A 59,930-nucleotide genomic window follows, 5' to 3' on the forward strand; every position below is an offset into this window, starting at 1 on the left:
TTTTTTAATTAAAAGAAAAAAAACTCAAAAAGGTTGTCATCAGACGATAGGTGATAGGTCATTCACGGAGAGGAATCATGGGTATATGACTCAGTAAATAGTTCTTGCTGAGTGTTGTACATTTGTGTTTTAATCTAGATAAAAGTTTTTCTGTATAGTATTCTGTTACAAAGAGAGCAAATATAATATGAACCTTCCCTGATCTTACTTTGAAAAGCTGTGATCTTATGATCTAAATCATGTTGAACTGAGTTTCTATCGGCTTCCTTATTAACTTGGGCTTGTGATATAATTTTATCTTTGTCTGCAGGATCCAGTGTTTCATACCATTCCGCTCGCCAGACAAAAGATTTTCTTTTTCTCCAGGATTCAATGACTTAAACCATTCTACTCTTTTTTGTTTTGTGCGGAATTGAGCGACTCAAACCATTCTGCTCTCTTTTGTTTTTGTGCAGTATCCAGTCATTTATACCATTGCTCTGCTAGACAAAAGGTTTTGTTTTTCTGCAGAACCAAGTGATTTATACCAATCTGCTGATTTGGACAAAAGCTTTCCTTTTTCTTCGGGATCCAGTGATTTATACCATTCAGCTCTGTGAGACAAAAGCTTTTCTTTTTCTGCATGCAGGATCCAGTGACTTGTACCATATTGCCTTATCAGACAAAACTTTTTTTTTTTCATGGCAGGTTTCATTTGTGCATAGCTTTCTTTTTTCCTTTTTGCATGTAGTTCGCTCTTACTTATATTTTGCCATTACCTTTTGTCTTCCAGCATTTGACGAATTGGTTGAACAATAAATAAACTTAATGCAATATTCTACATCTTTAGTCTGGAATTACTTTTTTACAATATCCACTAATGACTGAATAAGAAAATCTATGTTATTCATTTTTTCAAATATATTAAGTGCGCCATTAGGATAATTCTTTGAGTTTTACTGCTGAGATCAGAGTTTAAGACTGCATACGGACTCTTGTCATTAAGCAGAGGCAAAGCTTTGTCGTGATATTGGTGTTTGTCCATAACCACAACACAATTACCCTTGTCAGCAGATAATACGAGCCTGTCCGGGTCCTTTTTAAGAGCTATAAGCGCATTGAAAACATCCTTTTGAATATTTTTGGGAGGTGGTTTAGCACGCCTGAGTATGATGCTTAATTCTGGTCGTCACTGAGTTGAGTCCTTGCAACGATTGTGACAAAGAATACATCGGACAAACCAAACGTCAGTTTGGTACACGTTTGATAGAGCATCAAAAAGCGGTTTACTTTTGCAAAAAAGAAAATTCAGCTTTATCAGAGTACACATGCCTGACTAACCACACAGTTGGGTGTGATAAGTCTGAAATTATCACCACCAATCGGCGTCACCTTCAGCGCCTTTGTTTGGAAGCTTGGCACATTAACTCCGCCCACGTTCCTTTAAATCGTGACGATGGCGGCTTACTTCCTGACACCTATTTACATCTCGTCAGGAAAAAAGGCAGCTAATCAGTGATCGTATAAAAGGACCTCTTGTTGCAGTGTTTAGATCACCCCTGATGAAGGCACTAGACAGGAGTGTCGGAACGTTGGGTCTATGAATTGTAACTTCTTCGGTTACTTTCATTAAATCTGTAAACCAGAGTGGCATCAAACCATGTCCGACTGTCCACCTGGTTGCCATGTGAGCTTGTGTATATTAAACAAGTTGTTTGTTTAAAACTTTGTAAAATTTGCGGCGAAATGGACATGCATGCACATACCAAAAAATTAATTTTATATCTAATAATATACATGGAAAAATTACTCAGTTCTGATTGGTTAAGATAAATGCAGTTTTCTGGTAATTCAGCGCGGAAGAGAGTTAATTCAGTGCTGAAGACGGTGAATTCAGTGCAAAGAAAGTAACAAATCAGACATTCTGATTGGTCAGTTATCAAAGAAACTCACAGATAGCCAATCAAATGCGAGCCTTACGAGCAAAACAATGGCCGGCGTTTTAAGTGGGTTTTTTTTCGCCACCGCAGCTGAAAAACAGCTCAAACAACGAAAACTCTGTAAAAAGTTCTGCTTTTTGGTTGTCGGTTTGGAAAAAGTGGTGTTTAGAGATAGAAAATGCTAAGGGAGCGATCCAACGCCGAAATTAAAAACAAGCATGGTTAAACCTCGAAAACGACGATTCCATTTCATCGAAAGTGATTCGGACACAGACTTAACAATTCCTTGAATTGTTTAGCCGGACTTTAAACTTTTTTGCGCCTTAAAGATGTGAAGATATTATTGCATATTATTGTTTAGATCGTCTGCGGTTGTTTTCTATGAACGCACGGTTTGAATAAATTATTTTTGCACTTGATGCGCGCGCTTTGCCTATGCTTAATTATGATAAACCATCTCGTATTTTTCCATGTATATTATTCACAAGTAATCCCATGATTTTTCTCGTGTAATTTGGAATAAACAAGCACTTGTTAATTTTTTCAAAGACCACAAATTGCACTCACCCTACGGACTCGTGCAATTTTGTTAGTCTTGAAAAAATCTTGCGCTTATTTATTCCAAATTTCACTCGAAATCATGTGATTACCTATACAAATAGTTGATTATATTTCGTGTTTAATCATAACCATTACAATTTCCTCAAATGTGATTGGTGCATCACCTGCCTTATATTTCACGTATCACTAAACAGTTGTAATTGGACAGTTGGCTGTAATCGGACACCTGTAATAGGACAGTTGAAGCAGCCAATCGTACTAAGTCCACTCAGCTTAATCCACCAATCACAGAATTGATCACGATAACCATAGCAACATAGCACTTCATACAACTTAGAATCTTCTTTCAACTATTTTCTAAATTTTCATGACCTTTCACCTCTTGTCTGAGGCATTGCAATAATAAAATTAATCTTGTTTGCAATTAATTTGCGGAAATGGAAAAGGAGGAATTGAGTCGCTAGTCAGGGGTTTTGTACTTCTGAGCATGCTCAAAACTGTCTGTAAGCATGCTTTTTGAGGAAAGCCACTGACCATCATTGTTTCTTTTGTTTTTCTGCTCAAACGTGAATGAGTATTATTTTTTTAGGTAGAATTTGTAATGTAATATGCAGTGAACAAAGTGCAATTTGTGCAAATTTACATTTTCCCTGTCTTTAAGTCAGACTGAGACAAAAAATGATAATTTCAGTAGCTAAATCAGTTAAAAAAAAACAAAAAACAAAATAGTTTCCTTACTATTGAAAATGCTTCTTGTTTTCTCGCAACATTTACTTGAGATGTAATTGGACAGTTGGCTGTAATCGGACACCTGTAATAGGACAGTTGAAGCAGCCAATCGTACTAAGTCCACTCAGCTTAATCCACCAATCACAGAATTGATCACGATAACCATAGCAACAACCACTTACCTTGGAGGAAAAAAAAAACCCTGGGAAATTTCCAAATTTTTTGCTTTAGACACTGTCCCTACTGGAGATGTTTGTCCTAAATTTTTTTTTCGGAAATTGTAATGGTAACGATTAATTGATAACAGGAATTTGTGTCATCCAATTTTGTCTGTAAACATACTTGTGATTGACAAATCGGACTCCCGCTTCGCGGTTGTCTGATTTTGTTAATCACTCGTATGATTACAGACCAAATTGGACTTCACTCGGTCCTATTACCATTATAAATGATCCCAAGTCTTACGCATCTATGGTTCTCCACTAGGATGGAAATAAACAAACCTCAAAAGACAAACTTCAAAAGATATTTATAAAATTATCTCGTACTATTTTGGAGTGTTATTTGCATTTGATGTACCTCGCATTTTATTTTACTCTTCTTGACTACAGCACAGTACGGTTAATTGTTTCACTAAAATTTATTGTTGGGGTGCAGGTAGAAAAATGCTACCTCTGGTGGTTCAGTCCAAAATTGGAAAGAAAAAGGCATACAGAAGCTGGAAATACTATTTTGAAAAATTAATTGCCAAACGAGTCTAAAGACTAGACCCTGTGAGCAGGGTAACTGGGATAACTGGATGGTACTGGATCCTTGGAATCAAGTGTAGTGATACTACGGGTGTCGGACTAGTATACTGAAATAGTGAGCTCAAGTCTGGCCAAGGGCATACACCTATTTCAAAACATAGGCATGGTATGCATGCAAGAGTTACTTTTTTGTAGTGTGGGTGGATTACTTGAAACATTGTGAGTGATGTCTACATTCTTACAAAAGGAGAGAAGAATATCAATGTGGGAAAGAACGAAAATGTCGAATTACCTCACTCACAGGTATTTTGTGGTAGACTATTTGTGTTTTGCGAATAAATGTAACCAAAAGTAAACTGTATTGGTGCCACGGATACCTGTTAGTACAAAATGCAGACAGCAGACTGCAGACCGGATACAAAATATAGACTGCAGACCGCAGAGTGAGTACAAAATGCAGACTAAGAATCTGAAGAGTTTTTACGTCTGGTATATAATAACATGTCATCTTACAGCTTACCGAGCGTCACGCAATCGCTTTTCTGCGATCCGCCTTCACGATTATTTGCACTATTGTGGAATATTCCTGGCCAATTTCTTGATGAAAATCGATCGCAATATTATTTTAAGCCTTCAATATAGTCTTCTTACTTTGCACGCGAATTGGTTGGTGTGATGTCTGTACAGAGTTTACCAACGTAATAAAAGTAGATGACGTGAACAACAGTGATGGTAAAGCAAGCTTAAAACGACAGAAATCGCCAGAAAATACAACGGATACACAAGGTATGAGCAAGTTTTATTGATTTTACGAGAAAAATGTTCATATTTCGAAATATTTATCGTTCTAAATCGACCATACTTCGTTCCCTATACTATTCCTTATAACGTGTTCAAATTTCCAACAGTTCTTCTCGTAACATAACACCGAGTCACACAACACGTGACGCGTTCATGAATTAATCGTTGGATTTGTCTCGAGGCGTGAGCTTGGGCCGCCTGTGACAAGACAATTGCGTAAACAATATTTAACATAATAACATTATACACAAAAAAACACGGGGTTTTGGATCACGTATTTATTAAAAAAGAATATCCATACAACTACAATGAAAACAAACATAAGATTCACCTTTCTGATCGTGAAATTAATACCATTCGTACTGTTATCGTAGCTACGTTCCCTAGCATCAAGTGAATCCAACATGGTGTCTTTCTTCACAAGCAGTTTGCATCCATTAGAGTTTTGTTCTTCAGTCTCACGGTAGTAGTGTTGTTCAATAGATTGCATAGAGTATATGCAGTTTGGTTTCAGATTTCAGATTTTGCTTTTTACAACAAGTGAACGTTTTTCAACTAAGACATTAGCATACAAGGCATTCAAGGCTTTCATGGCTTTCAAGCGTTCGCGACTCAATCCGTTCCAAAATTACCGCTCAATAACATCTTTCAGTGTGGATTAGCCGCGATTAATACGACCTGTATATGCGTCTGTAAGTATTTTGCACGTTTGCGCCATAATGCTCCTGGAGATCGGAATCCACATACGTTGAAATACAAAACAACTGACCAAAGAACTTTATAAGTAAAAATCTTGTGATTCGTCATGCGACCCGGCCCTGTCTGTGCATGACAACGTCAATCATCATCAAGATAACACGCGTGATCAGCATGTGAACACCTCATTGGATCACAGTTAGTTGTCATGGTGTTGAGGGCCCAATGACCACTAAGTACTATTGCACAATTTTCCCATTTTGTGGCGTAGGAAAAAAAAAAAAAAAACGACGACAAAAAAACAAAGGCATTTAATGACTGGGCTACCACAGATATCCTAGTAAAAAACAATAATATCAAAGACTGCAAAACGAGCACTTTATGCCACTTTACAAACTTATTTTTTCCCACAACCAGACCCATAAAATTGTACCGATGATTTTGTCTAAAATTGACGTCATTTTCACATATACTTATTGAAATTCAGTAGTACACTAATGTTGTCTTCACACCTAGGATTCAGTCAGAGGGGTGTCCAGGAATCCTATGGACACCCACTTTTTGAAAAATTTCACTAAAAATTCCCCAACTCTATTTTTCATGTAATGGGGGATATGCTTTTTGGACATCCAATTTTCAGTATCTGGATACACACAAACTCATCACTGATACGTTTATTTATTTATTTTTTTAATTTAGATCTTGCAATTCACTCGCTCACCAATTTTAAGATTTTTTAAGAACTTAAAAACTTAAGAACTTAAAGACTTAAATAAATTAAAGACTTAAATTTCTAGAAGAGGTTTGTGGAATAGACCTGCAGTACCCCAAAAAGCCAGCAAACATCTATGGCAGATACAAAAATCATTTGGGGTGGTAAAAATAAATTTCTATGGTGGAGTTACAGTGGATAAAACAGTTTGGAATAGGATGGCAAAAGCAACCCATGACTTGAGATGTAAAGATACAAGTCATACAAGATACAAGTATTTTGAAGGATAATTATTTGACATCATAATAATCCATGGCACACTGCAATAACACCATCACCACAAAACTCATTCAAACAGATTATCATTATTTACATGTATTGTACATGGTCCATCAACAGACTAGTTTTACAACATTATAAATTTCATCATTCAGTTGAAGTCATCAAAAAGTACTAATGAGAATGATTTAGAGAACTTCTTAATAATTATTATTGTGGCAATGATTTGGAAGAGTTTTCTGAAGAGTCTCTTAGCCAAGAAAAAAATGCTGCATCAGACTTGCCACAAACTATTTTTTCACAAGTACTCAAGTCATATCCTTTTAATGATTTGGAAAACTGATAATTATTTTGGTTGAATATTGACTAGTGACTTAGTAAACAATCAACATGACATAATGTTGTTTAGGTGACCAGTAAGGGTAGCAGACACCCTTTCAATATTATATTTCTGATACAGGTATTGTACTTGTGCAATCCAATAAGTAAGAGGATGTGTAATTAAGACCACCACAACAGTGATTGACACAAGCAGAGAACCAAATATTTCAATTAAATAAATAAAATTTATTTAAATATGACTTTTCTATAATTTCAGAAAATTCATTTGACAAGCTGATGGGAAAATTTCAGATATCCTTGCAACATCATTATGAAAACAGTGATGCTCTGCCACTCTGTGACCCTGGACTGATGAAAGAGTTTGCAGACAAAAGTGCACTTAGTCTTTTCGGATCAATATCAGTGTCTGGACAACTACCCACCTACCCCTCCCCTAACTCAACAACAGTCAATTGACCACAAGTTAAGGTTAATGTTGGGTTAGGGGAGGGTTAGGGGAAGGGTAGGTGGGCAGTTGCCCAGATACTGATATTGATCTGTCTTTTCAATGTCATTTTGCAGTCTATTCTCTGGGAAGATCCGAGATTGAGTGAAGAACACCATGTATTACAGGAAAAAAGAACCATTGTTTTGTTGCACATAATAGCATATTCAATGTACTTTGCCCTACAGGCTTATTCTTTGTTAAGTGATGTTATTTAAAATACAGGTCTCCTTAAAAGACCATAAGGTCACTCAGTCTAAAAAGTCTGTTAACCAATGCATGTTTCTTAACTAGAACAGCAGACACAGCTTTACCCCGATATAAAAATGTTAGCTCATATATAACAAAGTAAGATTACAAGATGATTTACCTTTCTTCACATTTAACCCCTTGAAAGGTAAGGACATAAAGTGGTTCCAGTGAACTAGTTTGCAATATTCTTTTTATTTCAGCTGGACTCTGAAACTTAAGCCTCCTTCCTGCTTTCTTTCTTTCTCTATCTTTGGTTTTGTAAACTTCATACAACTTAGAATCTTCTTTCAACTATTTTCTAAATTTTCATGACCTTTCACCACTTGTCTGAGGCATTGCAATAATAAAATTAATCTTGTTTGCAATTAATTTGCGGAAATGGAAAAGGAGGAATTGAGTCGCTAGTCAGGGGTTTTGTACTTCTGAGCATGCTCAAAACTGTCTGTAAGCATGCTTTTTGAGGAAAGCCACTGACCATCATTGTTTCTTTTGTTTTTCTGCTCAAACGTGAATGAGTATTATTTTTTTAGGTAGAATTTGTAATGTAATATGCAGTGAACAAAGTGCAATTTGTGCAAATTTACATTTTCCCTGTCTTTAAGTCAGACTGAGACAAAAAATGATAATTTCAGTAGCTAAATCAGTTAAAAAAAACAAAAAACAAAATAATTTCCTTACTATTGAAAATGCTTCTTGTTTTCTCGCAACATTTACTTGAGATGTAATAAATTTAATTTTGAAATCATTTTAAGAAGTCAGTATGGATAGCAGAACAAAATCTGACTAGTATTGCATGATACTAGGTCAGTGGGAGAAATATATAATAATATTTGATTACAACAAAACATAAATAAAGTAAATGATAATTTTACAGCTTCATTTTCATACAAGTAACTACAGAACAAATGGACATAACCACAGTCGGCAGCACTGACTAGAAACTGAATGACAAAAATGTGTTCCCAAAAATGTAATGTCTGTGACAGTTTTGTGTAATGTCCGCAACAAAAAAATTTTGTTTGTAGAATCATTGGAATGAGGTTTCATGGACTTTTTTTTTTTAGATATATGAAAAATTTAATTAATGCCATGTTTTGAAGGCACAACAGGGCATGAAATTGCGCCTAATACAGGTACAAATGTGACTAAATTTTTCACTTTGGCGACCAAATCCTGAAAATTAGTTGCCAAATTGGCAACTAGAATGTTTCAATATAACCTTACCAAGAGATATAGTGAATTAAAAAGATTTGCAAAGATAAATCAGTGGCAAACTTCCTTGTTAAGTTTGTTTCCAAAATGCAGCACATGCATCTTGATCACTAACTAGACATCATCATGGATTTAGGTGAGTTTGAACATTCTATATCATCCATCCTATTGTCCACTTTGTGGCAAGTTAAAGATCTCTTCCCTAACTTAATTCAGGAGGGTCTATCTAGAACATTGACAATATGAAAAAAGGTTTTGTTTGTCTTTGAAAATGGCAACCAACTTTTTTTTGAATTGGCTACCACATTGAAGAAATTAGGAGCCAAGTGGCTATCAGAAAAAAAAAAAATTAATTTCATGCCTTACACAATTATTTTCTGCTCAAGGTTAAAGATTCACAGGAAAATCTCTTTAAAGAAAGTTACTTAAAAAAGTGTTTGTTTAAAATGTAATGTCTGCAACACACTTTCTTTAATTCATACCTTCAAGGTCTTGAGAACTCACGAAAGCATCTTCTTATTAGGTACAAGGGCATACTAAAGGTATTTTCTAGATATGTTTGAACACCCTTGTTGAACATTTGACATTTAAATTGGGGTTTAAAATGTTAATTTTAGTATCTGAACGCAATGTCCGCAACATGGAATCACCCAATAAGATTTCTGTTCACCATGCATTATCAATAATTCCAATGGCATCAAAAATAGTGGAGGCTGACTAAGGCTGACTAACTTGGGGGTTTTGTTTGATCTACTGTCTTATCACTATTTCAATGTCATAATGATATTAACATGCCAAAATCAAATCAAGAGTTATAATAATTAGAATTATTATGTGATAAGTAAAGTCAAATCAGGCTGGGCAATTATATTCGCTGAGCATGTAGCACTACTTTGTCCTTTGCTAGTAATCTGGTTGTAATAAAATTATTAAATAGTACAGGCAATATTCCATCATCCATAATTCTGAACATTATTTTGGAGTTTTGTGTATAAGTCTTCACTAATAAGTACTTCATCTTACACTGTGGGAGAGAACTTCATAATATGGAAGCTCATTAAAGTGGAGTGGTCAGTTCAGTATTTTCCACGTTTATTTTTAATAATTAAGCTTTAAGATAGTACCGGTACGTCCCACGTAGTAAGTAAGGTTTAAGTAACCTTTCTTACATAATATGAAATTGTAAAGTTTACAAAGCTTAAATTAAGTGACTGAGTTCATTTGGACCCGAATAATTGTGCACTGTAGTAGGCCAAACGTAAGTTTAAATTATTGTCTGCCAAACATAAACTTTAAGAAGTAAGCTTATACGAAGAAATTCTGAAAGTAAAATTAAAATTACTTCCAAATCGCAAATTTGTAGCTTCTCAGCTTAATTCACGTCGCAAACGACCGCTTTCATTATGAAATTCGTAGTATTATAAGCTAAAAAAATCGATAAACAACAAATAGACTTTAGGGTCTTCTCTGTCACCACAAAACAAAAACCTTCACCTATTTAATCTTGTAGTAGTCCAAGCAACAAATTGAAAAAAACAGGCATACATCAATAACACGAACAGACAAAAGGCTTAGTAATCAGTAATTGCGGCCATTGCGGAACATTTCGTAAGAGGTCCAAGGAACAATTTCAGGATCAGTAATTGCAACAAATTATTGTCTACATACCTTTTATGTATTAGCGGTCCTTTTTTTCTTTCCTCCGTGGCTGCTTAAACACCGCAAGGCGAACGACAAAATTTATTTATACAATGTCTGAAGAATGACCTGTGCGAAAAGCAAAAATTTTTTTTGGGATCACTTTCTAAAGGTCAGCATTAGATTCCATCCACCAAAACCACCTTGGTCGAGAGGGACTGAGATGGAATGATGGAAAAAAATTACGAAGCTACGACAACATGCCGACTTATCCCGATGACCCAAGTGTATTATTTGTTTGGGAAATTGCGTCAAAACTTTTTACTAAAGAAATGGTAAGTATTAATTTATTGTTCGATTGTAGTATTATAAAACATTTTACGCAATTTTATGCAGATGTTTCACGTATTTAAAAGGTGCTTAGATGTTACGTAGTTTTGGTGGATGTCATTAGGGAACATCCACCAAAACTTTGACCAAAACCATCAACAATATATTTTTTAAATTTTATCTATAGCCATTGTTAGATGTTCAGGGAGACAAAAGATTTATACCACTAATTAGCAGTTAGTGCTCTGGCTAATTATTTTTTATGGTGCACAATTGCTGACCGACCAAACGTTCATAATGATTATCATAACTCTTAACACATAGAATAAAGTGGTTTTGGTGGATGTTTCTCTCCATCCACCAAAACCACCACAGAAATTTCTGCTACTTCCTTACAGAAGACTGATGTGACCTGCTATTTGGAGTACATAACCACAATCTATTTCTTTGTATGTAGAGATATTTTGGAAAGTTCTTGAGTCAGCACCTTTTATTATTGAAACCATAATCATAACATGGTGCATAATATAGAATACAAAAGGTTCTGGTGTGGTAATCATGTAATCTTGAAACAGGAGAGTTTTTAACTGACTTAAACTGATTTAAACAAACATTTGCAACAAAATTCCAGGTCCAGAAATTTCTTCCACTATTTCCACCAAAATCATAACCTTTAAGTACAACAAATCAGCACATTAGTAATTGTTATCAGGGGTCTGAAAATCCCATAAATCTTTCACATTTATTTCAAGTAACCTTTGATTTCACATGGATGAATAAGTATACACTCAACATGCAGAATGTCTTACAGTTTACAAACTATTTCCCTTTTTATGGATAGACAGTGAAAGGCCTTTGCCACATTGGTGAATCAAACCATTGTATACCATGCATTTTGTGATAATTGTTTGTTTTTGCTCACAATACCCAGAAAAATGGAGGGGATAAATTTAAATAGCAAATTCTATGGTTAAAATTAAATAACATTGGAAGATCAAATTAACTTTGTACTGTTTAAAATTCAGTTTTGGTTTCTTGCTTATTCCGGCCTCTTGATATTCAAAAGCATTCCTTGTCATTTTTGTGTTCTGCTGTGTACATAACTTGAAAAATAAACACAGAGAAAGGAAACCACAAAGGATTAAACTTGAAGCTAAAGCAAAGTTTAAGTTGAGCCATAGCTGATCCAAATACTGAGCACTTTGTATTGTAACCCATTTAGCAGTAACGTTTATCTATATGTCTGCCAGCTTGTCACAAGTCTTACCCCTCTCCTTCAAAAGTCTCTATAAATAAATTTTTCTTTGTGGTCCCTAATTGATGATAAGTATATTACAGCTCCTCAATTTTCCTCTCTCAAGACAAGGTTACTCTAAATTTAACAAAATAATGGACTTGATAAAACTCAAACTATAACTCAGCTGGCTGCTACTTGCAACCTTAATTTCTTGATATCAGTATACAATAATCAATATGTTATAAATAAGAACCCTAATGCTTAATTTTGCAGTGATCACCTTCCTCCTTTTCATTTGCAGACCTGACTGGAACCTCTATAGGTGTGTTTGCTTGTTTTGAGTGGGGATGGAAGAAAAGGAGTCATGCTGTATATCTGATTTATTAAATCGCATTTGCTCTGTTTATACATGAGTAGAACTACCTTGTTCTCTGAAAAAAATAAAATTTCTCGCATTTTTATCTTTGCTTTGCAGTCAAACTTCCTTGTGTCTTGGACAAGAAATCTTATTTTCTTGAAAACAAAATCTTTGTTTCCAGCCTTCTGTAATAGGTAAATATAACAGTGTAAGATTCTAGCACGGCATAGATAGAACAGCTGGAGAGAAAAGGAAACGAAAAGATGCAGAAGAAGTACTGTATATAATAATTTCTTTTTATCCTCAACCTTTGTGTTTCTGTCAACTATGGCTTGCTAATTCGAAAGGTCAAATACATGAATGGGTCATATGACATTGATCTCAGAATACTTTTATGACAAACGTGATAACAGTTCAATCTTGGCTAAATTGAAGATGATTTAGAAGTTAACAATTATAAGAACTTTTCACAAACATATGCTGCTGACAAAGGAGAAAATATATGCAATTCTGCATTTTTTGCTTTCTATCAAGCAATCATATGTTTGCTCCTTATCACACTATGACACTTCCGTTTTGTCACATTCCAAAAAATAACTTGAGAAATACACTGTCACTCATCTTACACTGTTATATTTAACTATTACAGAAGGCTGGAAACAAAGATTTTGTTCTCAAGAAAATAAGATTTCTTGTCCAAGACACAAGGAAGTTTGACTGCAAAGCAAAGATAAAAATGCGAGAAATTTTATTTTTTTCAGAGAACAAGGTAGTTCTACTCATGTATAAACAGAGCAAATGCGATTTAATAAATCAGATATACAGCATGACTCCTTTTCTTCCATCCCCACTCAAAACAAGCAAACACACCTATAGAGGTTCCAGTCAGGTCTGCAAATGAAAAGGAGGAAGGTGATCACTGCAAAATTAAGCATTAGGGTTCTTATTTATAACATACTGATTATTGTATACTGATATCAAGAAATTAAGGTTGCAAGTAGCAGCCAGCTGAGTTATAGTTTGAGTTTTATCAAGTCCATTATTTTGTTAAATTTAGAGTAACCTTGTCTTGAGAGAGGAAAATTGAGGAGCTGTAATATACTTATCATCAATTAGGGACCACAAAGAAAAATTTATTTATAGAGACTTTTGAAGGAGAGGGGTAAGACTTGTGACAAGCTGGCAGACATATAGATAAACGTTACTGCTAAATGGGTTACAATACAAAGTGCTCAGTATTTGGATCAGCTATGGCTCAACTTAAACTTTGCTTTAGCTTCAAGTTTAATCCTTTGTGGTTTCCTTTCTCTGTGTTTATTTTTCAAGTTATGTACACAGCAGAACACAAAAATGACAAGGAATGCTTTTGAATATTAAGAGGCCGGAATAAGCAAGAAACCAAAACTGAATTTTAAACAGTACAAAGTTAATTTGATCTTCCAATGTTATTTAATTTTAACCATAGAATTTGCTATTTAAATTTATCCCCTCCATTTTTCTGGGTATTGTGAGCAAAAACAAACAATTATCACAAAATGCATGGTATACAATGGTTTGATTCACCAATGTGGCAAAGGCCTTTCACTGTCTATCCATAAAAAGGGAAATAGTTTGTAAACTGTAAGACATTCTGCATGTTGAGTGTATACTTATTCATCCATGTGAAATTAAAGGTTACTTGAAATAAATGTGAAAGATTTATAGGATTTTCAGACCCCTGATAGCAATTACTAATGTGCTGATTTGTTGTACTTAAAGGTTATGATTTTGGTGGAAATAGTGGAAGAAATTTCTGGACCTGGAATTTTGTTGCAAATGTTTGTTTAAATCAGTTTAAGTCAGTTAAAAACTCTCCTGTTTCAAGATTACATGATTACCACACCAGAACCTTTTGTATTCTATATTATGCACCATGTTATGATTATGGTTTCAATAATAAAAGGTGCTGACTCAAGAACTTTCCAAAATATCTCTACATACAAAGAAATAGATTGTGGTTATGTACTCCAAATAGCAGGTCACATCAGTCTTCTGTAAGGAAGTAGCAGAAATTTCTGTGGTGGTTTTGGTGGATGGAGAGAAACATCCACCAAAACCACTTTATTCTATGTGTTAAGAGTTATGATAATCATTATGAACGTTTGGTCGGTCAGCAATTGTGCACCATAAAAAATAATTAGCCAGAGCACTAACTGCTAATTAGTGGTATAAATCTTTTGTCTCCCTGAACATCTAACAATGGCTATAGATAAAATTTAAAAAATATATTGTTGATGGTTTTGGTCAAAGTTTTGGTGGATGTTCCCTAATGACATCCACCAAAACTACGTAACATCTAAGCACCTTTTAAATACGTGAAATATCTGCATAAAATTGCGTAAAATGTTTTATAATACTACAATCGAACAATAAATTAATACTTACCATTTCTTTAGTAAAAAGTTTTGACGCAATTTCCCAAACAAATAATACACTTGGGTCATCGGGATAAGTCGGCATGTTGTCGTTGCTTCGTAATTTTTTTCCATCATTCCATCTCAGTCCCTCTCGACCAAGGTGGTTTTGGTGGATGGAATCTAATGCTGACCTTTTTTCATAGTGTATTGTACGGCGGCCATTTCTCTTCTCAGTTGTTGGGTTTTGGAGAACTTATTCGGAATTTCATATTTGTTTCTTGGGGATTTTCGTTTCCAAGGTAAGGATAAGTCATTTCATATTTTCACGGGTTCTTTGCGTGCTTTAACTTTTCAATTTTGTTGTGGGAGCTTCACGATTAAGCTCTCACGAAAGGCGATTACGTTTGTACACCTGGTTTTTGATCTTTCTTTCATAATCTGAGGCGTTTGTTTCGTTATTTCTTCAGGTGTCTGTTATAGAAGATTTTTTCACGTAAGCCAACACGCTGAAACGCGGCTTGTGTTCAGTGCAGGTTGCACAGGAGCTTTTACGTTTTCACAAGCCAACATTTATCGGCTTGGACCTTCGGTGCGGGTTGTGCCAGATTGAAAGGAGTCATTGTACTCTCGCAAGCTAACATTTGTCGGCTTGAATGTATTTGTGCGGGTTGCGCTTCAAAGAGTCTCAGGGTGTCTCAAAGTGTCTCACGAGTGTCTCAAAATGTCTCACGAGTGTCTCAAAGTGTCACAAACTGAAAGAAACTATTGTTTGCCTTGAACTGTCAAGAGTGTTATCTATTTTAATAAACTGAGTTTCTAGTTAGTTGGATTGTTGTTGTTGCTCGCTCAAGCACACAAGTAAATATGGGGATCTCCATTGACCAATTCCGTTCAAGGATTGGATCTCATGAAGATTTACATCCTGATTTAAGTGAAAACTATGACCTCTCTGATGATCTCAACATTCCATCAACATTGCTGAATAATGAACCACTGATATTGAATGAATTACCTGATTTCGATTTTCGTCAAATGGTCCAGACATCCGATAAAGAGCAAAAAGAATTTTTTATCACATTTTACATCAGATTAAAACCTCAGAAACCCCTTTCTACTGCTTCCACAGTGGAGGGGCTGGTGTTGGCAAATCGCATTTGACAAAAGATTTGTATCAGGCAGTGCTTAAGTATTATAACACTAGAGCTGGTGATGATTTTCATCAGATCAAAGTTATACTATTAGCTCCAACTGGTAAAGCTTAAGGGTAACACTCTTCATAGCACTCTGGCCATTCCTGCCAATCAATCACTGAGACATTACAAACAGCTTGATTCAAGTAGACTAAACACTTTGAGAAGTCAATTGATTTTTTTTGATGAAATCTCAATGGTAGGAAATGGTAATGGTAATTTGCAATACAGCTAAACAATAGGCTTAAAGATATAAAAGGCTGTAGAGAGGATTTTGGAGGTGTGAGCATAATTGCTATTGGTGACTTATTCCAATTAGAATCTGTTATGGATGCTTATATTTTCAAAGACCTCAAAAATGTAGATTTATGCTGTTCTTTCTCCCAGTTTATGGCATAAACACTTTAAAATGTTTGAACTTAATGAAATCATGGGTCAAAGAGACAGCAAATTGTTTGTGGAATTACTTAATAGGTTGCGTAAAGGTAAACACAGTAGCTGACATTGCAAAACTTAAAGAGAGCTATACAAGAAGACATCAACAACCCAATAGATGCATCTCACTTATTTATACAGAATGCTAAAGTAGATGAATTTAATCAAAGGGCCTATAATGCAGCCACAGGAAACAAATTCACAATAAATGCTCTAGATAGTGTTATTGGAGCTATCTCTCCAGAGCTAAGAAACAAAATACTAAGACAAATACCCAATGATCCAAGAAAAACAAAACAGTTAGCCTCAACCCTTTGTCTTGCTGAGGGTGAAAGAACACACTTTGTCATGAATGTACGAACCGAAGATGGCATGACAAATGGTGCTGGAAATGTTGTTAAACTAGTTCAGTTACATCAACAAACCAAACCATCTGGTATTGTATGGGTACAATTTGACCACTCTGATGTAGGTCAGAAAACAAGGAATGAAAAAAGACATTTGTATGTACAAGGAATTGAACACACATGGACCCCAGTAAACCCTGTGACTACACAGTTTGCGGTAGAAACAGAACAGCACAAGTTGTTAGAAAACAATTTCCACTGCATCCCGCAGCAGCAAAAACAATTCACAGGTCACAAGGTGATACTGACAGTGGAATTGTTGTGGATTTTAGTACCAGAAATACTATTCCACACATACATTATGTGGGACTCAGTAGAGTGACTGTTATAGAAGGTCTATATATTTCTGATTTGTGTGAAAGCAAGATTGCTGTTAATCCAGATGGAGAGATTAAGAACAACTGCAAAACTTAAGCTTTGCATCTCCCCTCTCCATGACATAACATTTTCCCTTCTTAAACTGTGTTATCTTAATGTAAGGTCTCTTCACAAACACATAGAAGATATATGTAAAGACTTAATTTATCTAAGTGCTGATATCAATATTTTCACAGAAACAAGATTTAATTCTCAAGATAATAATGACATGTATGACATTGCTGGTTATGTTCTCTTCCGTAATGACAACCTTAATTCCAGCAATGGATCAAGGTCTTATGGTGGTACAGCTGTGTACAGTAAAATCCCATACTTACCTGGATACCCCTATTGTCACAATATACATGGTGTTGAAATAACAGTAATTAAGTTAGCAAGTCTTTAGGATTGAATAATCATAGGGATATATCACTCCCCAAACGTGCCTGTAAGGCAACTTTATGAAGCAATAACTGAGGTATTAAATAACATTTCACCAGACAACAATAACATTACTGGAGACTTTAATATAAATTGGCTTGTTGAAACAGACAGAAGACCTTTGTATAATTTACTAGTGAGGGATAACCATTACAGACAGTTCATATCAACTTATACAACTGACAACAACACAGTAATTGATCATATATATACAAATATATCTAACATTGATATACAAGCAGATGTTTTAGCAACATATTTCACAGATCATAAAGCTGTTTGGGCCTCATTTCACGGTGTCCTCTAACAAATTACTTTATCATGATGTACATTGTTTTTAAGTTAAGAGAGCAACAAAAGAAAGCAGTAAATAGTTATGAAAAGAGTTGTTTCCCTTTTTTCAGAGGAATTTGTAATGAGAAACTCGCAAAACTATTAATAAGGAAATGCTGCTTATTCATTTGGTACCAGAACAGGCCTTTTAAAATTAAGTTTGAAGTCATCTTTCTAAGAGTTGTCCAGTTTAACAACCATTTACAAAAGACAAAAATAAACTACATAACACACAGTCTTGAAATTTCAAGGCAGCTCCTTTAGCATCTTGGCTAATTTCTAACTGCAACCTTAATTGACAACCCTGCATTAAACAATTATTCCACAGTTAAGTCTGCAACCCCCTCCTGAAATACTCCAGGATACCAAAAAAAACAACAACAAGCAAACAAACATATTAGTGAAGTGAACAAACAACCACATGCGTGACTTTCACGTAATCTAAAATTCGTGATTGCAGCATTCCCACGTGCGTAAAGTGCTTGTAACTTATGGGAAACACACGCATGTTACACCAAAAAAACCCGCGTGTAGCAGAAGAGGCCGATTACTCGCAATTTCTCGTAGTTTTGAATTTCCCTTTTGTTTTTCAGAACACCCATATACCTGTACTTTTTTACAAATTAATTGGAAAAGCATTCCTTGAAATAGGAAGTCGTCCTGTATTTTCAGCGAAAAAGATCTCAAGTGATCAAAACAACACCGGCCAGATTATAGTCACGTGCTCGGCAACGACTTCTTGAAAGCGATCATCTTTCATTCTTACCATCAAAACAGTCACGTTTGCATAGAAGAATAACAAAACGAAACGATTACAACGGAAAGACCCAAATTGGCGTAGAAAGAAATAATGCTGCAAATTACCATTTTTTTTATGTCATGGGTACATGTTTCCGTGGGAATTTCTGTGTCAACAGCTTGCTGTCACTCACAAAGTCTTCGTGATTCTCGCTGGTCCTCGTTATGTTTAGCGCATGGACGATTCGAAGACCCTTCAAATTTGGTTTTTAAGTTGATCATAGCACCAATCTGAAACATTTGAAGTCCATTTCAATATAGTAAATGTCGAAACAGGCGTGTAAAGACAATAAATATCGCAACGATCAGTGCAATCATAATAGCGCCAGGACTTTGGACTTACTTTTTCGGAAGGATAGATCTCGAGTTCGAAGCAGACTAATTACGACTAATTACGAAGAGTCCACGCTAATTTGCATATCGCAGAGCGCCCACAAGAACTCGTTTCTACGCTATCGTGTATCCACGAGTTAAACAGTAGTAGCAGAAATGTTTTCAATTTTTTTTCAATGACTGTTACAAAAATATTTACTGCTTCAAGTATTTCCAGTATTGCCGTATAAACAAATAAATAGCCTAAGCCACCAGGAGATAATTTATTTGTTGAAGACGATTACCAAACGTTCAAAAACACGCCAAAAAGCTTCCAGGGAGGGAGGGAAAGGCATATTGCTTGATAAAAGTATAAGTTAATACCCCAGATCTCTCCTGTGAATCTGTATTTGTTCAAATAATTCCTGCACAAAAATTACTATTCAGGCTGTTGATTCCAGGCCTAATATCACCCCTGTGGTACAGTTGACTCACGGTGAGCGACAGGTTTGCTTCCGCTCAAAAACCCCTTGCAAACACTTTGTCAATGAAATCCCACACAAGTACGCATTGCGGACCTATTTTTAAAGCAGCAAAGAGAAAAACGTTTTGAGACCGAAAGGTAAGTAAGTATTTCAATGTTTTACAACCTAAATTTAGTGTTTTGCTTTGTAATTTTACAACGTACAGTAAATTTTCAAATTAATAACTCAAAAAGCTTTCAGCTAAAATTGAACTCTTTATTAATAACCTTATACTATCTTGATCTGATATCTCAATTAGCGATAACAACAGAAATCATTTGCTTTTGTGGTATATACTATATGTATGCCTAACTTGTTGAGGTACGTTGCCATGAAATAATGCACTCTGAGCAACAATTAATCTGATTACACAAAACTGAGCTAATGTTTAAATTGTTCACTGGACTGCCTGGACAACTAAAGCAACTGACAATGCATTTTGGGAGTGGTAGGGATGCTTACTTCATAGTGGCTATGGCTGTACCTGTCCTTGAATTTTCCCTGTAGTTTGTAATAGATTTCCATGCATTGTTTGTTATTTTTTTCAGGAAATTTTAGTCTGCAGGAAGAAAATGTTTTTACAGAAGAATCCTTTTCCTGTAACTTGTACAACTGTTGCTCACGTTTGCCATATTACTGATATTTTTATCATAATAGAACTTTCACAAAAATTATTTGACATTGAATTCTTATACAAATACTGCAAGGTCATACCTCCCCACCAACTCATCAAGGTGGTGTTGAAAACTACAGTAAGGTCTATTGAATATAGTTAAAGTACTGAATTTCACTCCATGACTTACTACTACAGAATATGGGGCTTTTTTATGATTATGTACCAAACAAAAACAAAATGCTTTCTTGGCTCATTTGCATCAAGCCACCTAATATAATTCACAAAGATTATTTGACATTGGATTCTCATACAAATACTGCAAGGTCATGCCTGCCCACCAACCCATCAAGGTGGTGTTGAAAACTGCAGTAAGGTCTATTGAATATAGATAGAGTACTGAATTTCACTTTATGACTTACAATTACAGAATATGGGGCTTTTTTATGATTAGGTACAAAACAACAACAAAAAAGCTTTCTTGGCTCATTTGGATCAAGCCACCTAATATAATGCAATCAATGTCTTGTTTTCTGTATCCCAAGTAATTGCTCAGTTGGAATTGATATTTAAATTTGAATTATAATCACTTAAATCCAACCGAATGTATTTCTTTCATTACTTTTCTACTGACTGCCAAACCAGCAAGCCTTGAGGCATTAAACTGTGAGGACTTTAAAAAAGGCCCTATATTGTTTACATGTAGCTGTTTTGGGGGAGGGGAGTGGTAAAGTTTCAAATTTGGTTAAGAGTATGTAACATAATAATAGTAATGACAATAATGTTAATAATAATAATAATAATTCATTTTTTCCATCCTTTGTTGCAAATACATCTGACCCAGAGTCATTATTGGAACATTCCAGAATAGCCTTTTTATTAATGCAAGGCCTCAGTGGTGCACAGTCATGATATGAATTTAGGAATTACCAAGTGTAAAATTTCAAGTCAATATGGTCCAGAAAGTACTCATTTTTGTAGAGGGTGGAGCTGGGAGGGGTGGAGGGGTTGAAATTATTAGGTTTGCGTACCGTTTTCACTCTTTGCATCCTAAGCACTCATACACGCACACTTCAGATGGATGCTCAACACGACAACGTCAAAAAATAATCAAGCAAATAACTTAGACGTGCAAAGCTTCCACGGTTAATACAAATTTACCGCTGTAAACAGTGAAAAGGCTTTACAGATTTTACTCGTAGCTTCTTTAAAGGTACCATTTCCTATGACGTTCTAACAAGATTATCAAGTTGTCAAATACGTATTTTCGTATGATTGATACCAATTGCTTTATTAAGTCGAAATAAGCTTAATGTCAAGAATAAATAAGCGGATTACTACACTTATGACAAATTTTGTATTCTATTAAAAAAAGTGCTTGGTTCAATTACGCAGTTCACCGAAAGGTTAATGTTGTTTGCCTGCTGGGATTTTTCTAAAAATTGAATACATTTTCAAGACCTGTACTCGATGAGGTGCACTTCTTGCGATTGTGCTGCAATCCGGCGAGTCCTTCGGAAAAACATGTCACCGAGAGCAGAGCTTGTAAGACACTATTCAGGCAAGTATTTCCTTGGTTTGAAATTCCCTTTGGTTCCATTTGATCGTGAGTAGTGTTTAGAATTCACGAAGAAGCGTATTTTAGCCAAAGGCAGAAGATTCGTATTGGAACGGAGCGCAGCGAGATAAGGTAATATTCTTTCCCGCGAAAATTACAAAAACATATGGTTAATAGATAACTTCCCATTTGTTTTTTCTCGCGCAAGTAACAAAAATGTTTCCTTCCCTGTCCCCCTCCAATCGCACTTCAACCAGTCGGGGGAGGTGAGGGTAGAATTGTTAAATCATCAGAAGGCTTGGTTGCCTAATTGAGCCTGGTGTCTAAGCTTCTTTAGAAAGGTCAGCCCAAAACCACCTCGGTCGAGAGGGACTGAGATGGAATATTTAATGACTTGCAAAACATAACCGAAGATTCTCGGAAATCCGCAAGTGATGTAGCCGAACATCAAAAGCTGTAAATCCCATGATTCTTGAGGAACAAACAGAAACAGCATAGCGAGAATTTTTAAGTCGCGAACCATTGATGGTAGACATGCAGATAATTTAGGATACGTAAATTCTGTTGATGAGGCGCTTAAACTTATTGCGGAATTTGAAACAGGATTGACGACGAAGTTTTCTTTCTTTAAAGCTGTCAAAGGTTTCGGGAACATATATTTATATATATTTGATATAGCTCTTTAGCATTACAAAGCTTTGCTATCGCTATTGTGCATTCTCACTAGTTTGTCTAGTTCAAGTCCTCTGGCATGGCTTGGATGATACCACAATCGTGGAATCATTCGGGTTAATTTAATGCTTACACCTCCTTCCTCGGACAGAAGTCACAAAATACCGGGGGAAGATGCATGAGATATTTAAGGAGCAAAAATTCGTTTTTTACTGGTGTGCCTTTCCTAATTTTGGGAAGGAAAGTGTTCAATTGCCAGCACGGCATAGATTGAACAGCTGGAGAGAATAGGAAACGAAAAGATACAGAAGAAGTACTGTATATAATAATTTCTTTTTATCCTCAACCTTTGTGTTTCTGTCAACTATGGCTTGCTAATTTGAAAGGTCAAATACATGAATGGGTCATATGACATTGATCTCAGAATACTTTTATGACAAACGTGATAACAGTTCAATCTTGGCTAAATTGAAGATGGTTTAGAAGTTAACAATTGTAAGAACTTTTCACTAACATATGCTGCTGACAAAGGAGAAAATATATGCAATTCTGCATTTTTTGCATTCTATCAAGCAATCATATGTTTGCTCCTTATCACGCTATGACACTTCCGTTTTGTCACATTCCAAAAAATAACTTGAGAAATACACTGTCACTCATCTTACACTGTTATATTTACCTATTACAGAAGGCTGGAAACAAAGATTTTGTTTTCAAGAAAATAAGATTTCTTGTCCAAGACACAAGGAAGTTTGACTGCGAAGCACAGATAAAAATGTGAGAAATTTTATTTTTTTCAGAGAACAAGGTAGTTCTACTCATGTATAAACAGAACAAATGCGATTTAATAAATCAGATATGCGGCATGACTCCTTTTCTTCCATCCCCACTCAAAACAAGCAAACACACCTATAGAGGTTCCAGTCTGGTCTGCAAATGAAAAGGAGGAAGGTGATCACTGCAAAATTAAGCATTAGGGTTCTTATTTATAACATATTGATTATTGTATACTGATATCTAGAAATTAAGGTTGCAAGTAGCAGCCAGCTGAGTTATAGTTTGAGTTTTATCAAGTCCATTACTTTGTTAAATTTAGAGTAACCTTGACTTGAGAGAGGAAAATTGAGGAGCTGTAATATACTAATCATCAATTAGGGACCACAAAGAAAAATTTATTTATAGAGACTTTTGAAGGAGAGGGGTAAGACTTGTGACAAGCTGGCAGACATATAGATAAACTTTACTGCTAAATGGGTTACAATACAAAGTGCTCAGTATTTGGATCAGCTATGGCTCAACTTAAACTTTGCTTTAGCTTCAAGTTTAATCCTTTGTGGTTTCCTTTCTCTGTGTTTACTTTTTCAAGTTATGTACACAGAAGAACACAAAAATGACAAGGAATGCTTTTGAATATCAAGAGGCTGGAATAAGCAAGAAACCAAAACTGAATTTTAAACAGTACAAAGTTAATTTGATCTTCCAATGTTATTTAATTTTAACCATAGAATTTGCTATTTAAATTTATCCCCTCCATTTTCCTGGGTATTGTGAGCAAAAACAAACAATTATCACAAAATGCATGGTATACAATGGTTTGATTCACCAATGTGGCAAAGGCCTTTCACTGTCTATCCATAAAAAGGGAAATAGTTTGTAAACTGTAAGACATTCTGCATGTTGAGTGTATACTTATTCATCCATGTGAAATTAAAGGTTACTTGAAATAAATGTGAAAGATTTATAGGATTTTCAGACCCCTGATAACAATTACTAATGTGCTGATTTGTTGTACTTAAAGGTTATGATTTTGGCGGAAATAGTGGAAGAAATTTCTGGACCTGGAATTTTGTTGCAAATGTTTGTTTAAATCAGTTTAAGTCAGTTAAAAACTCTCCTGTTTCAAGATTACATGATTACCACACCAGAACCTTTTGTATTCTATATTATGCACCATGTTATGATTATGGTTTCAATAATAAAAGGTGCTGACTCAAGAACTTTCCAAAATATCTCTACATACAAAGAAATAGATTGTGGTTATGTACTCCAAATAGCAGGTCACATCAGTCTTCTGTAAGGAAGTAGCAGAAATTTCTGTGGTGGTTTTGGTGGATGGAGAGAAACATCCACCAAAACCACTTTATTCTATGCGTTAAGAGTTATGATAATCATTATGAACGTTTGGTCGGTCAGCAATTGTGCACCATAAAAAATAATTAGCCAGAGCACTAACTGCTAATTAGTGGTATAAATCTTTTGTCTCCCTGAACATCTAACGATGGCTATAGATAAAATTTAAAAAATATATTGTTGATGGTTTTGGTCAAAGTTTTGGTGGATGTTCCCTAACGACATCCACCAAAACTACGTAACATCTAAGCACCTTTTAAATACGTGAAATATCTACATAAAATTGCGTAAAATGTTTTATAATACTACAATCGAACAATAAATTAATACTTACCATTTCTTTAGTAAAAAGTTTTGACGCAATTTCCCAAACAAATAATACACTTGGGTCATCGGGATAAGTCGGCATGTTGTCGTAGCTTCGTAATTTTTTTCCATCATTCCATCTCAGTCCTTCTCGACCAAGGTGGTTTTGGTGGATGGAATCTAATGCTGACCCTTCAGAAAGTGATCCCAAAAACAAATATAACATCGTCCTAAACCAGATGAGCCCACGACATATCAGCGGCATCTTGTATGAGTATCCACAGTTTACAATGTGACTTCCGCTTTTTCTTGTTGACGCGTACTCACAGTGTACTCGAGTGTTAGGAAGTTCACGTAGTGCGTCTGAGCCAGTTTCTGCCAGATTTGAACAGAAAAACAGGTCCTTTGTTGGACTGTAATGATACTTTGATGGCGCTGTTAACGAAATGTTTGGCCGGTTCGTAAGTTGTCAACCTGGTTTCGGTCGATCTGATTGATTGGCAACACCTCTTGAAAATCCTACACACCATCGACCTAAGCCTCATAGCTGCCAAGTGAGCAGAAGAACAATGACATCAAAATACTCGAGAAAGATAAGTATTAATTTTAATTGCATTTGTGCTAAACTTATATGTACAGAAATTTCTGAAGAGGTACTTAATCAGAAGTTTATCACATGATAAGCCTTCAAACTTGTATTAAATAAATTGATGTACATATTTCACAATTTTAAGATGATTGTGTGATGACAATACACCGACGGTCAACATTCGAATATTCAGCTTGAGCTTCCTCCTAAATGTTAAGTATTTCAATTTGAACTTGTAGAATATAACCTATGGATTAAATGTGGGTCTATCAGTATCATCCATGAAATTCTTACAGGCAATTTTCATCATGATATTAAAGCACCACAAACTCAAGAACAAGGAAAAATAAGTTACGCAGAAAACTGAGTTAGGCAGAAAACTGACGGAGAAATTCATAGTTTTCATAATTTTGAATTCATTCATAATTTTGAATTACAAATCATTCAGACCATAGCCACATATAGACTTTTAGATTGTCACTGCTTTTCTTTTGGTGATTGCATGATATGGTACCCGTCTTGATGTTCTTGGGAAAGGAACCATATCATGCAAGTCCAGGCAGTTGATGTAGTGTTTGCGCTTTTTGTCTTAGTCATATGACTGCGCTGTGGGGTCTAGGCCATGGCATAAATCTGTAGCAAATGCCAGTGCAAACAAGCCACAGTCATTTGAATTTGTTTGCTTTTGTACTCTTTCATTACAAAAAGTGACTGTAGAACCAGTATACAATAGCATGCGACATGAATGATCAATGGCAACCGCGCTTACATTTTGATATAAGCTGTCATACACCTTGACAGTTCCAGGACTAGTAGCTATTGTGCTCAGGCAAACCCAGTGTGAGCCAGTGTTTATGATCTGTACAAACTCACTAATGGCTGGAGTGACTAATGCACCCACAATAACAGGGTCCCTTAGACCATCTACAAGAGGGAATCTTTGTTTTAGGAGGATCTGACCAGCATGTATCTCAGAATCACACAGCCATGTTGTCTTGTTTAAAATGGATCACCTATACTTATTTTAATTACATCAGTGCTGTCTTCTTCCTTCAGTGACTGTGGTTGTTGATAGGACTCACTATCACTTGTAAGGCAGTAAGGCCTGAAAAAGAAATTATCATCTGGGCTTTCTTCTTTCCACTTCTTGATTTTTAAGTCAAGGTTTTCTTGATCAATTTGTGAATGTCTGCACACCACTGTGGCACAATACATGTGGTTCCTGACATCCATGGTTGTTGGGAAGAACCGTCTGTTGGTTAGATCTGGAGGCTGTTGGCCTGTGAAAAGTTCCTTCTTTACATAATGATGCAGGTGCCGTTGCATTTCAGAAACACAATTAACACCACTTCCAACAAGCTCATGAATTTTTTTAACCAGTGTCTCATCAATAGGCTGAAGTAGCCCAGCAGTCTGGTTACACAACAAGAAAGAAAGAATAATTGCTTTATTATTTATTCATTTAAAAAATTACACAACCTCATCCCCAGGTTTTCTTGGTCAACGGTTCAATAACCTGGAGCCGGCTGCTTTTGATGTCATTGGTTCAATATGAGAAAATTTTTTCCAAATTTGGTCAACAGCAGCTGGTTATGATGAAATATGTGAGTGGTTTTAACCTTTCAGAAACAGGGAAATATTTTGAATGAATATTAATGCAAATTATACCAACATTACTATCGGCAGTCCTCTGGCAGGGCTTTTCAGTAATAGTTACAGAATGTTATAATTACAGAGTACTGAACACTGTATTTTTTAAGAAAATCCATTTAAAAAGTCCATGACAGCATTCCATTAAAACAGTGCCAGTGGAAATCCCTCTCCGATAAAATTGTGATATTATAGTCTTGACATTGAGTTTGAGGAATGAGTGCCAGTGTAGCTAAAAGAAGCTCTACATGTAGTACATTTTATTGGTCTTTTGTTGTGATGTATAATCTTTATTCATTCTTTATATATATTCGACATGACAGTGGAAGCAGCACAGTCTACAGTAGACTGATGATCTGTGTGAAGTTAAGTCACCTTCAATTCCCCACCAAACTTCAGTTTCCTGGTTCCAAAAAAAATTTAATTGATGGCCAAGTACTTACCCTCCCCATGGGGTGAAATAAGTGATCCGTAGGTTTAGGAAGTAATATGTAAATACGCTCCTCTGTAGCTATTGTTTGCTTCTTTTCTGACTCTATGGATGTTCTCAGAAATTTTGACATTGTCTCCCTTCTACTCTTTGTGTTCTCTGAAATCTAACGATACAATGTTTTAATTAAAATAATATTTGAAAAATTGGTTTCTAAAATATTCACTCTGTTTCCATTACAGGTAAATTTGTTTCAATTCTGCACAACGAAATGTCCAGGTTGTCTTATCATATGTCCACTTCACCTACATGTAACACAAGGCCCATTAGGATTAAGCACCCTTTATTAGGCTAGTGATCATTCATGTTAATGGTAGTGCCCCCTGAACCCTTATTCAATAATTAAAATAAACTGACCTTTTTTTCAGGATACTTGATTATTTTCCTTAGGTGGATCTTTGCTGGACAGTCACATTTCTTCGTATCCTGTACTATAAAGCGCTGTTTGGTGTTGTTATAGCAGTGATCATCATTCTCCTTCTGAAACCAAATAGATTTATTGGATTGTTAGATAGAGCAGTCATATGGGAATAGTCAAGTTATCAATAAACTTAGAAGTAATGAAAAGTATCCTTTAAAATAGTACTTGATTCCTACCTTGTAAACTGCAGTCACAGTGGTCCTTTTTTGCGACTTTGCTTATTTTAACAAATAAAATGTGATATGTCCTTTTACTTGCAAGTGGTAAAAAAGAAAACATTAATGCCTGCTATTAGCCCTGAGGGAGAGGTGAGTGCTCACCAACTTGCTTAGAAAAATCAGTTGGGACTTACCACCTTGTTAGCTTAAGAGCAAATAGGTGAAGGTAAATCAATAACTATGTAATGCCCTACATATGATATCCTCTTTGGGAGTCCTTAAGTAATAATATCATCTTGTTTACATTCTTATTTAGTTAATTATTATGCATGCTTACATCTTTTTGTAGTCTCTTTTGAGCCTCCTTCCTTTTGAGTGCCTTATTTCTGTCTGGCCCATTTTGGCATTCTAAAACTTTGACCCCCACAATTTGGAATGGGATGCCATCAAAACTTAGTCTGCATCCTGTCATCTCCTGTGAGTCAGCCCATTGTAAACGGTGGTTCTTAGCATTTTTATCTGCATTTTCTTTTATGTGAGAAGAGGAACCAAGCTAAGTTAGCAATACAATACATGTACACAAACACATACGTACATATGTACACATGGGTGCTTAAAATGGAGAGCCTGAAAATCAAGCTTGCCCCACCCAGATGTAGCCCAAGGATTGGTGTAATGGGGATGCTGGCAGCTGTGTGTCAATAGCACTGAGTAGGGTTTTGACACTTTAAGCTTGATCTTAATTAATTAAGCATTTCTTGTCAACTCTTGCTGCAGGCTCACAGTAAATTGACACTTGAAGCTAAGTTGAATTTTAATTACATGTTAATTTTGAAAGTCTAACTGACCAGGGTAAACCGAAGAATAATGATGTGTACATGTATTCTTAAGATATCAATAATTATTGGAAAAAAGTTAAATCCCTTTTTTTATTTTGATTTATCTATATTTCATGTTAATAACACGATCTCACACGCCCCTGGCTTTAAATACCTATAGTGTCTAAATAAAGTTATACTTCACTTTACTTTACTGTCAGTATGGTTTATTTTGTAAATCTTTACATGTGAGCTTACTTACCCAGCCTACTGCAATTTGAAAATCCTCCTGTTTGTTTAAATACAGTGAAGCGTGTCGTCGTAGCTATCTCGTACTGTTTTATGAGTTCGTCAGCGCTGCTTTCATCGTTAACATACCCGTAATAAGGGTCAAACTGTACGGTCCATCTTGAAGCCCAAGGTGTACTGTTATCAGCCATGTTTGTTCTTCTACCAAACATTTAGATTTCCCGCCAATATTTACCCGCGAGCCGCAAAACATAAATGCATGAGTGTTAAATATTAACTGGACCACCCCTTGGCAAATATATTTATTAGTAGCAAATAAGATGTTGAACAAAAACCAAGAGATCATGGTCAAATAAAACGTAAAGATAATTTATTACAAACAGAAAAGAACTGTATGTTTGTTCCAATCGAAAGATTTTACAGTGCAAAGTTATGCAAATGATCTTTGACCTGAATCTGCTTTTGGTCGATGATAGCGAGGTCAGAGGATAACATCAACCGAAACTATTAGGCCGGTCATATTTAAGTGTCGATCCTCCTTTTAACGCCTTTATAACAGGCTAGATTTTTTCTTAAATATGTGACCTAGACAGAAATTAGTTTTTACAAGTTATGGGAAGAATACTTTCGCAATAAAATATTGAAGAATACGACGCTTTATCGTCAGTCACACAGGTCACGGTCTCTTGATTCGCCGGAAACAAGTAGATAAATAGAAGACTCTCGCTACGATTCCGCTGACGTGTCATGGGCTCATCTGGTTTGGGACGATGATAAGTATTGCCCTTGGGGTGTTGTCAATTAATCAGATCGACCGAAACCAGGTCGACAACTTACGAACCAGCCGAACATTTCGTTAACAGCGCCATCGATGAAAATGTCATTACACTCCGACAAAAGACCCGCTTTTCTGTTCAAATCTGCCAGAAACTGGCTCAAACGCACTTCCTATTCCATGAGTACACTGTAAAATACGCTTTAACAAGAAAAAGCGGAAGTCACATTGTAAAATGCAGATACTCATACAAGATGCCGCTGATATGTCGTGGGCTCATCTGGTTTAGGACGATGTTATATAGTGCTTTAAAAAAAAATTCTGCGTGCGAAAAAGGCCACCTCCGTTCCTGCGCACGCAGGTCAATCGCAATTCAAGAGGACGATTTCCGTTCTGCGCACGCAGGTCAATCGTTGTTGCGCGTCTGGTTTTCCGTGAGAGCAAAATAATTTAGGGAGATCCGCGCGTTGCAGATATCGGAACCATGTCTTCCATAGAAGAGGATTAATTTCATAGAGAGGCGTGTGAATTGTCTCTAGCGAAACTTGCCTTCAGAAGAGGTTAGTATGTAAACCCTAGCACACCCAAACGTTTAAGTTGCCAATTTTTTTAGTTTTTTGTCGATCGAACCTTTGATTCGATCTTTCGTCGAAATATCCTTTCAACTAAAAATGTTACCTTTGTTGTTCGCGGAAAGTTACAGTGAAAAAGAGGTAGGTGTTTTTCTTTTTTGCTTCGTGTCTGTAGATGTGCACACATCACCGAGGTAGCATCGAACGTGCGGACCGTTCGATTTGCTATCCTCTGTACCCTTTCGATCTCTTTCCACAAATTTCTCTAAGTTGTAACTCCTTCTGTTGACGTTACTTGTCTCGCAACCTCGTCTCATACTGTCGTAATCTTAGGAGCAACTACACAATACATGGCCACTTTTGAAGGAGCATATATCTAGTGGCTCGTTTGGCCTGTTTGGCTGGTTTGGCCCTGCATTGAATGAAATGGCGATTGATAATCTACAATTAATCTACAAGTCTCAGGTCTATATATTTAGTGGATCGTTAGGCTCGGCAGCGGATGAAACAAAGCGTAAACCCTTTACACCTCAATATCAGTTTGCATATTCTCCATATTGTTCTCTATACATTTCCTGAGGTGTTGGTAAGGAGAATTTGTTTAACAGTTAAGAACTTCTTTCATCGGTGATCTCTTCTTTTATTCTCATCACCTTAATTTTTGATTCAGGACTGATGTTGTGGAGAGCAATTAGAGGTTAGTCACTCAAGAATTAAATTAAAGGATAAAGGTTAAGGTATCTTAGTTGCTAATTTGGTTCAGCAGTGGAGCAATTGAGCAAAACCTCTTATATATACAAATGCTAATTAAATACTTAAAATTAACATTAAACTAACACTGCCTTAAATCTTTATCATATTTTTGATGTCCATCTTTCAACCAGATTTAGTTTGAGTATGGAGACCGGACAGTCAAAGGTGACACAATCAAACTCTGGAAGTAAGGAAGGGAAAAGTGTTGTTGTCCTGCTATCCTCTGATGTTGAGGAAAGCAATGGGAAGGTTTATTTACCAACCCTCTTCGAGCAGTTAGCCCTAAGGAAGAAAGAGAAAGGACAGTTTAACAACAATGTTTTATTTGGTGATAAAATGACAGTTGAGGATGTGAGGAAAGAAATACTCTCCCATTTTACATATTTGAAAGATCAGAGGTATGCATGATTGATGATATTAACCCTTTAACTCCCAAGATCTGACTGTTAATTCTCCCCTCTTGCTGCTACACAATTCCTTGTAAATTAGTGACAAGAATTTGCTGAAAGATCAAGACAACAACTTCTACCTGATGAGTTTGAGTATTCTTCTTAACTGTTTGCTGGAAATTGTGTGGAAATTGTAGGGAGTAGTTACATGTCAGTGACTTCTCATGCAAAGGATGGTGAAGGGTGTTGCAATCCCTCATTCATTGGAAAACTTAAGTAAAATGTCAGCATAACATAAATTTGCCATTTCAGTAAGATTTCAGAAATCCAAAAAGAAAACTAAGACAGCTTGTGAAAAAGATACCTAGATTGGCAAGAGAAAGCTGTGGTTCGTCAAAAATGGAAAAATTGGCCTAAATTATATTTAGAAGGATAATCAATTCTATACTTTTTAGATACTTTACTAGAGCAGCAGTTTGCTACATGTATCTTAAAATCCACCATTTGGTGGTTATCAGAAACCTTAAATCCACAAGAAAGAATAGTTACAGCATGAGAGCATATGATTGAATTTGTTTGTGTTTGTCTCGTGCTTAGTTTGTGAGAGTTGAGAGCTCTGCTAGCTGTTGGTGCTCATCAGACAAAGGTCAAAAACAATCTAAAGGTGTAGCTGATTGAAAGTTTCTGTTTGATTGGGGGCTATGGATTTACCTACACCACCAACTTGATTTTTCTTAATCATAAGTTAGCTGTTGAATATTTAGATGTGTTACACTGTTGAAATTAATTTAAACAGACTTTTCTTTTGTTCCTATGAAAAGAGGAGGGAAGTTTTCAAACAACATTTTTTCCCAAGTTTTTCAAAATATATACTGTACTTTAATGTATTCTTGTCAAACAAAAACTATTTTTGTCTATATGCAGTTTTTTTAAGCATTATGGATGGTATTAAAAATTATCCTCCAAGTCCTCCACCGTTTTCCAAGCCTTTTTTTGTTTCCAATTGTTTTGTAAATAGGCTGAAAAACAACTTTGAACAACTTGACAGTTGTCTAATCCATTCATGATTTTTTGTTGTTTATTAGCCAACACCTCAATGGATGTTGCATATTTTGTTGATTTTGCCTGAATTGAAAATAACCCGACAAATATAGCATTCCTTTACAAATTCCTACTTCCTATTTCCTCGTCATTAATTTTGCTCTATACGGAGTATACAATTGACATCAGGTTACAACAATGTATCAGAGTATTGCAGTATTCATTGTTTTTTTTCTTTGCAATATTGGCTGAATAATTTTAATAGTATTACAGTGTTTAGGATCCTCCAATCTCCCCCTCATAAATGTTTTAAAAGAAACAATAAAGTTCTGATCTCTATTAACTGACAGCAGACAAAAGGAGGTCTTTTATGCAAGAGTTTAAATGTTAATACAAAATATATTATATGACTGTATGTAAACATGTATTAAGTTTTTTGTGTATTTTTAATGAATGGACATGATTGTAATTTCAATTTTAACTATAAATTTTATACATTTCCATATCCAGTTTCTGGTGCGCTTCTGCAACGGACAATCATAGAGGGCTTGACTTTCATGGTGTGCGGAGAGTTTGGGATGGAAAATTTATTAAAAGGACCATCAGAGGAAATTCAGTTTTATACATCTCAACTGGGGTTGGTGAAAATTACAGTGGAAAAAGTTTGTGTGAGAAAGTCAGTGGACTAGTAGACCTGTATTACTTAAATTACTTTCACTACAATAATGAAAAATGTTTGGATAGTAGTGGTCAAGGTAAGGTCTTAAGTAGATCTGAACATCAAAACTCTTGCTCAAATCAAAGTAAACTTAACCTTTACAGTGTTTAATCATGTTACAATCATGTTACAACAAGTGTTGTTTTTTTTGTTTTTCTTCGAGAAGTGCCTTATTGCATTGTTTGTTTCACCATCATCACGGCCTCAAAAGGGGTCATAATTATATCTTAAATCGGCCCATCAATAATTACTTCTTGTTGACTAGATAACTCCTATCAGTAGCCCTTTTCCTATCACTTATTATCAGCCCAGACCTATAAAGGCTAGTAATTACATGCATCCTGCAGTTTTTTGGTTAACATATACCCAAAGCCATTCTCAGAAGCCATCAGCTCTGGTTACAAATAACTTTTTTTTGTACCTTGCGGGAACCCACTTATAGAGGTTTCCATTGTAATTGCCTCCTTAGTAATATAGCAGCTGGTGTAATGTTACTTTTACTCCATTGTGAGTAACACAGATTTTATTTCACAGTCATCAAGAATACACTTCGATTGTTTGCATGTTTAATTTTAAGGATCACTCTTAAAGGAATTGTTTTTCACATTGAGAAGACACAACATTATTTTATGCTGTTAAATTATTTACAATGGGTGTATCTTTTACAGATGACAGCTGATGATTTGTCAAAAGCATTACAAGAGCCAACTGATGAATGGTCAAGTCAGCAGGTAATAAATTTTTAAAAAAGTGACAATGAAAGTATGTTTGCTGGTAGATCTGCCTTTAATAATAACTGTGGTACTCCACCTTGGTGAAGGCAGCAATTCATTTGCATTACTACAAATAGTAGCTAGCTGCAAAAATAGAATATTTTCAAAGATTAGGTTATTTTTATTGAAAAGTAGGTGATATCCGATTTCGAGGTCCTTAGTGCAAATTAATTTAAAGACCAAGTTTTTTCTGCTTGGATTTTTAGCCCAAGTGTGAAGTACACAGGTCAGAAATCCAAGTGGAAAAAACTAGGTTCCATAATTTATAGTATAGACCAATAGGTTATATCTCTGGATTCATGTAGAGAGGGGGAAGATTTCAAACATCTATCAACATCTTTGCAGATACCAACGTTCACATTGTGTTCAAATAAAAAAAGTATGCTCAAAGAAAGAAAGAATGATCAAGATGCACAGCAGGGATTACCTATGGTACAGCCAGTTGTTTCACCCCTAGTAAAGCGTAAAAAGGGGAACTATGGTCTTGCAATAAATCAGGCTGCACTTCAAAATCAATGGACTAAAGTAACAATAGCAGCTCCAGCTCCAGCTCCAGCTTCAGCTCCAGCTTCAGCTCCAGTACAGCTTGTGTGTTTTCCAGCAACACAAACCTCAATGCGAAGAACTGTGAGTCCAGGCCAACTACCACAACTAACAATAGAACATTTGAAGCAGAGTCAGCCACCTGAAGGTTCTGTGCAAGGACAGTATCAAATTGTGGTTCCACAAGGTATTCCATCACAGGCAACAGCAGGAAGTTCTCAGGGAGTGTTGGTACAAAGTGTTCAGTGGCAGGTATTGTATCATGATACATAACTGTTACAATATAATACATTAACTGTACAAAATGTACCTATATCTCTGTGTCAAAGATGACAAGATTAATTGTGGGTTAATTGCTGCCTTCTTAGTGGAAATAAGATTTTCTGGGCCCAATTTTCCACTTTTGAAGATGTAAGGAGATTTTATTGCTGAAATTACAAATTAAACATATCATGATTTGCAGTGCCATCATCAATACCCAACACACCTGCATAACTTAATTGATTGCTACTTTATTTGTACTCGATACCTACACAGTACACTACTGTTTAAGAAACACTTTGTATGCATACCATACTGAGTATTCTTAACAAAAGACAATTTGATTTAATGTCTTGTATAAGTTTATACACATTTCCTGAAATGTGCTAAGCAATTTGTTGGCCATAGCCATTTCTTTCAATATTTCAATTCTTCTTGCATTATGTGTAAAAAAGTTTGCAAATTTATTTTGAGTTCATGCCTGTATGCACAGAATATGAAATATTTGGCAACCCATTTTAAGAGTCATTTCTTTTTAAATGACAATTGAAACTCAGTGTCCATAGCAACTTAACTTACAATAACTTGCATAAATCTAAGTGCAAAATTTCAAGTAACAAAAATTTTGAATTATAGAAGCTGAAATACAAGGAATCAAAATGTTCAGCAGGGATTAAAATGTACCAGTTTGGCCTTTTAATTTCAAAATTATTCAGAGCCTTTCAGGCCCATATAGTGGGGAAAATCTCTTTCAATACTTAATTACCTCTGTTTCACATGCCATCACAGTGGCCTTGTTGCAACTGGACACTTTCCTCAAATATCTTTATAAAAACCCTGATGCATGTTTCAAGTATATATCATCATATAGAAAAATGGCAAAGAAACTGTGAAAAAAGCTCACACCCGTACTTGCCTGCTTAGCATTTGATCTTGAAGTGTAGTCTTAAGCGAACTTATAACTGTTAATAAAAAAAGCAGGTTAAGGTGTTTGTTGAATGTTTTCATGAACATACTTAAGTAAGATATCTCCAAATTTATTCTATCTATTTCATAATTAATTTCAATTGATCTTCCTTCGATTGTGTAGAGAGACTCCGGATGTGAATTAAGTAAAGAGGACTGTGCCAATAATGGGGTGTGCAAGTCTGAAGGTAAGTATTCTAAAGAAGTTGCATAGGCTCATGTACATCAGCTTGTTTTTTTCAAAGAGTTTGCAAATGATTAGGGATTTACTGAACGTGAGCATGATGTAATCTCCACGAGCCTATGGTTTGATCTGTGGTCAAATTCCTCATTTTTTAGTTGCAAAACGCAGAGGACACTGTAGACGTATAGACACGCTTACAAAGACAGCTAGCTATTTATATTTGCTATTTTTGGTTTTCATTAGAAGTTAATTTTAATGTCGCTAACTGTAATTTGCGAAACAAAACGAAACAAAATAAAATCTTTAATTTGCGAAATAGAAATCTGCTTGAAACTCAAGAAAATGAAAGAGCTTGGATTACTTCCATTTTCCCAGCAAACATGATATTTTGGTTAACGGTAAAGTCGCCCGGAACCTGAGTCATGTCGCCTGAAATTTTTAGTCATGTCGCCCGATTTCTTTATTTCTTGTAAGAACACCAAAAAGCAGGGCGTGAAATTAACTTTTTTTTCTGATAGCCACTTGGCTCCTAAATTCTTTAAAGTGGTAGCCAATTCAAAAAAAGTTGGTCGCCATTTTCAAAGACAAACAAAATCTTTCTTTACGCTGTCAGCGTTCTAGATAGACCCTCCAAAATTAAGTTAGGGAAAAGATCTTTAACGTGCTACAAAGTGGACACTAGGATGGATGATATACAACGTTCAGGATCATCTAAATCCAAGATGGCGTCTAGTTATCGATCGAGATGCATGTGCTACATTTTGGAAACAAACTTAACGAGGAAAAGACCTTTAACGTGCTACAAAGTGGACACTAGGATGGATGATAAACAACGTTCAGGATCATCTAAATCCAAGATGACGTCTAGTTATCGATCGAGATGCATGTGCTACATTTTGGAAACAAACTTAACGAGGAAGTTTGCCGCGGATTTATCGTCGCAAATCTTTTTAATTCACCATATCTCTTGGTAAGATTATGATGAAACGTTCTAGTCGCCAATTTGGCGACTAACTTTCAGGATTTGGTCGCCAAAGTGAAAAATTTAGGCGCATTGGCGTCTGTATTAGGCGCAATTTCACGCCCTGAAAAGGCATATTTTCAGAAACCGCTGAAGGTACCGATCAATCGAAACCTCATGTTGGTGTATTTACTTACGTCACCAATCCTTTAAAAGTAAAATGTTACTGTAAATGTAACCTGATTCAAACGTTCAGCGAGAAATATTTAACCAACATAAACAGAGTTTATTTAAATCAATCTACGATCTGAAAGAGTATTGCGAGAGCGCCAAACTAGTCATTACGAGTGCTCTCAGCCGCAGGAATTTTTGTCGATGGGTTTAAGGCCGCGATTGAACAAGCAATGCATCGGCAATCTATTCGTAACGCTGTAGGGCCTGTTGGCGTGGTCTAACGTCATAGCCAACTACTCGATACAAGGATGATTGCTCTTTGATTAGCTCATATTGATTTTGTGTCGTAGCTAGCTTTTTTCGAATGATAAGGATGCTTTAGATTTACCTTTTTCATGCATTCTTTGATCGCATCAACATATGCATGCGACTGCCAGAGGGAAAAGCGAAACTACAAAATCGATGCCCATTCTGATCCAAAGGGAAATGATACCATAAGATTACTATGGTTAAAAGTCACATGTATCAACAACAGACTTTTATCTTAAAAATATCACACTTACTCTACACAACAGAACTTAATTTGGATGTTACTTGCTTGACATTTTACTTACTTTTCGAAGGCGAAAACCGACATATGTTTACCGGGGTTTTGTTCATCACTGATTATTTGGACGGGTGCGAATCTACCAGGGGGTTGGGAACGAACCGTTTCACACTGGGTACAAATGGATAGAGTGCGAAATGTCCGTGGGTACAAAACGAGTGAATACCAAACAAACAGTGAAACGCTGCAATTTGTTAGAGGAAAGAACTACGCTTCATTTTGTTGTCAGAAACGACCAACGCTATAGAGTCGTTACTCAAACATATTTCAATTTTGACCATATGATTGATTTCTGTATAGTCAGAGTCGTCATGGTGGTGTTAGAAACCAACACTGCTTGAGTGATAAAGCTTCTCAAGTTTACGAAACGTCTGTGAATACCAAACGAGTACATACCAATTGAACAGCGCTTCATTTTGTTGTTAGAAACGAACAACGGTTTTAGAGCTGTTACTCAAACTTATTTCTCTTCTGATCATCATCTTCATGGTGTTTTCGGAGACAAACAGCACTTTAGTGATAAAGATTTCTCAATTTAACAACCTATTAACAGTCTATGAGTCTGATCTTTGAAGTAATATTTTTTTTCGGTTGACTTAACTTTTTGTTCCGGGCGACATGACTCGGGTTCCGGACGAGATGACTTTCGGGTGACTTGATCGGTTACCAACATTTTAGAGAATCTCTAGAATCATGCTGGGGCATTTTGCACCTGTATTTTCGGTGACAAAAAACATTTGGAAAGTTTTTTTTTATTGTTTCTTGAAAGACAGTTAAGATGATATAAAACAATGGCACCAAGTTAAGTGAAAATGAAGAAATCAAGGAAAACCAAATTTCTACTCTAACAAAATGTGTAAATACAGAGACTTCGCTGACTAAGTCTAAGTTGACTAATAACATCACGAGGAACAAAAATGTAAGGTATGGGAAGAAATAACCGAAAGGAAAAAGAGAACTAAAAAATCTCTAAGCAACTATAACCGACTCTATTTTAGATCCGAATTATTCTTGGAAATATACTTCCTGTTATAGCTGTTCTTTGAATATGTCCACCGTAGTTTTCTTGCTAAGAAACCTAAATTTACAAATCTTGGGTTTCTGTGCCTTTTACTTATATTCTCTACTATTGTAACTTGTGTTCTTCTCGTAAGGCAATTGACATGAAGTAAAACACATTTAAGCGAGCTCCTTATGCAACATTAGGCCAGTGAAGGGACCAGGAATCACTAAAAGTTTCTGACAACAGGCCACAGAAAATAAACAGAATGCGAAGATAATATTAATCAAATCATAGGGCACCACTTGAACTTTCTTAAAAGATGGGACCATTTAGGGTTGAGGTATATCATACTAATGCAAAAGTTTGAAAAACAAAGCTAAAAGACCTAGATTGCGTCCACAACATCAATAGAAGCATACCGCGTACTTAACAAGTATTTCATGTGACAGGGAGTATTCATTGAGATCTGAAGCACGCAGAAAGTTTGGAAAGCACGAAAATAGTTTTGTGTAATTCGGTGTAGTTTAGTGCGGTGTAGTTTGGCGTAGTGTGGTGTAGTTTGGTAAAGGGGTGTAGTTGGTGAAGTTCGGTGTAGTTTGGTGTAGTGTGCAGTACTATAGTTTGGTGAAGGTGGGATATGGTGTAGTTTGGTGAGGTAGATTTGGTGTAGTTTGATGTAGTGTGGTATAGTTTGGTAAAGTAGGTGTAGTTTTGTGTAATGTGTTATAGTTTGGTTTAGTTTGGCGTAGTTTGGAGCTGTATGGTGTGGTAGGTGTATGAGGGTAAGTTTCTAAAGAAACTGTGGTGCTTCGTCGGTGGGATAGTACACGTGATTGATGCGAAGACTATCTGAGTCTGTAGGTTTGTACTAAACACTGATGCATAAACCGTTGCACCTCTTTTTATGGAAAAGTTGTCAAGGATCTCACTTTCAGCGTCCAAAACATTGTCTAAAACACGATTAACGATCTTATAGCTAAACAAGAATTGCAGGCCATTGCAGAAAGGCTCACCATCACCACTCCCAGAGCTTCTTGTATTTACTCTTTACCTAACTCCACAAGCCTAACAACCCAGTTTGACCCTTCGTCTCTGCCTGCAGATGTCCCGCCGAACTTAATTCCAGCTAATTTGACATAATTATGGCTCCTATCGTCAAAACTTTAGCATCATACGTTAAGGACAGCCAACACGCACTTAAAATTTTTCGCGACTGTAATTTTCTTGGCTAAGACAAACTTCTTTTCACAACGGATATTACGTCAATTCATACTTTCATTCTCAATGGCCAAGGTTTCCTGGCCCTCAAACATTTTTTTGATCAACGTACTGTTAAGAACCTAGCTCTGAAACACTACTCCACTTTGCAGAACTCAATTGCTTTTCATTCGGTGGCAACTATTACAAACAAACTAATGGCTTAGCCATGGGTACCAAAATGGGACCTAGCTACGCCTTTCTTTTTGTAGGTTTTAACGAACCAATTTTTCAATCAATACAAAGGCCCCAAACCTGATCTCTACGGTCGCTGCATTGACCACTTTGTCGGCGCCATTCCTCTACCAGAGAGGAGCTGACTCAATATATAACCGCTGTCAATTTTTTTCACCCGGCTCCAAATATACCCGGGAAATTTCCGAATCTTCTGGCTTTTCTAAACATCAAAATTTCAATTGAAGGCAACGGTCCAAGAACTAGTGTTTACTACAAACCTACAGTCTCGTATAGTTCCTTGTTGTATTCTTCGTATCCATCACATGTCAAGAATTCTATTCCTTTTTAGAAATTTCTCAGACTTCGTCGTTTATGTAGTGACGACTCCGATTTTTCCAACAAATCAGAGGCAATGTGCCAGTTTTTCGATGAAGGTGACTATCCTGTTTCTGTCGTTCAAGCGGGCCATCACCGCGCCCAACAAATTGATCGACAGCCAGCACTTTAGACGATACAAAAGGAAAATACTGATCGCATTCCTTTTACTCACAAATTTCACCCACACAACCACGCAGTTAAGTCTATCATTCTCAAAAGCTTTACATTACTTCAAAATGATTCAGAGATTGGTAATATCTCCTCCCAACCTTCCCTAATTTGGTTCAAACGCGACAAAAACATAGCCAACTCCTTGGTCAGAAGTTCCTTACAAACTAATGACCAACTTGGGGCTTTCAAGTGCACTCGCGCACGATGCAAAGCCTGTCCTTTCAATCATAACGTCAGAAAAATGTTGGGACCCTGGAGATCCGTTAAGATTACTATTCACTTCACGTGCACTTCAGTCCGCCGATGTTATTTATTGCATACCTTACACTTACTGCGAAAAGTCATACATTGGTAAAAGAGGATGACGAGTAGGTGTTTAATTCCGAGAACGCCTTCTTAGGGTAGGAAGGAATGACAAGGACGTAACCACACGCCACAAGCCTTCAAATTAGGAATGTGTAGCTCGCTCGCACAATTGAATTTACTGACACAAATTTACAAGCTTTGGTGCGAGATTACACTATGCATTTGTTTTTTTTGTTTGTTTTTTTTTTGACACGTACTTTTAATTGTGATAAGCCTTTACTTGATATCCTTTGTTAGTACCTACCACACTGGTTAACAGTGTGGTAGGTACTAACCAGTGATTGACTGGCTCTGAGATGATTGACAAGCAGCATCGACCTTCGAGCAACCGAAGAGATCATAGAGCGCCTCAAGAATTTACTTTCCGACCATTTTCTATATACTGACAGAGATAGACTAATTTTTTGGTTTCTCTTTGGTTTATACTAAAACAATTATTAAATGCTTTGTGGATGAAAATGATGGATAGATACCTCCACTTTGGTCAATAATTGTTAATTATTTGCCCCTAAAATGCTTCCCACAAAATGATGCATTTTATATTAATCTCTATCTAAAAAGTTAATTTATAATTTTTTTTGTGCCATTAATAGAATCATTTGTGCCTCCTCGTGCGGTAATGATTCCTGATTGGGCATACACAAAGGTAATGTTAGACTTAAAGTGTCAGTATGGTCCTTCTTATTACTATTTTGTATTATTTTAGTGAAGTGTATGTCGAAGACAAAATAATCATGTGTTGATGTCGGTGGATTAAGTGACAGGTCTCAAGGTGAGTAAAGCAGTTAATGAAAGCGTGCGCTATTGGAGAAAACATTCCAGCCCTATAACAACTTTAAACAGTCCATCAAAGTCAAAGTAAAACTCTTTACGACAAAAATCAACGGTAAAACACGACGTTTCGACCAAACTTCGGTCATTTTCAAGAGAATGGTGAGAATGTAACGATGGATATAAATGCGTGTAAGAAGTCTCAAATGTTTGGAGGTGTAAACAGACAATAAGAACATACAAGGAGAAGAAATAATTAGAAGCTAATGAAAAACAAATAAAAATAAAAAACCTAATTAAAAAACCTAATTAAAATCCTTTGCACGAATTGAGTCCGACTGGACATTGAGAGCAGGTTTTAGGTCTTGAATAAAAAAATTTTCATAAAGTAGGCCGTCAAATTTGTTCGCACATTTCTTCTAAACACTAAAACTCTTCGTAAGATCCCTCGGGGCTAAAGAATGCTCGTCGCGAACTAGACTTAAGTGTACGTTAAACCCACAAATACTGGTCTCCTGCTGCATTACAAGAGCCGTGTAGACGACCGATACAAACGCGGGTTACTACAAACTATACTTGATCGTGCATTTCGCCCCAGGCCCCTTTGGTATACATCTTTAACTCGTGAATTGCGCGCATGCGCAAGAGCGAGTTGTAGATATGATGTGGAGAATGGCATTCGCTCGCTCGATTGGTCGATTCCTGTAAACTTTTTTTCAATTTTAGGCTTTTGAGTGCATTTGATAGTTTATGGCGAGTGATAAACAAACGAAATGGCGACCTTTGTTGCTAAGAATAGTGGTGAGGTGAAAAACAAGCCAATGATAATCTTAAAACGGTTATTTTTTTTTCGTTTTAATTTCAACAAGCGGCGCTAGCGACTTGCAGGCGTGCGAGGATTCACACTGAAATAAGAGAACAACCTCTGTTTTCCATAAAATTGTAATTTACAATCCTTGAACTTGAAAATAATCCGAAGATTCATTAAAAATATCACTTACTCCGACGCGCTCGGAGTTTTACAAGTGTTCAAAAGCTTTTTCTGTTATGGCGTGAGGTTGGGGACAAAATCGATCATTATATTTCGTATCGTGTGTTCTTCCTGTGTGAAGCAACAAAAGATGCCGGCGACCGACGAAATTACAGGTTAACACGAAAATCAAATGACACCCAAACAAATAATTTTGGCTACCGATTTCCAGTGAATTTTTAAAGAACAATTTTCTTTTAAGTTTCAAGATAATTTGAAGATTCTAAATAGATTACTTACCAAAATGCGGAACTTATACATCACAAAATGGATAAATAGGCCTGAAATGAAATTCTATCTTGTTCTTGATTATACGTTGCCTAGCACGTTACCAAAATCTACCCAGGTGGAAATCCAAAATGACGGTGGCAGTCTTGGCTTAGTTATGTCACTCAAAACTCGTTCCCGTTTGTCTCATTTGATAAAGAGGGAATCATTAATGTTTTCATTAAGACAGTATTGCCTTGATTTTCCAATATTTACAATGATAAACAGTAAATTTCACTTTTCACCCACATTTACTTCAAACCTTTTCTTTTGAACCAGAAACACAAATGATATATGTATGTTATTTGCCGGCTGGGAGGTCCGTATGGTGAAAGTTATTTCAAGACCAAGATCACAGTTTTTCACCATACGGACCGACCCTTAGCCGGTAAGTAACATATTTATTTTTTTTAAACTTGGCGAAATTCTTTCCGAAAGAACCCGAATGATTTAGGACTATAAATATGACAAGATCTTTCATAAACTGAACAATTTTTGAGCGAGTAAATGGTAGTTAAAATAGAGGTGATGCAAATTAAAGAGAGATGCCTCACCGAAACATTTTCATTTCCGTAACGATAAAGGTGATTTAAAAGGCTTCCAAACAAACTTTGAAATATTATCTTTACAAGTATCTGTCACAATCTGACACCTGTCAATTAGGGAGCGCATAAGAAAAAAAAGCGCAGGAACATTTGAAAAATAACGGAACTAGTTTGGCTAGGACTGTCACGACAATGTTTTCTCCAAAAACAGTCAATGACCTTACGGAAAGTATTATTCACTCTTATCGACGATTCATTCATGAACGAAGATTTACCTCTGTTCATTAAGTAAACGGCGAGGAAAATAAATGCGAGTAAATTCAATTTTTTTATTTTGAAGCTGTGAGAGTTTGTTCGTTTGTTTGCTGCAATGGCGTGTGTAAATCTGGTCTTTCCTCCACGAAAACTAAATTCGAATGGCACACTCCAACGAAACAAACGGGGATTCAATGTAGCATTTTCTCATTGAACTCCTTGAGTTTCTATTGTGCAATTTACAGTACAAATGTCCAAATTGAACAGACTCGGAAAAACTCACCGAGAGCGTAAATTTGTTGTAGAACTTAAATTAAAACTTCGCTCGCTCTTTTACTACGAACAAATTGTTTGAGAAAATTCAGATATTAAAGAAATAAAAGTTACATCGTTCAGTTTAACTGTAACCAAATACTTCACGTTTTAACTTTCTATGTACTTTTTGTGAAGGATTAAAATTAACTGCAGACGGTTTTTAGGCCGCTCGTCAACCAACGTGATGACACTATTGCCTATACAAATTCATTCTGAAACCAATATTTTTCTGTCGACCAAAGTGATTTGAGACAGAGAAAACAGAGGATTCATAAGTTATTTATTGGCTTGAGGTAGTGACCGACGTGTTTACTTGAAAATACTGCCCAGCCGGAAAAACGAGATATATTTATGAAAAATGGCAACGAAAGTTGGGATGTACTCGGCGAATCACGAAAGCGTTACCGTGGCCCGTGGGCAGAGATAGGAAAATACTGACCGGGTAACGAACCATTCAGATAGCAGGATTCGTTACCGTGCCCTCTAAAAAAAATAAATGTTTAAAACACATGACGTCATTCTCCGTCGTCAAATGTAATAGCATGATCATTTCAATTGTAATGCCTTCTTATTCCAACGTTATTTTGTTTCTTTGCTACATTAGCGAACACTGAACTACTGCTCGTACTCTAAATATGACAATCAACCACAAAATTCCCTAAGCCAGATAACCTTAAACATAATCCAAAAAATTAAGTCATCTGTCAATTCACGAGTTTGCTCACAGAGCACTTTGATTTGTCACTACGTTGGTTAAGTCTATTAATGTTCAATTTTTTATTAAATTCATTTTTAACACTAGGAAGAGAAAAAGTTTACAATATCTGTCTCTGATCTGCTGCCATGTGATGCTTCATTATATAAGGCTGATTTTGAAGGTCTTGGAGTGGCTAACCTTACACTAAAAAACCCTTACACCTTGGTTGGTGTTATTCCAAGTAAGTTTACTATGTGTATTTCTCTTAGTAGGTATCTTGACTACTGCATTGAGGATACAGCGTCAATTATTTCACGACATTGTGTCAGAAAGCGACTGTAAGCGAGCACATTACATTGATGTAAAGCACAAAGCGGCAGTTCCGTCATAATCCTCTTGCGAATCAGGACACGACGCTCATGATTTTGAGATTAAGCGCTTAATAATTGGAGTGAGGTCGTTGCAGGAAAAATTTATCTCAGAAAGTTGCGAAAAACAGGATAGATATTGCAAATACATTTTTCAAGTCCCTCCCCTCACTTGAGGTCATGACTCTTGATGCTGTTACTTTTAATTTTTGTGTTTGATCTTTTGGAGTGATATCAACTATTATACACTTAATGTACGGTCCTAAGGGAAACAGTTTGTTTTGTTTTTTCGAGAGTCCTGATGTTTCCCGAAACATCAGGACTCATCGAGGGAAACATCAGGACTCGAGGACAATAACTGCGCAGTTGTATCTCGGTCGGGATACATTTGACTTTGATCAGGGGTACTTAACCAAGAATCAACCAATCACAGTGCTCGTTTTGTTGAGTGAAAGTCTAGGTGTATAACAAAGATAATTATCTGTTGTTTTCATTGTCACAGTCAGTCAAAGTGAAGGAGAAGTAAAAGTTGCAATACTTAGGTTCACTGAAAACGTCGGATATGTGAGCTTTGGAGAGGATTTAAAGTTTACATACAAAGACAAGATGAGTGAGCTCCTGAAAGAGGTTTTGGTAAGTGAAGACAACAGAAATGCCGCCTTGGAAGGTCTCTGCAAAGGGTTGCTAAGTGCATCAGCTGGATCAGATGACTTAAACGCATTTCGTCTACCAGAAGCTGGTAATTTTAACATTTTTTTATTAATTTTCTTCATGTGTCTTGAAAGGTTCAGTTTTGATTGGGGCCTCTAAAAACGGAGTGAACGTGTTAATGGATTTATCTTACGAATTTATGAGTTTTTTATAATCAAATAAGAACATAGGTATGCGTAGCATACAATAGTTTTTTATTTTTAGCTGAGTGGGTCAATATGGAACAGTTTGTGTACCTAATGCTTTTATTTCTGAAACTGGCGAAAAGAGAACATTCAAAAGAACGAAAATATCGCATTACTTCACCCTAAGATAAAGACGTAGAAAAAGTTAACTTAACTGAATTCACACAGATATTATGTGGTCTATTGTCTAAATACTTACTGTTGTTGCTTACTGTTGTCTCCTTCGCAGCCGTTGTTTGGTCTCGTCACACAATGCCCTCTATTTCTCGTTGGAGAGAGAGCGCGCTTTGTATTACGAGACCAAATAACGGTTGCGAAAGAGACTACGCTTACTGCCGTTCCTCTAGCCGAGTGAAAATCAAAATTATTCGTCTACAGTTAGTTGCATGAAAAAAATATAATTCCGCGTAATTTTTTGACGGATAGCAAACTTAGACTCTGTTGTACATTTAATAGACTAACCAAAGATATATGCGATCTTGAATAGATATTTAAGGCTCATTTGGTGAGTGCAATGGTTTGTGGCCTTCGAGATTTATCGTAATAAGAAAGGTTGGCAATTTCTTGTATTATTATTAATCTAAAATGTGTTTTTTCCGCTCCTTTAATCGAAACGCACACGCCAAACAATTTAACATTCCATCGCGTACTAAGTAAACAACGTCCAAGATCCAATCATTACAAACTCAGTTATTGCGCTTCATGAACGTTGGGCAACTTTCCACGTGCTTGAATTGTATTCCACCAATCAAATTACAACTCGCCACGTTAGACCACTCCATCACGTGTCATTTCCTTCTAAACAACCTGCATTTTATCACGTATTCTGACTGCATTATCCGACCCCATTTAAAAAGTTTCACATGGAACAAAATTCCACTGTTAGTGAGCTTTTCTCCGCAATTCTCCTGCGTCTTGTCGTTTTCTACGAATCAAATGCGCATTTTGCTACATTAGACTGAATCCCATCGCGTGTTAATTCCTCGTAAACAACCTGTGTTTTACCACGTATTTCACACACAGGGGGCAACGTCCTGATAGGTAATAACCAATCAAGTAGCCCTTTAGAAATATGATCCTTTCCTCTTTGTTCATTGTATTTTCACTCATTCAAAGAACATGGATCGCAATATATCTTTGGTTAGAGCATATAGGAGATACAATAGTTTCTGTTTGCTTTTCGCAGTAAAATTACGTGGAATGATATTTTCGAGGCAACTAACTGTCAACGAATAAATTTGATTTTCTCTCCAATGGAGGAACGGCAGAAATCCTACTCTCCTTTGCAGCTGTAGTTTGGTTACGTCACTCTCCAACAGGGAGAGTAGATAAATAGTTATAGATAAATGATTGCAATCCTTAGGTAATTAAATGATTATTATGCTTCATTTTATAATTCATTTTAAGAACAAGTTCCTTGACTTTTATCCGTTTCTTTTTACAACTAGGAATGTCCTCAATAACTGAGAGCGATGATTCAAAGTCGGTGAAACTCTTAACCATGCTGATATACGTAGCTGCCCAAAACAATAGCCTTGAATTTGTGGACTTCATTTTCAGTACTTCAGTTGGTAAAGTGGTATTTAGTCACTATAAAAACAATCCTACTCTACCTGAAGATGTTGCAAGAGCTAATGGACATCCAATATTGGAGAATTACCTAGGGATTGTAAACAAAAGGTAATATCAAAATCATTTCTTCCGTGGATAATTTGATTCTTTTTGTCATTTAAAGCCTATTATTCAGATAATTCTAATATTGAAAAATTGAATGGGGTTGTTTCTCTTCTGTTCATATGAGAGACACTTTACTTTAAACCTGTGTAATACAAGGAAATTCTCAGGAACAATGAACAATGAAATGAGAGAAAATTATCACAGAGTGGAATTATAAATTAACTGCTTATGAACGGGAACCTTAACAGAACAAGATAGCTTACTCTGACTCGCAGGTGTTTGTCTCAGTTTGTGAGAGGCGATGCATGGATCTGACTGACTAGCCTTTAAGATAACTCGTTCTCTTATCTGCTCAGGTTATCAAAAGAACGAATTGAAGACAAAAGTGAAACTGTGAATTGGTTAGAACTTAAGCATGCCTTAGAAAAAAAGCAAGACCAACCGTGTAAGTGCCTTATTTTCTCACCTTCTGACATGTACGACTGCTACTCATCTTTAGAGCAAATTTGCGATGTTTTATCATGATGTGACTACCGTGCATTTGATTTAAATAAATTTGGGTACGGAACGCAGATTTTGAGTCTCGACTGAAACATTAACATTTGAGGTTATGAGAAGTTTTCGGCATCGTGATACAGGAACACATGGAACGACAAATTCATGTAAATATAATTAAAACATTAGCTGACTTTGATGAAACCTTACCCTCGCGCGCACGCACACACACACACACACACGCACACACACACACACACACACACACACACACACACACACACACGCACACACCCACACACACACACACACACACACACACAATAATAGTTAAAACGAAGTGTGTAAAGTTGTTTGGGCTTTATTTGGCCACACCAGGTAATGATGCTGTTCAAACGCCAATGTATTCTGAAAGTGATGAGAACCAACTTGACTATGATGCAGATGATGAAGTATCAAACTCATCATCATCAGTTAGTGGAATAACTGATCTAGGATGTGAGGATGAAAACCAAGATACAACAGGTGATTATTAAAATCTTTTCCTTAGAAAATTTCCTTGTTACAATTGTGATTCACCTAAGCACTGTTCTTATACCCTTTAGCCTCTTTGATCTCCACTGATGACGGTGAGTTTGCGAACAATATCTGGGGGAGGTAGAACTTATACCTATATATGCAACATGTGATCGAAAACATGAAGTAGCCACTATTTGTGTTTCAGTTCAGAAGTCCAACAATTATAGTCACTGTTGTGGCTCAGCCATTGAATTGTATAAACGTAACGGTGCCATCGGTAATACAAAAACACCCTGAAAGGTGGAACCGGAAGGGCAGTAAGTCCTTAAATCCATCTAAAAAACGAAAGTAATATTCTCGAGGAACATGCCCATAGATCTTGAAGCAAAACCTGTTGTTTGGTCCCAATCCCGAGAGTTGTTTCTTTGCAATAATAATGCTCTTCCATGAATTGTTTATGATATGTCCTTAACAGCCAAAATCTCCCAACCCTTTTCTAACAACTCAGCTATGGACCACCCTAAAAAAATTTTCTTAAATTTCTTTCAAGTTGTTTGTGCTTTTGTTGTGTTAAGTTGTCCTATTTTTTTCTGCCGAAAAATTTGTTTTTAACTGGGCTCAAGGTAAAATAGAGTTAGCATGATCTATGATTATTTCAACTGAGAAAAAGATGCTAACCAAATGTGCCCGTAATTCTTAAAAGCAACAAAGTTTAGACCTTTTGGTTAATTAAGTAACATTTAAGAAAATAATAATTATCAAGCTTTCATCAAGATATCACTAGAAAAGATTGTGATTAACGTAATAAATTGTACGCTTGTTTCCATTTAGAGCTACACTCACAATTTTTAGTCAGCTACAGTTGTAATTAAGCTTTTTAACAACCTATCATAAAATTGTAACTAAGGCTAATCAGAACAGACGAATCAAATTGTTCACGTTTTGGTTGAGGAATCATCGATAAATAACCTTCAACTCAACTGACTAAACACTCGAAAATAATTTAAAAGTTAAAGCATCTCATGAAAACTGTTAACCACTCCACCATGTTAAATTATCACTAGTGTCTGTCTGTCTTAACCCTTTAACTCCCAAGATCTAATTCTTAATTCTTCCTTTTACTGGCTACACATTCCTTTCACATTCATTTTCAGACTTAGAAAACATGATAAGCATTATGGAGAGAAACTTCAGAGACAACTGACAAGGCAGAGATTGAAATGAAAGAGGTAAAAGAAAAGTTCAGTATTCTGACGGCCTCAGCTGAAAAAAGCCCCACAAGAAGGTTAGCTGGTAGAAAGAGCTACTCACAGAAAACGGCCATCACAGCATATTTTAGTACTTAACTGATCTTAGAGCACACCCTGGTCATGCCGGCTTGTAGGACTTAAATGAAACGTAAAAAAGAGAAGGCCAAGTCTCAGTTAAAATCAAACAACAACCTTTTTTCCCTAATGCAATTAAAAGTAGTTCTAGTTTATGAAGTCGATCCTACATATATACAGAAGAAACGTGGAATTATCTCCGAGGATATTCACTGAAAATATGCGGAAGGTTACCTGAGCACTAATTAGCCCCTTCACCGGCATAAGTAGAAACTATTGGAATGAGATGATGGGTTACTGGGCTCGGTCATCTTCTAGATGTAATGAATGATTGCAAGTTTAAAGGCTTTAAAGAATAATCTCACACCATTAATAATACTCATTTCTCCCTATTACTTAATCGATGTAATGAACAAGAAGAGAGGTACCCTTTGAATAAATGACTTTAAATGAGATCTTGTTGATAACATTTATATGTGTTACTCGATTGTCACATGTACAGTTCCTTCAGAGTAGCGTATTACTTTAGCTACAAACAATTTTAATAAAGTGTTACAAGTAGTAATTCGAAACATTTGGATATCTCTTTTTTAAGTATTCTCAGCTACGTTGTGAGTCTGCTTTATCTATGGGAAGTAATTGAATTTTGTACAAAATTATTTCATCACTGCAATTTCAAACATTTTGTAATCATTTTCCATTAAACACAGTCCATTAAATGGTTATTTAGGTTTGCTTTCATGTGATCTTAAAGTTAAAGAAATGGTTCATAAGGAGACTTAAATTGACTCCTGAAAGCTAAATTAAAGGTTCATTTCAGAACTTTCGTGCATCACCTAAAGATGAATTAAATGTTTCTAATGTTAGCCTCCAAGTTACCTTTAAGTTAAGGCAACTTAATTGAACCATTTCGTCCTGTGAGGCACTCTCCTGACACACGTTCGACCTTCGCCAGTGCATTGTTATAGCCTTAGAAGCCTACAACAATGCACTGGCGAAGGTCGAACGTGTGCCAGGAGAGTGCCTCTAATGATAGTTGGACAAGATCGGTCTGGTAAAACTAGCGTGAAGAATTCCTTGAAAGGGATTTGCTTCAAACCCGAGAAAGATAGCACCCTGGGAATTGAGGTCGATCGCTATCATTTTAAAGTAACCACCGAAATATGTAAGATCCTAGGAGAAATAGACGAGAAGGCCAACATTGATACCACAGTTACCTCATTTGAGCATAATACAGCACGGCGGATTACATTTCGTTTCTAAAGAGTTACCACCCGCAACCAAGGCTATTCCGATCAAGTGGTTGAAATACGAAAAGGCCCTTCGCGCCCTTAAGGAAAGTGGTTACAAGTTTATGCCTCCCGTGAATGTGAGGTTGCATCCAAAGTTTGTACCATTAACGACAACGAGATACAAACAGCGCTAAACATTTTGCTCGATCTGCGAGTTCTGATTCACTTTGATGACCCTCCAGAATTTAGTGAGTTAGTTTTCTTGGATAATCAGTGGTTGATTGATGTGTTCAAGAATGTAATAACTGTCAGAGCCTTTCACGAAGAGAAAGACTTTGCCCATCTTACATAGGGCCTTCATGTTGCAAACGCGTCCACCTGAGGAGATAAGTAATCTCGTTGTATCTGCAAAAATTCCTTCTCTTTTTAACAAATTTGACACAGGTCGGGTCCTTCCGGGCTTGTTTTCCTGATTTGTACTAGAATTCCTTCTGTGGTGCGGTAGGGAATTTCCTCGCTTAACTCTGCCACAACTGTATCTCTAACTCACTTAATTCTGAAGCTGCCCATTCACAGCGAGATGCATTTCAGGAGAGCGATGGGACGCTGGTTCCTTCTTCACAAGGTAACTTGCTTTTGTTTCTTTACCATTTTAGTTGTTTTATTTTAAGTTTGGTGCAACGTGTATTACCCCCGTTGCTGATTTCAAGTTGAGTGCAAAGTGCGTTACCCCCGTTGGCGATCATTCATAGTGTTCCTTCCGTTTCTGTATCAGGTTGCTCCTTTTTCCCTCAAGTTCATTAACTTGTTTGGTCGTTGACAGGATAATGTTAGATTAATTTTTTGTGGCTTATTTTGTCTTTCACAGTCGTTGTTTTTCGATGTGTTAGGGAGTGGATACAAATCCCTTGTTTTGCCTCACAAAGTTAGCGAATCTCTTCAGTTAACATTGGACCTCCCAAAAGAGGTTGTAGATAACTTGCTTCATAATTTACAACCTAATGATGCCTCACTGGAGGATCCAAAACCTGAAACTGAGAAATGGAACCGTTGTCTCACGAGGGATGCCAAAGATCATGGCAGGACTAATGTATTTAAGAGAAATTATGCCAGCAGGGACGGCAGGCAAGCAACCTCAGACGGTGAGTCGTTCATTCGCCATTCTACATGGAAATTGGACAGAACATATCCAGAAAACAGTTCTGACTTTATTTTCGTGTAATATAGTGAAATAACTTCGCCGCTTGTAATTTCAACCAAAACTTTTAAAACTGCTGAGCAAAGTAAAACGTACATCTGTGGGTTGAGGGTCTCGCTGGGGTGATTACCTATACGGCTTAAGGTTAAAAATTTTAGAACAAATTTACGGCTAACGGTTAATTTCTTTCCGCTCCCAAAAGAGAACCATTTTTACGGTTTATCTTTTTTAATGATTGACGGCAAGAGAAAATAAACAGTCTATAATCTCTTGTACGCGGTTAAATATGTCAATTTCTACATCTTGAGGCTGATTCATTTTGCTTTTTGACAGCTGACGGTCAACCCTATTGAGACCCTCTAACATTAGTTTCAGACCACCAGTCAGTGGTCTGCCTTTGAAATGTACTTTTCATAAATACTGCTGTTCTTTATTCTAGGTCCAATGCTGCCCGAAACCCTCCCTGTCCAAATATTTCAAAACAAGAGCTAAAAGAGCTGACAGTTACTCTTAGCGGTGAGGCTTTGTAGCAACGAAGTAAGATATATTTACGTAATATATGAGTGTTTCAAATCATAAACGTTTAAATTAAACTCTTTCTCCTCCTTCGCTCCCTTCTCTCCTCCACTGACTTATTTACCCCCACTGGCTCACTCACTCACGCATTTACACTCTCCTCACCACTATCTTCACATTCCCGGAAATAATTCCTATAGTTTCCCCCCTTCTCTGGATGGAAGATATCCTCCCTACTGGGGAACCTGTGAGCAACATCTCTTCATTGGATCTAGTGGGCCTATCGTTCACTCAAGTGATTTTGTTCATATTAGTTGCAAGTAGGATGGTTTCGTAAAAAATTAAACAGGAAGAAAAGGAAAAGTCATAAAAAAGGACAGGGCAGGACGGGGGAGGAAAAAGGGGGTGAGAGAGATAGAACAGAGAAAAATGAAAATTCGTCCTCGCCTTCGTGTTGCTTTTTTTAAAGACTAATCTGTCTTATGGGCAAGAATCATGCCAAAAAAAAAAACAAAAACAAAAAAAAAACGGCCAGTAATGTTCTCGCATCGGAAACGTTAGCCAGGTGTTTTGAAATATTCACCAGAAATTTGCAAAGGAAAGGGTCGAGGGCAGATGGCAATATCTTTTGAATATACTTCAATGCTTATTCTTGTACGTCTAGACGATTGGGAGCTGTTTACTGCGAAACTGGGAGTGACCCCTGCGGAGATACGTTTTTTGGACAAGCGCACAAGGAACTAAGTGGAAGTTTTGATTTTCGTTGCACAAAAATATCTCCTAATTGTGGGAGATCTTTATGACGTTTTGAAAGACTGTGGGCTGCTTGTCATTGCTGACTTTCTTTGAAACCAGTAGTTTTCTTTCACTTGGAAGGATCCGTTAGCAACTGATTCAACCATCCAGTAACTGAACCGATTGCAAATTTATATCATATTAACTCCGTTAAACGTCACTCTCGAGTAGAAGCCGCTGATTTTGAGAAAAACTCAAAACAGAGGGGATCCTCAAAGAGAAACAACTGGAACATGCTTGGAGTCCATTGATTGCTATGATAAAAACGCACGAAAGCCTTTAAGCGATTTTGGAGACATTCAGCTTGTTGAGTCCGATGCATTAAGCGCATGACCCGGCGTGCAACAAGCGTTATTTGGTGCCATGTATGCTGCAAACGTATCCGCCTAAATATATCAGATATCTCGTTGAATCTACACAACACACTCTTTGAGAAGCTGCTCTTTTTCCCTATCAGGTTATTTTTCTGAGGCCTAGTTCAAACGTCGATCTATACATGTACCGAACCTAATTGCAATTTGGGTCGACTCCAATAATTAAGAGCGGCAGTTGATTCAAACGTCTATACAAATCTGCCGATCCTAATTGATTCAAACGTCGATCTTTATGTAGAGTGCGTGACATGTTTTGTTGAGTTCATGAACCACAAAGGGTGTCGGGAAAAAAGAGAGAAAAGCATGTGCTCGGAGTTTTCGAATAAATACAACCTTGTGTTTAATTAATCTGGTGATTTGAGTGTGTAACATTGGCGACCCTGCCAGGATTCGACCGAAGAGGCTTATCATCGACGAAGAACTGCCTTGGGTTGTGAAGGACAAAGTAATTGGCACGCTTGGTTGATTCGTCGAGCGCGAGTTGGTTGTGGTCGATTGCTGTCGACGGCGGACTGATCTTGACGTAAAGTGTCGCATTTCTTTTGTGAACGGCTGATTGCACTATTGGTGAGTACGAAAGATTATTTTTGGAAGTATGATGGATACCGAGAGTCTGCAGATCGAAATTCAGGCCGCGTTGTGTTCCTTGAGCGAGGAAAGGCTTAAAGAAGTTTGTAGTGGGCTGAACATTACTGTACCGCCTGAGAGCAAGGGAAGGTTGGTTTTTATCCGAGCTCTAAATAAATACCTCGAAACGGAAGAATTAGATAATGAGAAGCTCAAAGTGTTGTCGTCGTCTCTAAGTATGCAGGGAAAATTTGTACCGGAACAGAAAACGGAACCGCCGAAAGCTTCTGAAAATAATAAAGCGACCGTCAAAATAGAGCAAAATCCCGTGGTGTCAATTTCAAAATTCAAACGCGACTTCAAGATTTCGGGCCAGATTGGCGACGCGTCGCAGAAGGATCGTTTGAGTTTTTCCTCGCTAGTGCATCAAATTGAGAATGGTTTAAAGAACGACTATACAGAGGATGAAATTAAAGAGGCTGTGATAAAAGCGATAAATCCGGCGTTAAGCCTAAGAAGTTATTTGGAGGGTAAGGTAGATTTAACACTGGCCAAATTGAGGAGAATTATGCGTTCTCATTATCAGGAGAGAACAGCAACCGAACTATATCATCAGTTGAGCTCAACTGTCCAACAGCCAAAGGAAAAACCTCAAGAATTCTTGATCCGCCTTCTCGATTTGAAACAGAAGATCTTGTTTGCATCTCAAGAAACTGACTCGGACCTGAAATATGATCCTACCTTAGTACATGGCATGTTTGTCCATAGCTTTTCCCTTGGCCTGCAAAGTGAGAATATCAAGATCGAAATGAAGCCTTACTTGGAAAAGAAATTTATAAGCGATGAAGAACTATTCGAGAAATTAAATGTGTGTTTCAGTGACGAACTGGAGCGATCACAGAAATTCGGTTCACAGCTAACCCCCAAGGTAAATGCTGTTCAAAAGGGAGGGGACAAGCAGGAGACAAAGAATAATGGGGTGGAGGAAGGTCTCATGAAAGAACTAAGGGAGCTCAAGGCAGAAGTGGCCGCAGTCAAAGAGAGAGTTCGGGCCCCACTCCGGGCTCAAACCCCCCTCACACAACAGCCTATGAGACAACCCCCACTGTGTAGGACCTGCCAACAAAGTGGGAATGGATGGCCGTGCAACCATTGCTTCAGGTGTGGGGCGAGTGGCCATTATGTACGCGAGTGTAATGCCCAATTCAGCCGACGCTCTCCGGCAGAATCTCAGGGAAACGGCCAGAGGTCACGCCCATGGGACAGGGTGTGACCAGGCAAGAAAATCAGTCCCGTTACGTGCAGTGTGGAAAACAAAGCACAGACCATGTACCACTTAACCGCTGCGGAGCCTGTAAGATCAATAGATATTATTCAAAAGAATGTCAAGTAAAATACAGAACTGTGCATAAACCAGTTTGCATGGCTATACAGGAACTTGAGAAACAGAAAGCAGCCGGAGATGATGGCGATGATTTGAACACGACGTTTCCCTGCCACCTGACGCCAAGGCAGCAGCTCGGACTGACGAAAATCGTGGGACGGAGGTGCGTGGTAAAATGCCTAATTCAAGGAAAGGAAGTGGAGGCATTATGGGATACAGGTTCCCAGGTTTGTGTTGTGTCAAGGAAGTGGCAACAAACTCACTTACCGCTGGAGGTGTTAAGAAATGTTGAAGAGTTGTTGGGAGCAGGAGAAGAGTTGAATTTGGAAGCGATGAATGGGACAAACATTCCATTTGACGGTTGGATTGAGGTCGGGTTTAAGTTGGCTGGAGATGATACAACTGCTCATGAGCTGACAGTTCCAGTACTGGTGGGACAAAAGGAACAAGAGTACCCAATCATTGGCTTCAATGTTATAGAAGAAGTCCTCGCTCAACATGGTGGAAACCACCAAGCGGCAAGTAACATCATTCAGCAGTCATTCCCTTCAATTCATCATACTCGCGTAGGTACCCTGATCAATCTGATCCAGTCAAGAACACAGGATACCGGTACTGCAGCTGTTAAAGTCGGAAAGAGAGATGTTATGTTGCCAAAAGGAGAGGCAACGACAGTTAAGTGTCAAACTCACCTCGGACCAGTTCCAGAGGGGATGCCAGTAATATTTGAGCCCAAGGAAGACAGCGAGCTCCCAGACGGACTGGAATTGGGCGAGGAACTTACTAAAATAACCCCGGGAACCTCTAGTCACGTGGCCGTCGTGGTCCAAAACAATACAGACAGAAACATCTTGTTAAAGCGCAGAACAGAATTGGGCCGGATACACCTGGTAAAGTCAGTTCTACCAATTCCAAATACTCCCGACTCGTACTCTCGAGGAGACGAGAATTTTTACCCTGAAGCTACCTTGCATCCTGGTCAGGAACAAGATGGATGGGAGCCACCAGTTGACTTGAGTCAGCTAGAAGACAATGAACAATTGATCGTCCACGAAATGCTACGGCAAGAAGCTGGTGCCTTTGCAAGAAACGACGATGAGGTTGGCTGCGTGGAGAACTTGGTGCTTGATATCCAGTTAAAGGACAATGAGCCAGTACAGAAGAACTATATCTCCATCCCCAAGCCACTCTATGGGGAAGTGAAAGAGTACTTAGAAGACTTGATTAATCGAAATTGGATCTGCAAGTCCCGTTCGGCTTACTCCTCACCCATGGTCTGTGTTCGCAAAAAGGATGGAAGTCTGCGACTTTGTATTGATTATCGAGAATTGAACAAGAAAACATATCCAGAACGACAGCCGATTCCCCGTATACAGGATATCTTAAATGGCCTAGGCGGCAACAAATGGTTTACAGTTCTGGACCAAGGGAAGGCCTACCACCAAGGCTTTATGACAGAAGAAAGCCGCCCCCTGACTGCATTCGTGACCCCCTGGGGATTGTATCAATGGAATAGAATACCGTTTGGGCTAATGAATGCACCGGCGGCATTCCAAAGGTGCATGAATGAATGTCTAGATGGCTTACGTGACAACATCTGTATTCCCTACCTGGATGATGTCTTGGTGTATAGTAAGACCTTTGAGCAACACGTTCAGGATGTCCAACAAGTCCTGCGTCGACTGCAGGAACATGGGATAAAGTTAAAGCCATCAAAGTGCAAGTTCTTCCAACGACAAGTTAGATATTTGGGGCGGGTTGTTTCCGGCGATGGCTACTCTCTAGACCCAGAGGACACGGCTGCCGTACACAACTTGGCGAAACAGAAACCAGCAACAGTGGGTGATGTGCGTAAACTGCTAGGGTTCCTGAGTTACTACAGGCAATACATCCAGGATTTCTCACGCATAGCTAAGCCCCTGTACGATCTAATGGCTGGCCCTGATCTATTGGCTAATAATCATAAGGTAACATGGACAGAGGAACATCAGAAGCGGCTTGACATGCTGGTCGACCGACTGACTTCTCCTCCAGTGATGGCATTTCCCGACTTTACGAAGCCATTTGTACTTCACACAGACGCCTCGCAAGAGGGACTTGGAGCTGTATTGTATCAAGAACAGGACGGGAAGCTCAGAGTTCTAGGTTATGCCTCTAGGACACTAACTCCAGCAGAGAAAAATTACCACATGCACGCGGGAAAATTGGAGTTCCTTGCCCTCAAATGGGCAGTAACTGAGAAGTTCCGTGATTACTTGTACTACTCCACCTTCTTCACTGTTTACACCGACAACAATCCACTAACTTACATTCTGTCGTCAGCTAAGTTGTCTGCAGTAGGGCACCGGTGGGTGGCAGAACTGGCAGATTTTAATTTTAACATCAAGTATCGGCCTGGCAAATCTAACATTGACGCGGATGTACTATCCCGCCTACCGCTAGATTTCAGTGCATACATGGAAACCTGTATTGCAGAAATGGAAAAGGACGCAATTTGTGCAACAAGTCAAGCAGTGATCCATCAGGAAACAGACGCCACACCCTGGGTGGCAGCAGTTTCAGCAAGAGTTGGCATTGCTCACGCAGAACCGGGCGTCACAGATTTGGTTTTTCGCCAACTTACGTTAGAAGAAATATTAAGGGCTCAACGGGAAGACCCCGACATCTCACGAATCCTGGCCTACAAGAAACGGGGATATCCCCCATCAGGAGGAGAGCGGAAAAATGAGACTCGTACAACATCTTGCTACTTGAGAGCATGGAATAAACTCCATATATCAGCGGACGGGATTCTGTGGCGCCAAATTAAGAGTCGATTGCAGCTAGTATTACCTACAAAGTTTAAACAGTTGGTTTACCAAGAACTTCACATTGAAATGGGTCATCTGGGTGCAGATCGAGTGGTGGACTTAGCGAGATCTAGGTTCTATTGGCCTTACATGCAAGAGGAAATCGAGTATTTCATCGCCAACAAGTGTCACTGCATCCAGCAAAAGAAGCCCCAAATCTCCCCTAGAGCACCAATGGAGAGCATTACGACGACTGCCCCTTTTGAGATGGTGTCTATAGACTTTCTTCATTTGGAGAAAAGCCAACGGGGATTTGAATATATTTTGCTGATAGTAGATCACTTCACAAGGTTTGCACAGGCCTACCCAACCCGAAACAAGACAGCACGAACGGTGGCTGAAAAGATTTACAATGACTTTGTACCACGATTCGGATTCCCAGCCCGTATACACAGTGATCAAGGAGGAGAATTTGAGAACAATCTCTTCCATCAACTACATAAGTTGTCTGGCGTTTCCAAGTCTCGCACCAGCCCCTACCACCCCCAAGGGAATGGGCAAGTGGAGAGGATGAACCGCACGCTATTGTCTATGCTGCGAACACTCCCAGATTTGAAGAAACGAAAGTGGGATGAATCACTCAACAAGATGATCCACGCGTACAATTGCACTAAGCATGAGGCGACAGGATACGCTCCGT

The 59,930-nt window shown here is 37.3% G+C and overlaps 2 protein-coding genes, 2 long non-coding RNA genes and 2 pseudogenes across 4 annotated transcripts; 5 read left to right on the plus strand and 1 right to left on the minus strand.

The window, feature by feature from the left end:
- Positions 1–7,022: 7,022 nt before the first annotated feature.
- Positions 7,023–10,549, plus strand: LOC136284226 (uncharacterized; the record flags this gene model as incomplete). The annotated part of the gene is made up of 2 exons (XM_066174076.1): positions 7,023–7,170; positions 7,327–10,549. Coding segments are annotated over 2 exons (312 nt in total), but the record flags the coding sequence as incomplete, so codon positions are not given.
- Positions 10,550–14,763: 4,214 nt separating this feature from the next.
- Positions 14,764–15,518, plus strand: LOC136284329 (uncharacterized). The gene is made up of 2 exons (XR_010719165.1): positions 14,764–14,994; positions 15,163–15,518. It is a non-coding gene; the product is annotated as an uncharacterized lncRNA (long non-coding RNA).
- A 7,581-nt stretch (positions 15,519–23,099) lies between these two features.
- Positions 23,100–24,977, minus strand: LOC136277072 (uncharacterized). Its single transcript, XR_010715772.1, has 2 exons — positions 24,800–24,977; positions 23,100–23,265 (listed from the first exon to the last, which is right to left on the minus strand). It is a non-coding gene; the product is annotated as an uncharacterized lncRNA (long non-coding RNA).
- A 5,361-nt stretch (positions 24,978–30,338) lies between these two features.
- LOC131777205 (uncharacterized) lies at positions 30,339–51,116 on the plus strand. The gene is made up of 14 exons (XM_066174534.1): positions 30,339–30,481; positions 31,164–31,190; positions 31,378–31,644; positions 33,187–33,313; positions 34,063–34,125; positions 34,513–34,962; positions 36,062–36,125; positions 41,809–41,861; positions 45,201–45,336; positions 45,966–46,202; positions 47,808–48,039; positions 48,393–48,481; positions 48,910–49,056; positions 50,205–51,116. The coding sequence occupies exons 3-14, from the start codon at positions 31,391–31,393 to the stop codon at positions 50,252–50,254; spliced, it is 1,902 nt and encodes a 633-aa protein (XP_066030631.1). The 5' UTR covers positions 30,339–30,481; positions 31,164–31,190; positions 31,378–31,390; the 3' UTR covers positions 50,255–51,116.
- Positions 40,009–41,390, plus strand: LOC136277063 (uncharacterized; annotated as a pseudogene).
- Positions 51,117–52,187: 1,071 nt separating the features above from the next.
- Positions 52,188–54,170, plus strand: LOC136284227 (uncharacterized; annotated as a pseudogene).
- The last annotated feature ends 5,760 nt before the right edge of the window (positions 54,171–59,930 follow it).

The sequence above is a fragment of the Pocillopora verrucosa genome, chromosome 11 (assembly GCF_036669915.1).
Source record: "Pocillopora verrucosa isolate sample1 chromosome 11, ASM3666991v2, whole genome shotgun sequence".
NCBI lineage: Eukaryota > Metazoa > Cnidaria > Anthozoa > Scleractinia > Pocilloporidae > Pocillopora > Pocillopora verrucosa.

Coding starts and splice junctions, on each gene's coding strand:
- LOC131777205 (XM_066174534.1), top strand. CDS start 31,391: ATGGAGACCGGACAGTCAAAGGTGACACAATCAAACTCTGGAAGTAAG. Junction 45,337..45,965: donor CTTGGTTGGTGTTATTCCAA/GTAAGTTTACTA, acceptor TCATTGTCACAG/TCAGTCAAAGTGAAGGAGAA. Junction 48,040..48,392: donor CTAGGGATTGTAAACAAAAG/GTAATATCAAAA, acceptor TTATCTGCTCAG/GTTATCAAAAGAACGAATTG.